The sequence below is a fragment of the Meriones unguiculatus genome, chromosome 5 (assembly GCF_030254825.1).
Source record: "Meriones unguiculatus strain TT.TT164.6M chromosome 5, Bangor_MerUng_6.1, whole genome shotgun sequence".
Lineage (NCBI taxonomy): Eukaryota > Metazoa > Chordata > Mammalia > Rodentia > Muridae > Meriones > Meriones unguiculatus.
In genome coordinates, this window is record NC_083353.1 from 132,216,142 (window position 1) to 132,284,082 (window position 67,941).

General features: G+C 50.4%; 1 protein-coding gene and 1 long non-coding RNA gene across 2 annotated transcripts; one reads left to right on the forward strand and one right to left on the reverse strand.

Annotated features, from left to right (window-relative positions):
* Positions 1 to 4,781: 4,781 nt before the first annotated feature.
* Positions 4,782 to 14,912, reverse strand: Pthlh (parathyroid hormone like hormone). The gene is given in 5 exon segments (XM_021645990.2): positions 4,782 to 5,248; positions 9,149 to 9,357; positions 9,359 to 9,566; positions 14,411 to 14,531; positions 14,658 to 14,912. Coding segments are annotated over 4 exon segments (528 nt in total). The 5' UTR covers positions 14,512 to 14,531; positions 14,658 to 14,912; the 3' UTR covers positions 4,782 to 5,238.
* A 28,827-nt stretch (positions 14,913 to 43,739) lies between these two features.
* Positions 43,740 to 45,218, forward strand: LOC132654116 (uncharacterized). The gene is made up of 3 exons (XR_009591799.1): positions 43,740 to 44,422; positions 44,702 to 44,830; positions 44,976 to 45,218. It is a non-coding gene; the product is annotated as an uncharacterized LOC132654116 (long non-coding RNA).
* Positions 45,219 to 67,941: the final 22,723 nt, after the last annotated feature.

A 67,941-nucleotide genomic window follows, 5' to 3' on the forward strand; every position in this document is an offset into this window, starting at 1 on the left:
AAAGACAGAAACAGAGACAGACAGAGAAAGAGACAAATGAGAGAGAGGGAGGGAGAGAGGGAGAGCGAGAGAGCTAACATGAGCGAGCCCGTGGAAGAGCTCCCCCCCCCCCCCCGCCCCAGGCCGATGGTAGGAAGTGCCCCCGGGAGCAGGAAGCAGGAACTGACTAGACATATAATTCTCAGACCTGAGGTTTCCCTGAACCCGCTGACAAGCACCCAGAACCCAGCCTTCCCTGACATGGGGGAGCGTTTGCCGCAGGGTACTCTGGCATCAGGTGGCTCTTGCTGCAAGCCTTGTTTCTATCTTCCCTGACGGGGCAAGCTCTCGTCCAAGGCAAACCAGACCCAGAGCCCCAGGCCTGCGGATGTTGAACAGACTGGGGGGTTTACAAAGAAAGTGAGTGCAGGCACATAGCAGCTCCCAGAACACAAGGACACTCACTCCACAGCCCTGGTAATTTACTCTCCTTGATACAGCGGTTTTAAGACCCTGTGAGGCTCCAAACTCCGACTTCTAGAAAGTGACAGTCGTGGGGGAGGCAGCCACTGTCTTTCACGTGCTGGGGCCCAGGCTGCAGCTCTCGCACTTGCATTTCATGCTGGTATGAGCCAGTGGGATACGTGGAAGGCAGGCTGAGGGGCCGTGGGCTTGCAAGCACAGGGAGGCTTGCTTTGTTATTGCTTTGTTATTGTTTATTTTATACTATGCGACGTCTACAGAACCACTTCCCCCCAGTTTTTCAGTGACAACTCGGCGGTCTGTGACTATTAATTATCTTACTCAAATGGAAGATGGATGGACTATTTCTCTTTTCAGACCCCCAAGGCAGTGTGTTCTCGGCAGGGAGTAGGAGTCTTTAGCAAACAATCCATTTTTCAAGGGTGACACACCTTGTGTTTATTCCAATTCATAAATGTCTTTAAGCTCTTAGGGAGACGTTTTGAAGTTTAATTAAAATGCAATTTAAAAACATAACCCATTCACATCGCACGTGTGTTAGGGCCTTACACAGGGCCGTGCATGTTCGCATCCTGATGCCGGTGGGTCTGGTTGGGAGCTGTGTACATTAATCTTCTGTCAAAAAAGCAGCGCGCTTCGTCCGCACAGCTGGGCCCTGTGGGTAAGTTCTATGCTGGGTATTCACGGGAAGAGAACCTGATATTTTAAATTCTCCTCCCTTCCTGTGGGAGGTTGCAGCTCCCTCAACACAAACCCTTGCTTCTTGTGCTTATGGAGCTGGGAAGTCCCTGTGAAACCAGAGGCCGAGGAACAGAGGGCACTGTGGCGCATGGCAGCTTGGGGCTGTTACTCCCTGAGCTTCCTGTTACTGGAATGAGAGAAGGGCGCGAAGTGGGAGCTGGAAATACCCCGCGCTCAGAACCCTCTCCTGACACCAGAGGTTTTGTTTAACCTTCTAAGTGTTTTGAAATCTCAACAAGAATTTGTTGGATGCCTGTTGGGAAGACAGCGTGTGTGCTCAGGAGGCTGTGTGGTGGTGTGTGCTCAGGAGGCTGTGTGGTGCGTGTGTGCTCAGGAGGCTGTGTGGTGTGTGCTCAGGAGGCTGTGTGGTGGGTGTGTGCTCAGGAGGCTGTGTGGTGGTGGGTGTTGGACAAAGGAAGCTACAAGATGGTTGTGGAGCCAGCAAGGCACGGTGTTTCCCTTGAGGAGTGAGTCCCGCCTCCTGGAGGGGAGGCCACAGTCACTGGACTATCACCCCTGGCACATGCAGTTTTCATCCTCCTTTGAAGAGCTCAGGTGAGACTGAGCAGCCAGCACCCTGGCAACTCGACAGCAGCTTTCACGATCGCCTCGTGTGTAGTACTGGGTCAAGAAAGGAAGGGAAGCGGGAAGCGCTGGCACTTTCAGGACTTTCCTCCTCAGTTTCAGGAAGTGCTTTTGGCGCCCTTCCTACTGCAAGTTCCTAATACTTTCTCCAGCGCTTACAGAAGATGGAGGCCCTGCTGGCCGGGCTTCTGTTGGCAGTGAGGTCTGTCTTACCATGAACTCTGTGGGCAGAGGGGAGAGTGTCAACTAAAGGACAAGGAAATCGCTCTAGAGCTCAACTGATTATCCGATGGAATAAGAATTCTAGAATGCGTTCAGCTGTGTAAGGTGCTGCACACCAGTGGCTCAGCGTTTAGCTAATGGACAGGTGCAGGGTGGAAATGAAAGGCGCACTAGACTCCCGCCTGCCTCTCGGGCCTGTTACATAGTGGGTCAGAATGCCTTGGATTGGGGACATGGCTGTCTTTGTCCTGGAGGGGTCACGAGATGGCACCATAACCATCACTGTGTGCACTCTTGCCTTCTCCTAAGAAAATGTTCAGTTTCTCCACATTTTCAACTAGACACTGTCCATAGGCCAAACTAACACTGGTAAGATGCTTCTTATGGACTGTTAACCCGAGTGTTTGCTTATCATGAAGCTCAGACTCTCTGAGCTGTGTGGTAGAGTCATGTTTCACAGTGATGGCTAAAAAGGCGTGGGCTAAATACACGGAATTCCCATACAAGTGTCCATTGGCGCTAACTCTACATTGATAAATATGTTAGGTCTCTAATTAACTCCAGATCTCGCTATGAATAAAGATTATGTGATCCCCAAGCAGATTTAGCTTCTGCTTAGTTTCAGAGCAGCAGGGCTGGTTCATCTCACTGCAGTTGCTGGTGCTTGGTGAATGTCATCCGGCCAGGATCAAGCTGCCGTGATGCAGAGTGTAATTCGTTACATTTATCTCTGTTGATTTTTGCAGTATTAATTTTGTGTTTTTCTGAAGGTTATCTCGTCCCTTCATATTCCTATCACATCATTCTACAGTTGTATTTTGTACCACTGCCAGGGAAGCCAGCGTATCTAAAGGTAATGATGGTGCCAAGAGTGCTCTGGTTAGAGCTGGCAACAGAAGCTGCGCACTTCCTTTTTCCTGTTCCTAGCGCTGGGCTACTTAGAAACATAAGCTTAAAGATGGCTTGCAGTTAAAAGCTCAACCATGCCTCTGTATCTGGATTTCCCCAGTCTGTATTCCAGAAGCCTCCCTCCTCCTCTTCTTCCTTTCTCCCTCCCTCCCTCCCTCCCTCCCTCCCTCCCTCCCTCCCTCCCTCCCTCCCTCCCTTCCTTGTTTGAGACCTTAAGACAGGGTCCCTCTGTGTAGCCCTGGCTGTTCTAGAGTGTAGAATAGGCTGGCCTTGAACTCATTACCTCTCAAGTGCTGGGATCAGAGGCAAGCGTCACCACACCAAGCTTAGACGCACATCTTTCACAGGAGCAACTTACAAAGATTAGGTACGGTTTTACCAAGGTTTACATCTCAGATGGAGTTTCACAAAATGGGCTGTAGTTGCTTTTGTTTCTGAGGTGTTTCGACGTGCTTGCATTATATGGGGCTGGAGTGCCGTCTCTTAGCCTCCTAATATTCCTCAGGTTTGAGAACGGCTGGCAATGCTTAAGAAGAACAGCTTCCCTTACTCACCTGCCAGCACAGGTTGAAGATTCTTACGGGTGGTTTGAAGAGTCTTGTTTTGGAGGCTCTGAGACGAGATCGGTATAGTTGGTCCAAACCCTGTTATGCTCTCCCTATGTCTCTCCTTCTCCCTTTTAAAATGCACGTGTGTTGCCGGGTGGTGGGAGCACATGTCTTTAACCCCAGCACCAGGGAGGAAGAGACAGGTGGTTCTCTGAGTTTGAGGCCAGCCTGGTCTACAGGGTGAGTTCCAGGACAGCCAGGGCTACACAGAGAAACCCTGTCTTGAAAAAAAAAATAAACAAAAAAACAAGACAAAATACATGTGTGTTTTACATTTTGTCTTACTTTTCATGTAGACAGTATTGTGTTGGTGCATGGAATCCAGTGTGGAAGTGCATTTTACTGCCTAAGTGATCACAAGCATCTGATAGACATTGAATAGGATGTTAGGCACTGGCAGACATTTCTGAGCATGTGTGTGTTTGATTCATAGGGTTTGGGTTTGGATTTTGTTGGTGTGTCTTATGCTGAACACACTTAAAAAACACAATTTCAAGCCAGGAGGTGGTGTGCACACCTTTAACCCCAGCACTTGTAGGAGACAGAGGCAGGTGGATCTCTGAGTTCAGGGCCAGCCTGGTCTACAGAGTTAGTTCCAGGTTAGCCAGGGCTACACAGAGAAACCCTGTCTTGAAAACCACTGCCACCACCCCCATCAAACAGAACAGAACACAGTTTCACCTGAATGTAGAGAGAGGAAGAGCTAGAGTGAGGTGAAAAATGGAGAAGGGTCTTTCCGGAGCCCCAGGTGTGCTGTGGACAGGAAGCTCCTGGAGCTGCCACCACATCAGCCCCGCCTCTGCGTCTTCTGAGTTGTCCTGCAGCTTCTAAACCTCCCTCCGTCTCTAGAATTCCTGAGCACATCCTTTGTTGTTGCTATGAACGAGGGCAAGCCCTTGCAAACTAAATTTTACACTGGCAAAATTTGTTCAGTCTTAAGGTCTTCGGCTCACTTCTCTCTCTGGGTTTTGACTCCAGAAAACCCTCTTTGACCCTTTCTCCTGACTTCTCTTCTTTTTCTTTGCCCTTTCTTGTCTTCATTTTAACTTGAGGTCCAGGCTGTTCAGTCATTCTATTGATGAACTGAAATATTGGACAAAATACATTTTAAGAGGTTTTCAATGTGGACATATCAGAGTAGATGTCCTTATAAACGTATTAAGCTTAGGACTATATTCAAATGAATTAAATAATTTATTGTGTTTCTCTGATTAGAAACTTTAAAGGATAAAATTCACATTGTGAGTCATGGTGTACTTAGGTTATATTTTATTAGACATTTCTTTACAAATTTAAAATACCGCCATTTTTACATGCACAGAAGGAACTCAGTCTAGATAATTATATTTCAGCACTCATTAAATCAACCACAACATAGAGACACCTTTTTGAGTTAAATTCCTCAATGTACTTGATATGTATACCTAAAGTGCATTATGTTACAAAAAACAGAGTCAGCAGCACCGAGATACATTTACAAATAAATACATCAGTTGACAAAATAAATTATGGTAACAGTGACAATAATAATTGGATTAGCCTTGGCAAAAAAGAAAACATATTCACATGATCAATGTGCAGTTCCCTGGGGAGACAGCTGGACCCCAGCGCATTTACAGTATGTACAGGCAATAAATATGTGTAATACTTTCCATATGTTTGCTATTACAAAATCCTGTAACGTGTCCTTGGAAAATCTGCGATGAAAGTTTCAATGCGTCCTGCGAAGACAAAAAAGAGGAAAAAAAAACAGAGGTTATTCTCCCCACCAGACAGGACAACATGCAATAAAGATGTGAATGAGAAAGGCAGGCTCTCAGTGGGCGGAGGCGGAGGGGCTTCAAGCCGTCTCCTGTCCACCCGACAGAAAGTTCAGTGTGGCACAGACAGGAAAGAGGGCCTGGCGGAAAGAGGAAACCACCGCTGCCAGCCAGCGTGCCAGGCTCGGTGGAGGACCCAGAGGTGACGCGAGGCTGGACATTGGCCCTCACTCCTCACCTAGAAGCTCATGTCTCAGCAGCGTCTGCCTTGATTGCCCCAAAGTTTGTTTATTCTGCTTGGGTGCTCAGTTAGCTGTGGACTGTGATGGTGGTGAGCAGGGGACATTGGGCACACATCCCTCAAGATGCCGACACTGGAGTTTAGTCTTCAAAGACAAAACCCAGAATTCTTGGTCTCTCGTGTTCTGGTATGTTTGGATGGATCTTTCAAAAGAACCCCCTCCCCCTTAAGAGAGGCTCTCTGTAGAGCCCAAGCTACTGTCAGAGCTGCAACTGCCCTGTCATCCTCTCGGGCACTGGAATTACAGACGTGTAATGGAAGTCTGTGGTAAGTGACAAGATGCCTAGGAGTAAACCAAGGTGCTGTCTCTCTGTCTGTGTGGTGCGGGGCTTCACGCGTCTTTAGTGGACACTGCAGCGAGCACGTGTGCGTGCGTGCGGGAATGTCTGTCCCCTCTGTCCTCTCTTTGCAAAGCCTGTTCCAGTGAACAGACGCTCATTTACAGGGAAGCGGCTGCAGGGCAGGAGCTGAGCGTGTCGCTGAATTAAGCACGTGTGGGTGGAATCTTATGCTGCACACGTGGGGGGGGTGAGAGTCCGAACTCTTGGCCACGCCGGCAGGTCACATGCAGCTGGCTAGAGCGAAGGTGCAAGCATGCAGGCAGTCTTGAGAGCCGACTCCAGCAGTTCTGGTTAAAGCACTTACACAGCTCTAACTGCAGAGAAAAAGAACTGAGGATGAATGTTTGACCTGGATGGGTGTTAGCAGTAAAGGAAGATAATAATACTTCCAAACACGCTAATTTGTGTACTGCAGTGACTAAACTGTCTACTAAGCCACTTATTGATAGGAGAAACAAAAGTGGGAATTAATTTTGAACAACTATTTTTCTCAGAAAAGAAAAGGTAACATATTAAGGGCTAATTTTCACCCTAATTGGACTCCACTTGACTTTTTTCCCCCTGAATTCACTCTTATTAAAGGTACATATTGGAAAAGCCAAGTAAAATAGATCACATGGCTATCATGAATGTGTGCACATGTGAGTGTGTGTGTGTGTGTGTGTGTGTGTGAGAGAGAGAGAGAGAGAGAGAGATAATGCTTAGAGTTTTAGTTTTCTGACCACTGAAAAGCTTTCACATTTTTCTAACAGTATTTTCCAAGTCAAAACATGATTTTCAGAAATGAGTTCCTACGGCATGTGGGCACCTCGCATTAAACACCAACGTTTTAATGTGACCTTAAAATAAAAGTTAGATGTATTTCCTCTGAGAAGGTCATAGGAGAAGGCGAGTTTCTCTTGAGAAACTGTTTAATGATAGATGCCAGCGCTCACAGCTGTGGCTGTCAGCTCTCTGACGTCATCGTACAGCGACTTAAAGCAACAACGCTCTTCACAGGCTGCCCACTCGCACCGTCAAGCTGTTCAGTGTGAAGATGCCGCGTGGACCTCTCGCATTCTGAGCAGCGCACTCTAGGACCTCCCTCTTCGTCCCTCCTTCCGGCCTGTCCTGGGTTTCTTAGGACTCTGCCTCAGTTTTGCTAGATACATTTTCACAAAGGCTCAGCCCTGGGCTTAAGAATTGACGAATGTTGATCGTCAATGATTTTTCAGATACCTGAAGATAGGTGCAAACATTAGAGGGAAAAAGCATCCGTGAAAAATATTTATGCTTCTGCTTTTAGTTCTAATGCAGACGGAAGTGTATTATAGATAACTGATGAGAACGAACGTAGATGCCGTGCTTGAGCGTTCTCACGCGGCTGCACGCTGGGTAATGACTCTGTGTATTCAGTGTAACTTCTGTTCTTTGCTTTTTTTTTTTTCTCTTAATGGGTTTGTTGGGAGAGAGGAACGGTTGAGCATTGCTTTGGACTCTGTAATCCTGTCTTTACTGAGTCAAAGAACTGGAGCAGCCATGGGGACTTTAAACAGTGACATCACAGATTGCAAGTGATGTGTTCTTGTGTGGCTTTCCTTGTCCTCTCGGACCCCACAGGAGTTCCATGCTGAGAGGTAAGAGCGTGAGACAAAGCAGCAGGTCTGTCAGGGGGCCCGTGGGGGTGTGTGTGCCAGCCCAGCGCTTGCCCGAGCTCTAAGGAGAGGGGAGCGAGGCTTGCTGTGTGTGTGGGGGGCATAGGCCAACTCCACGAAATAACTCGGCTTCTGCAGTGGTGAGGTGTTTTGGTTTTCTGTCTTGTAAAATGAAATTAATATCTGTCCCCCTTTGCCTCATAGAAACTTGGCCGCTTGCCATATAAAACACAGAGCACACACAGACATATACGTGAAGTAAACAGATCTATGTCTCTGGATGCCGCAACAACAGCTTGCAAGACTGAAATCTGATCTAATTTCCAGTTAACTCCATGAGCCTGGCACTTCATCACAGAAGACAAGGCAAGGCTTAGACTGAGTCTTCATTCACTCAAGGTGGTGGATGTTGTCAGTGTTAGACCTAAGCCTGAGTGAGCCAGCTCTGCAAGCCGTGAGAGCTCCGAGCCCCCCATCAGAAGGGTGAGCCAGCTGCAACGTGGCGTCTCCTTGTTCCTCGCTGTTATAGGGAAAGTCAGGCCAGCGTGGTGAGCACAGGAGAAAAACTGAAACCTCAGCGAAGACTGGAAAACGCCAAGGTTCTGTTTGCTTGAGCTGGTAGAAACCAGCTCACTTAATTAAATGTAATTTAAAAAAAAATCAAATAAATACAAAGCATGTGTTTCAAAAAATAACTCAATTTCTTTACATTAAAATAAGATAGAAATGTAATGAAATCCATTTAATTAAATAATGGCTAAGAAGTTCTTATGTGAGATACTGCCCGCCATGTTAGTGAGGCCTCCCGAGGCCTCCTGAGGTCCTCTTTGAAAAGAAGGAGAGAAAAACAAGAAATAAAAAGCTACCAGGAAAGTTTCCCAATACACTGACATGAGGAACAGGTATAATTTCCTGGCAAACTATGATGAGGCTGAGTAGTTTAGAAGCTCAGATAAGGAATGGAATTATTATCACTGTTGGTGGAAACACTCAGAATCCCAGCGTTCGCCAGGCTAGGGCAGGAGGATTGCTTTGAGCTCACAGTTCTCACAGTTAGCCTGGGCTGTAAGGAAAAGCCTGCCTGGGGGTTGGGTATGGCAGAGAAAGGAAGGAAGAAGGGAAGAGCGGAAGAAGAGGAAGGGAGGCAAAGAATGGGGAAGGAAAGAAGGAGGGTAGGCAGGAAGGAAGGCAGGAAGGCAGGCAGGCAGGAAGGAAAGAAGGAAGGAAGGAAGGAGGCAGGGAGGGAGGGAGGGAAGGAAGGAAAGGAGGAAGGAAGGAAGGAAGAAAGGAAGGAAGGAAGGAAGAAAAAGGAAGGAAGGAAGAAAAAGGAAGGAAGGAAGGAAGAAAAAGGAAGGAAGGAAGAAAAAGGAAGGAAGGAAGGAAAGAAGGCAGGCAGGAAGGACGGAGGGAGGGAAGGCAGGCAGGCAGGCTGGTTGGGTCAGAGGGAAGGAAGCAGGGAAATGAGGTTGTTTGGTGAGGTAATCAAGAAGAGGGTGGGAGTGTTGCGCGGTCACAGATCAGCATACAGAAGGTGCCAGGGCCTCAGAGCAGCAGAGGGGGCAGGGAGCCATGTGTGTGCCGGTACCTTGAGCTCGGCTCCAGCGAGGTCCTGGAGGTGTGAGGCCGGGGGTCCTGCAGCAGGCCGCTCCCGGCTGTGCCTGGCCAGGCCGCCCGCGTCCTTCGCCTCTTCTTGTCCTGCTCCTTGCGCTTGCCTGGCTTGCCCTTCTTCTTCTTCCCGGGCGTCTTGAGTGGCTGCTCTTTGTAAGTGTCCACCTTGTTGGTCTCCTGAGTGAGGGTACCGGCCCTCGTCGTCCGAGCCGAACCGCACGGCGTGGTTTTTGGTGTTGGGCGCAGGCTTGGAGTTGGGGGACACCTCCGAGGTAGCTCTGATCTCGGCCGTGTGGATCTCGGCGATCAGGTGGTGCAGGAAGTAGCGGCGGCGGAGGTCCTGGATGGACTTGCCCTTGTCGTGCAGCAGCTGGTGCTCCGACACCGCGCGCTTGCTGGTGGGGAGAAGGCCTGGTCAGCGGGGCCCAGAGAAGGCTGGCCAGCAGCCTCCCGCGGGAACAACCCGGGGCAGGGAAGGGGAACGGAGTGTGACCCCAGGAGGACTTGGGGGCCATTTGTGGAAAGTAAGGGGTCCTCAAATTCTGCCCCAGGCCTGCAGAAAATGTGATTCGTTTATACTCAGAAATGAGGCTCAGTCGCAGAGCCTTTGCTCAGCATGTGCAGAGCCTGGGTTCAGCCTTCAGCACTGGAGATATATAACAACAAAGTACGCAGGAGCACTCACATACATGTGGACCCACACACGCACACACACACACACACACACACACACACACACACTGCAAGACAGACAGGTCTCCCTAAGGCGGGGCGGGCGGGCCGTTTCTGACCTCCCCTCCTCAGAGGCCACGTTCTTCCTCTGCCGCTTTAACGGTTTCTTTTCACTTAAAAATCTCAGAGCGGCTAAGTGTGGTGGTGAACACCCGTCAACAGGAGCTTAGGAAGCGGAGGCCGCGGGTGCCTCGAGCCTGAGCGTCCTGTTTCGGGGTGACACCCGGCACTCCAGTCGCCAGGTCTGCTTCAGCTCACAGCTCTCTCTCCCCCTCTCCCTGTGTCTCTGTCTCTCCCTCTCTCTCTGTCTCTGTGTCTTTGTTTCTCTGTCTCTGCCTCTCTCTCTGTGTCTCTCTCCCTCTTCCCCCCTTCTTCATCCTCCTGGGCTGTGCACCGCCATCTAAAGCTTTGAAAGCTCAGTTTCTAGCACAGTTTCTGGCCCTCTGACACAGCTTCTCGTCAGAAGTTCCTGAGCATGTTTCACAGGCCCATGTCCTGAGTGTCCTTACGTCACCTCCACAAGAGTGTCTGGGGCCCTTTCTCCTTTTTAATAGGACTTTATCAACCCATCAGAGAAGTGGGAGAGCAGGAAACAGCATCGTTAGGACCATTTTACAGACGGGAAGCATGAGGCGTGGCGATGAGGTGAGGAGAGGTCACAGAGCAGGGCTCTGGTTCTTGGAAGGAGCTTATCTTTTTAATGTCCTCACGCCCAAGCACAGCAGCAGCGAGAGCTACAGAAGGGAGCGAAGCAAGCAGCACCGCAGCGTAGACCATGCAGTGGGCTGGACCACACGGAAGCTGATGCTGAGCTCTGAAGACACCTACACCCAAAGCAAAGAGAGGAGGTGCGACTCTCAGATCTGGTTTACTGCGGGCTTCGGCGGGGTCAGAATGCCACCTGCCTTGCAGTGTTTTGGTACGGGGACTGACTTTAAGTCATATAGTTTGCTTAAAAAAAAAGACATGACTTCATGGAAAGGAATTTAACAGGAGCCTGGTTTAAATGAGGCATGAAGGAGGCTCCCTTCCTTTCTGAAGGTGCCACATGCAAATAGATTAAAATTCTCTTACTCTGGTAACAGTCAGTAATCTGGAAACTTTTAATAGTCTCCAAATTTGAGGTCTGGGTACAATGTATTTGTGTCCTCTAATAACGTTTTAAGGGACAGGACGGCTCTAGCGGTGGCTTTCAAAGCACCACGCTCCAGCATCTTGTGCCAAAATATTTCATCAAAAAGAAACTTTTGCTGATAGTTAATCATTCTGGGGAGTTTTCTTTCTTGCCTAGTTCCTGGCTGATGTCCTTGTGTCAAGCTTACTGCTCAGCTCAGTTCGACCTAAGCTTGGAGACAGACCTTTAGCGGCTGGTCTGTTTGAATCAAGTGACCACTGCCCCTGCTATGTGCCTGGCACGGGTGTCTGTCGTCTTAGCCAGCCTGTCGGCTGTGCGCTGTGGCACCTTCACAACTCAAGATCTGTGCCTTCCAGGTGGTTTGTAAAATAGAAGTAGCATGGCATCTGGTACCTCTCCCATGGGGTACACGGTCCCAATCTCCTTTTGAGAAGATACTGCTGTTGTAGTAGAAAACACATTTATTTATTTATTTTTTTTGGTGTGTTTCTGCCCTGTAGCAGGGAATGACCGTAGACCTCTGAGCGCCCTGCCCCTGCCTCCCAGTGTTGGGGTTATTAGGCACACAGTGTCTGGCTTACACGGTGCTGGGAACTGAGCCCAGAGCTTCCTGCATTTGAGCCAAGCCCTTTTCCCCCCAAGCCACCTCCCGAGCCTGGAAAACACAGATGGTCTTAGAGGTTGGTCCTACATACGCTTAGACAGAATACTTACTATCTTTAAGACGGCTGCCTTTAAAACCCTGCGAGCACACATAGCTATTTGGGAAACTGTGCTGGAGGCGTGAAAGAACATAATGATATCTCTTATCATCAATGGGAAATAAGGTCCATAAAATGATCTACTTCCCAAATAATATAAAAGATGACACGGATAATTGTCATAAACAAATGGGTAGATCTTGGTTGTGAGAAATAAATTAAGGGATTTTCAACATAGTCATCACTACATTTAGCTGCCAATATGGCATCTGTCATTATCTGTTAGGATGTCTGTAAACATGCCATAGCACAGTGGCCCACAGGGATCTGATCACAAACCCAAGTACAGGCATGGAAACATAAGAGCACTATGCTCTATCATCTTCCATTATTGTAACAAAGAAAAAAAATGGGCAAAATGTTTAACAGAGATAACTTGTACTTCAGTCAAAACATAACATAGCTGTTCTGCTAGAGGGAAAGAAAAGCCTCTCTCTAGGGAGTGTCCAAGGAGGGAAATGAAGTTTCTCAGGGCTGTCAAGGAATGGAGGAACAGCAGGGGTGGAAATTTCTAATGTGAGGCTCGCAGATGCACTGAGAAAAGTTCTGTGGTCCACGGAGGAGACAGGGTTAGGGTGTTAGTTACCATGACTCACAGAACTCCCTTCCAAGCCCCGTGACTCAGGAGAAAGCTATTCCTTCATCATGTGGAATAGACCCAATCTGGGCGAAGCTCACAGCCAGCGACGCTCCGGCTTCTCCACCTCCCGGGGTTGCCTTGCTGAGGAACATGGAGAAGCAACATCTGTCCACCCCAACTTTCCAGCAGCCACCTTGATCATGAGCTGGCACTTAAGCTCACCTGCAGTGGTCTCTGGTCTCCAAAAGGGTATGGATCTCTAGCTTAAAATAAAATCAACACATCTGAAGCAGTCTCCCTAAAATTGGGTATTAGGGTTTGATGGTAAACTAAAATCCCTTTCGAGGAGCTAGCCTGGTCCTGGGGAGCACTCAGCAAAAGTTTTGACCAGCACACATGCAAAAAACAATGAGTTAAAAAAACACACCTCATTTGGCTTTGATGATTTCAACTCCCTTGAAAAGCCTCACTTGTGATGAGCCGTTAGGCATCGGGATGTGATTGTCTCTAGTTTTATACTCTTAGCCGAGTGTGGGCATCCAACTACACTTCTACATTTCACCTACAAACAGACCTGGAACAGACTCGGTGGCTGCCAGGTGGTTTCCAACCGGCAGCTCTGTAAGGTGCAACAAAGCCAGAGCTAAAGCAGCTGGGGGACAGCTCGCTGCTGCTATTTTTATGCTGTCATTGTAGACTCAAGCATGGCTCATTTACTCTCTCTCAAAAGAGAAAATAGGTATTAGGCAACTGTAAAGAAAAAGTTGGCTCTGTTCCAAGACAGAAATTCTTAGCCAAATAAATACAGTATGCAAGTGTGCTCTTTTTCTAAATAAAAAATCCAGTTCATCTGTATTTGTATTTGGATGTTAGGTAATTGAATTTCACACAAGTCTCAAAACGAGCGAAAAGTCCGCAGAGTTTTCGGAATGGCGCCAGCAGAGCCCTGGGACAGTGCGGCCCTATCGCAGCCGCTCGCTGCAGGGGACTCGGAGCAGCCTCTCGTTCTGCGGCCAAGATCCAGACATGTCTAAAGTAATCTCATTTAAAGATTTTCTGCCGAGCTAATAAGAATAGACCTGAAGCAGGCGCGGAACAGTCGCCTTTTTGTGCGCCTCCGGGAGTTTACAAGAAGCCCCGGGAAGCTGCCTGTAAATATTAGGCAGATATTGCCGCTTCCATTCCGAGGCCAGCGAGTCCCCTAATGCCTTCTCCAGAGCCGCACGCTCCGGTCTTAAACCTTATGGCTTTCCCACCCCGAGTGGAGCCGTGCTCAGAGGGCAGCCGGAGGCAGGTCGTGTACACGGTGAACTGCCGAGCCCACAGTCCGAAGACTCAAGCGTGCCTAAACTCAAGACTCAAGCGTCCCCAAGGGCTGCCGCGATGTTTGCTGCCCTCCTTAGCTGTGGGCTTCTCACAGCCACACTCTCAAAACAAACAGCACAAAAGACCCCCACCGAGGGTGCCCGCCGCGAGCTCAGCCACGGGGCGAGTGCCTCAGCTCTGGGCTAAAGGACCGTTAGCAGTAACTGCAGGAAAAAGAAAGTCTCCGGCCCGCGGTGCGCTCTGGGGGCCAGCACGGCCGCCTTCCCGAACCGTGCTGATACCGGGCTTGGGAGTTCGCCACTAAAAAGTTGTTACTACTAAATTATATAATACGCCTTGTTATGTAACACGGTCCCGCTCTAAAGTCTTAAAATTATCTCATTCATAATGCAACTAGTCGCAGTTTTCGCTTTTCACACACAAACTTTCAGACACTTCCACGCGCGCGCGCGCTCGCGCAGAGCTCGGGACGGTTCCCGACTCCCCGGGCTTCCCGCGGGGTAGCGAGCCCCGTGGGTGGGTCAGGGCCGCCGGCCCCCGCAGGCAGCTGTCCGGCCCGCGGAGGCGCCCAGGGGGCACAGCAGGGTGGCCTGGAGCCCGGGCCCCGGGGGTCCCCAGTCCCCCCGGCGGCAGGTACCCGCTGGCCGGTGAGCGCGCCTGACTCCGGCGGGCATCCCCAGCCCGCCGCCCCCGCCGGGTACTCACAGCCTGCGGCCGAGCCCCTCCAGCGAGCGCCCGCAGGAGGGCACGGCGCAGCCGAGCAGGAACAGCAGCACGCTCCACCGCTGGAGCAGCCTCCGCAGCATCTTGCCGCCGCCGCCGGGACCTGCAAGAGCGGAACGGGCGTCAGCTGCATCTCCCCGCTCCGCCCGCCGAGGGCATCGCGCAGGCCACGGGGAGAAGAGCCCGGCGCAGGAAAGGGGGCCGAAGGTCCCCGGAGCGCGGCACTTACTCGCGAGGGCGCCTCCGAGCGTGCCTCTCCCGGCCCGCGCGGCGAGAAGGACCGGGCGGGGAGGCGGCCGGAGAGCGGCCTGGGGAAGGCGGGCAGAGCCGGGCGCTTCACGCGGCCGTCGGGGGTGCGTGGCGCGCCGCCGGGGCTCCCATAGCAGTGCTCGGCCGGCCTGGCGCGGGGTCCGCGGCGGGAGGCCTCAGGCGCGCGCGTCCCGCGGGAGGAGGCGCTGCGCCCCGGGCTGCTGGGTGCGCGGCCGGCGGCCGGGCGCGCCTATATACATAGCGCCGCTCTCCTCCTCCGGTGGGCCGGCTGCTTCCGGAAAGCTGATGCCGCGCGCCTGCAGGCGGCCGCGGGCGCGCGTGTCGTGGACGCGAGGGCCAGGTGGCCGCGAGGGCGGGCCCGGCGCGGGGCGGGGCGGGCGCGGGCCGGGGCGGCGCAGGTTGGAGGGGAGCCGTGAGCCCGGCCGCCGGGGTTCACACGCTCGGGGCCAACCTGCTGCCGAGCGAGCGAGCGGCAAAGAGGTGGCGCCCGAGTCGCGCGCGGAGCCGCCGGCCCGGGGCGGGAGCGCAGGGGAGTCCGGGGCCGCGCAGCCCCACCCCGCCGCCGGCTCCCTCCCTTCCCCGCCGGCCTGCCGCCGCCCCGGGCGCGGGTCCCCACGAGCGGGGGGCGGCAGGGAGGGACCCCGGGCCCAGGCTCGCCTGCAGGCTCGCGCGGCGCCAGGCCAGCACCCCTGCCCGCCTGGCCTCCTCCGGGAGGGACCGTCCAGCACCCAGGAGAGCACGGGCGGGTTCTGGCCTTACTGTTTCGGAAGGTCCGGGACGTCGCGGCTGGAGCGGGCCGAGGAAGGGTGAAGACACACTTAGCTCTCGCGGAGGACCGTCTTCCCCACCCCTCCTCTGATAACCTGCTCTCTGGCCAGCTCTAGAGTCACCCTGACCCCGTCCCAGCTGCTCCGCGTCTCAGTGGGCCGGGGAGAAAGTTGTGAGTGACCAGGTCTCATTACACAGGAGAGGGGCCAGGGGTGGCCCTGGACCCCCAGGGCCTGGACCCTGCTGCAGTGAAAGGCGGAGCCCAGGAGAAGTTTGCCTCCCGGACAGTCCTGCTGGAAGGCTTCATCTGTCTCTCCAGGGGTTAGCGTGATTCAGAGATTTAAGGTGATTAGGGGGCTTGACCTTTGTCAGGCCCGGGCTGGCCCCTTGACGCTCTACAGACTTCTCCCCCTCCCCTCCCGGAGGCGCTGCTGCTGGCCAGGTTAGGGCTTTCAGCTGCCTTGGGTGGGGTCCCCTCTCATCAGAGGCCCTTGTCTCTTTCCCTTGATTCCTTTAAACTTCATACTTGTAAAAAAAAATTTGGCTTCCTCCCACCTTAAAAAGAAACCCGGGAATTTCCACAAAGTCCTTTAAGCAGTTACGAGTTTGTAATTGTTAGACTTCTTTTTGTGGAATGAAAAGACAACCTTTGAACCTGTGACACTCTGTGATGCCCCCCCCCCCCATGCTGGAGGCCTGGGTGAGCTGAAGTAGGGGCGCCTGAGGAGAAAAGGGGCTCACGAGTGAACCCTTCTGTTGTGGTTCCAGAGACGTGCTTAACATTAAAATGATAATACTCGCTTCCACACCAGGAAAAAAACACCCAAAGGTACTGTGCCAAGTCTCAAATTACTCTGACTTAAAAAATAAAATCTCTCTTTCCCCAATAAAAGGCTAAAACAAAAACTAGACACTGGGAGTTAAAGGCTGGAATCTATATAGTGCTTTAATTTTTGTGCTTTTTTTCTGATTAGACAAAATTGACCCTCTTCTCTCTCCCTCCTTTCCCTACCCCTCACCCACCCTTTTTTCTGAGGTTAATGGAAAAACATCATCCATTTTTAAAGAATTTCCTCTCCTCCACATGCAAAAAAAGAAACTACAGAGCAAATACAGACAAGGACAAACACGGAGTTTTATCTTCTCAGAATCTAGCGCTTGCTCATGCTGAGTCGCATCACCTTTTCCCTGAGTTATGACCTCCAAGACCTGGCCAAAGAAGGGAGACCCAGTCAGCCTCTTCCCCAAACACTTGCTCTGTAAACTCAAGCGTTTAATGAGCTGAGAAGAGGCGCATGGTCTTTCAGTTACTAGAGAGCAGGCTCTGCCTCCAGCTGGTACCTGTTCAGAGCCTGCTGGGGAAATTTCCTTCAGCATCTCTCCGCCACCTGGTTCTTTGCTTTGGCTGCAAAGGGTGTTTTATGACATCATATCCTAACTGCGAGGACACAGAGGAAATGCAGAGGGAGCCCCCCCCACCAGGTCAAGTGCTCCTTGGCAGACAGGCAGGTCTGGGGCCTGTCTCTGCAGTCCACACTTAGGGGAGCACCTAGCTCATGAGCACTCTCTTGGTTCTCTGTTCCCATTGCCAGTGACAGTTTTCCACATCCTACTCTGAAGGAGAGGACCACAGCCCCTAAGCTCACGCTGTCACCACTGTCTAGGCATTACTCGCCTGTTTCTTCTTTGGTGAGAAACAAACAGAAAACTCAAAGTTGTCTTTGTACTCTGCGCTCACCCTCCTCTGTCTTCCTTGTGGGGTTAAACAATAATCAAAGAAACAAACATTTGATTTATGCGTTTGAGTCATGCTTAGGATTAGCTCACTCCTGTCTCCAAGTCAGTGCTCTAAGATCTTACAAAACCGAAGCACGCGTGCTCTTTCCTCTGGCCAGTCGGCTGCTGATAAAGAGAAGTTGCCACTTTGAGCAGGGCCCACATTTGAGTCCAGGGGTTCACAGTCTGAGGACAAGCCCACTGAGACAGGACGAGAAGGCTCGGGCCATCTGACCTCGAGGCTGCAGAAAGGAAAAGGGATACGAGGTTTGAACAGACAGGATGAAGGCGCCTGCTCTTGGTCAGCTCATAGTTAGCTTAGGGTGAAACTGCCGGAACCTGGAGGCCAGTCCACGGAGGGGCTGAAGAGTGCGTGGCTGCTGGCATCCTCCTGTCATGAGAAAGATGGATCCCACTCCTTTCCTCATCCATTAGAACCTAGGCAACATTCTGCTCTCTCCAAGCAGGGCCTGGAAACCAATCTAGGAGACCCTGTTCCTGGGCAAAGCCCACAATAAAGTGAGACAAAGAGGTCTTAGGAAAATGGGTTTCCAAAGTCCCATGCTGTGTACTCTCACACCCGTGGCTGGCTAGGAAGACATATCTCAGGGGAGAGAGGGAGAGAGACAGACAGAGACAGACAGACAGAGACAGACAGACACACAGAGAGGATCACCTCACTGGAAGCCCTTCGCTGAGCCAAGTTCCCGGCTCTGCACTTGCATGGGGCCACAAAGTGGACCCCCAGGCACCCCTGAAAGGACAGCCTCCATTCACAGCTCCTGTCCTGAGGTACAGAGCTCTGGCTGTGGCTCCGAGACAACCTGGCGCTCCCACTGGGCTGCCAGAAGGCCTCACCCCCACGTGATGCTGGGGCTCCCACCATTGTCTGTCCAGTCCCCTGGGAAAGCCAGCCGCTTTGCACACTGGCTTTGGGGTAGCCCTCCATCGGGTGCCTGCCTTCTCGGGCAGAGAGACTTCCAGATGTGGGGATGTACGTGAGGCCTCGCGTCTGTTTTGGTTCTGCCCGCTGCTTGTATGACTTTGGGGCTGGCTTGCTTTTCCTGTGTGTGAGAACTGAGGCCATGGCCGAGCGTGGCCTCCTCTGGCTTTGGGGGCCTGACAGAGCAAGGAGAGGCCAGGTGTCCGAGAGCAGCTTCTGGGGCGGGGTAATGGCAGAGTAGCTGAGGACTTACAACCCCAGTTCCAGGGAGGGGCCGAGTCTGGCTTTCAGGGATCTTAGACTAAATAGATGCTTTCAGGGCCTGGGTCCTTTTGCCTTCATTTACCCCAGGTTCCTGGGGTTCCTTGGCCACACCTCCTAAGCTTAGACTCCCCATGGCCGAAGTTTTGCCTAGAGCAGCATTCTCCTCCTATGCCATCTTGCAGAGGGGCGGGGAATGTGGAGTGCCTACTGGTGCTGCAGCCCTAATGTGTGATTGCCCCCTGTCCTCGCAACAGAAGACTTGAGGGACAGTGGGGTAGGGCCAGGGCCTCAGGCTGCTCTCCAGCCGCTCTGAGTGGGGTTGCCTTGCTCCAAGTTAGAAGTGCAGTCAACACCAGGGAGATAGTGAGGATACATTCTCGATAGGCTGGGCTGAAAACAGGGTGGGTGGACTGCTCCCTTCGCCCAGCCCAGCGATGGCTCCTGCCTGCTACCCTCCCCAGCTCCTTACAGCTCACTGCTGCCAGGGGCTAGGGCCGCCTGCTTTATGTCACTGAATACACGCTGCTCGGCCAGGGCAGGGTGAGGGGCTGCGAGGGAGCAGGAGAAAATGCAGGAGTGGCTGGACCTCCGGGCCAGAGCTCTCCATCTGAGGCGGAAAACCCAGCGGCTCCTGAAAAGGCAGCGCATGGCGCAGGCAAGGGGCTGGCTGCTCAGCCCTGCAGCCTGGCCTGCTGGCGCGCCGCTTGCCAGGCGCGGAAGGCAGAAGGTGCGGAGAGTGGGGCACGGTTCTAGAGCACGGAACTCACCCCTCGGAGTTAGTGAACTGCGCACCGCTGGCTGGGGCAGCAGTGAGCTGTCCATGGTGGTTAGCACGACGTGGGCGATCCCAGCCAGCCCGCAGCCCCCAGCACGGCCGGGATGTGGCCAGTACCTGCGTTGGCTGCGCGCTTGCCCCTGGACAGCTTCAGCCAGACTGCCCCTCGGAGCCGTTCCTAGGGCGCACCGGCAGACTTCCCCGCTCCAAACTGCGGAGCATTTGTGGAGCTCCTTCCTGAAGCTGGCTCCCACCCCGTCCCTCCAGGCAGAACGTCACAGTTTAGACGACCTTGGCTACCTTGGCACCCTCTTCTCTGACCCACCCTTAGCGGGAGAACGAGACCAACGTCAACCAGTGATCTTGTCACGTGTGCAAAGCGCCCGCTGCCTGGTTGTTGCATTTGTGCAGTGTGACGTGTCCACCGCTCTTGGTGGAGAGGTGGAAACTGAGTCCTGAGCTGGTCAGGGAGCTCTGGGATTTCAGTGCAGTCACTTCCGGGGGATGACGAATGTTGTAGACTTTGCTGGCCAGATGGTCGTTTTCCTTCTTCACCCGTGCTCAAGGTTGGTTCTCTCTCCTAGCTGTAGACGGAACACAGTGCTTTGGGAGGTTGTTGTAGGGTCATTTTGCACAGTGATCCAAGAAACTTTTAAGTCAAACCCAAATTAAGCTCTTACACATGATAAGGCTAAGAATATACTGACTTTTAATAATTGCCACATTTCACATTTTGTCTTTTATTTCTGTATTGCTATTAAAGATTTATTCCCATCTGAATAATAAATTGTGTATTGCAACCCCCCCGCCTACTGTAGACACTGGAGACTTACATTTGTGTTCTGCATCTGTCTGTGAATTCAGATGTGAGCATCCAGCCCACGAGAGGCCTTCCATACCAGAGTGTGCTCAGACGCGTATTTTAATCAGTCATGCTGTGGAGCCCAGGGAGCTAGCTCTCGGACAAGGCACGGGCTGCCAGGCCCGAGGACCTGGCTTCTAGGTCCTGGACCTCGCAGGAAGCACGAAGTGAAACAGCGTGATAGTTTATGTGTGTTTGGCAATTTAGAAGGTTAATTTTCTTCTAGGAATTCTTTTTAATTTGAAGTTTTGAAATCTGTCTATGTGTGCATTTGTGAGTGTCTGTCTGTGTGTGCATTTGTGAGTATTTGTCTGTGTGCAGGAGTGTGCTCAGAGCACAGCCTCTTCACTGGTCCGCACCTCCTGCCTTTGCTGGGCTTTGGTGGTGGTGCGCGCCGCACCAGCTGGCCCACGGGCTTCTGGGTGCTCTTCCGATTGCCTTCCAATCCCACAGGAGCACTGGGTGTGCAGAAGTGTGCAGCAGGTCCAACCCCCCTCCCCTGGCTTCTGAGGATCCAGGCTCAGGCTCTCATCTCTGTCAGCAGGCGATTTCTGAAGCCGTGTCTCCAGGTGAGTTCCTTTCTCTTTGCACACCTGTGCACAGGAACACCACTCTCCTGGAGCCACGGTCAGTGGCTCACGCTCACCCACCACACTTGGCTTTTGATGTGGGTGTGAGGGATTGGACTCAGGCCCCGTGCCTGCTCACGTTTTAAAGACTGAGCCCGGCTCTGGTGCTGCTCTGGGAGCTCTGAGGCAGCTTCCCCCATGAGAATCCCTACCTTCCCTTCTACAAAGGAGACCAAATGATAGAAAAAGCTTCCGTCCTCTTACGCTTTATTGTCCTCAGTTTAGGGTGTTCCTCCTTTTTAATGTATTTGTACATGCATGTGCCCCTGTGGGTACTGTGTGAGTATGTGTACATGTGTGTGCATGTGTGTGCATATGTGTACATGTGTGGACACATGCATTCGGAGGCCAATGGTCATCTTTAGGTGTTGCTCCTCAGGGAATATCGATCTTTTTCTGGAGAGAGACGCTCCCACGAGGACCTGAGGCTCAGGCAGGGCTGGCTGGCTGCCAGGGAGCCCCAGGGGTGCCCGTGTCTCTCCAGGACGGCAGCCCTCTGCGTGGCTGACTTTGAGTGGGTTAGGATAGCCCCACTCATGTCTTCACACCCACACAAGCGCTTTACCAACGGATGCTTCATGACCTTCCCAGCGCCTGGGTTTGCTTTTATACCTTGGTAACTTTCCATTTTCCTTTCTCCTATGATGATGCTAAGTCAGAGTTTTCCATTATGTTTTCTTTAATTTCTTTGCTTTTTATATTTTTGGCAGGGGGCACCCCAAGGCCTCATGCATGCAGATACTCGCCACTGAGCTATGCTCTTAGACTTTAGTTTATTTCTTCTTAAAGCAGGTTTTTCCTAACATGTTAATTTAGTTTTGAGGTCTCATTCTTTTATCTAAATGAAAACTACCCTTGCTAAAGTGTGACGCCATGCCACCAGCAGCTTGTTCGTGTCCTCTGCCTTGAAGGAAAAAAATTCAACTGTCTTCCCCACAGACTCACACAAAGCTGTAGATGGAGGTGCCCACTCCCCGAGTTCTGCTCACCTCTGCAGGGTGCCCCCTGCATCACGTCAGTGCAGACTCGCAGGGTGTCTGTAGAGCCAACAGACTCAGTGTTCTGTGTCCTCTCCCTGCTCACTTCGAGAGATGAAAGCACACTTAAAATTATTTTAGACGTTGTCCAAAATTCATAGGCAAAGCTCCTTGGTCTCCTGGAGGCTTTTGGAAACATTTTCTCTTTAAAACCTAAGGCAAGGGGTTGGGGTGTCTCCATGGCTGGCGCACTTGGAACACAGAACACAGGCGTGAAGTCCAGGGCTCAGGGGTCAGCCCGAGTACATGCCCACCGGGATAGCAGCCCTGGAGACCAGTGTTTGGAAGGCCAAGGCTGAGTGAGCCGGCACATAGGCTAACTGTCAGTGGTCTTCGGAGCCAGCCGAGAGGCCCTGATTAGTGAATTAGATAGTGAGAAAGGAAGCTGTCACACACACGCCAAATGCAGGGTGTTTCAGTTATTTTTCATCTAATCTGTGTCTCTCCCTGGGACTGGCAGTTGGGAAGTATTTAGTGAATCTCGGTGTCTCGTGGTTGGGCTTGGTCACGTGGATCTGGGGGGCCGCTGAGTGGTGGTGAGTGTTTGCCCGGCATGTTCCAGGCTCCGGGATTGACCCTCAGCACCAGAACCCCCACAGATCAGCTAAGAGTGGGAATATTTATGTTTAAAAATTTCAACCAACCTTAGCAGAATTCTGTCACATTGCTTCTACCATTTTTCCTGCTGAGCTAATAATTAACAAAAACCCACTAAGGAATGCTTCATGCTTCGTGGATAAGAAGAGGAAACTGGCTTTTGTAGAAAGGATTTTTAAAAACTTTTTTTTTTTTTTTTTTTTTTTTTTGTCCATGGAGACAGTCGCACTTGTTGTAAACCTGTTTTCTTAATAGGTAAAAATGTACGCGTCGGTAGTGGTAAGACAGTGAGAACTCCAGTGTGGTTCCAAGCCCATGTCTTAAAGGGTTTCACTGTCAAGGACACCGGGCTGGCTTTTTAGCCTCTAACACACAGGCTGGGCCTCACAGCCATGGATTCCCCTCATCTCCTTCCAACCCCTGTGTGGTAAAACCAGAGGGCCTCTGGATCAGGGAAGGATGGAGGGCTTCTGCAGAAAGGACGGAGAAGCTCTCTAAGATCCTCCCCAGCCTTCAAGACAGTTGAGAGGTTGCCTGTCTGCTAAATAGTGCAAAGTGTCTCAAGGGCTGTCGTTGGGGCTGTGGACATAATTTATGATTTCATCTGGAGGCTGAAAGAAGGTTCTTGTGTGCCTCTGGCATGGGCAGACCATGTTCATGTCCAAGCTTTAATACTCAGGGTTGAGCTTTAGCTAACAACACCGTAGGTCCTCTTGTTACACACCCAAAACACGAAAGGCAAATATTATATTAGGCTGTAACACTAGCATGCTGTGAGGAGGCTGATACATCCTAAGCATATAAACAGGCACTATTATCTAAAGACAGATTGCATTTGAGAACTGAGTTGTTATTCAGGTCAAGCCAAAAGAATGAAAAACTGTAAAACATCCCCCTTGACTCAACTCCTTAAAATACCACAATTTTCCACTCAGACCTTATATGCAAAAAAGTTTTTTTTTTTTATCCTGTCTTATACAATGAGATTAATGGCGATCCTTGAAAGTTAATTATGGCACTGAAAGGCTTCAGTTGAATTTCTGCTAAAAATAAACCGGAGGCAGAATAGTGCTCTGGATTCTCAATTGCTTACATCTGTTTCCTATTTCTGAGAGACACGTTTGGTTCTTAGACAGTTCATTCACAGCCATTGGAGGTCTAGCTTCCTCTCCTCCAATGTGGAGAGCGTGTGATGCCCCACAGGTTTGGATATTTGGTGGGGAGCTTATCCTCTAATAGCTGGGCCGTCTCTTCAGCCAGCTACACAGATATTAGTTTTCACGTGAATGCTGCAATTTTCTGCATCAGAAGACAAGAGAAACTTCATCAGGTCTAATCCAAGCATCCTGGCACCAGATCATGGGGTGCTGATGCTCCAGAACCAGGTGCAGAGGCGCCACTGGCCAATGACGGCACAGAAACCACCCCAGCTTGGCTAAGTTAACAGAGAGAAGAGAAAAATGAAAGCAAAGGTGAGATGGAAGAAGAGAGGCGAGGAATGGAAGAAAGAAGAAAGTGAAGAGGGAGTCATCTACCCCCTCATCATGCTTCCCATCCCCCAATGGAAAGTCTTAAACACAAATAAACAAACAAGCAGCACACATGTTAACATCAGGCCACACAGGCGAAGAGTCGCACTGGCACTGTATGAGCTGCTGGCTGAAAACAATCCCTGGAGTTCAGAGGCCAGGGTGTGGTGGCGTGGGACCCGAGAGCTTGCTGATTTGGGCTACAGAGCAGAGTCTAGCTCCTAACCATCTCCTCCCTCTGTCAGACTCTAGGGTTGTTCCCGTGTAAGCAACATCTCGCCATTTTCCAATGGACCGTTCTGTCAGAGGGCGGGATGGCAAGTGTCTGGAATTTCAACACCAGGAGGCTGAAACAGGAGGTTCCGCAGCTAGGTGGAGGCCAGCCTGGACTACACAGTGAAACCCTGTCTTAATCCAAAGCAAAGGAACAAGAAAAGAAATAAATGATAGATATCATCTATAAATGATGCTCCACACTATCTGTATTTTTAGCCTAATACATGACTCTTCTAGTCTTCCCTACCAATATTCCAGTAAGCAAGTATCTAAAATATTCCAGATATATGTGCCAGGCACCATGATGACTTCAAAACACTATTAGAACACTATTAGAACACTATCAAAACACACTTAGAATAAGTTGTTTCTTTGCTTTTCCCAGCTAGACAAGTTAGACTGTTACAGTGAGAACTTGGACTCAGTTTTGTCTGACACCTTTGTGTAGATGGAACATTTAGGAACCGTGAGCCTTTGGCCATCTCCTGAGTGCTGGGGTGATAAGCGTGTGCCGCCATGCCCAGCTTTACATGGCCTGTTAGGCACAGTGCAGGATTTGCTGGCATTGCTTTGGCTCGTCTGGTTGGATAAGCAATTGGTACTCTCTCTCCTCCATCACAGTGGGTCCCTGGAAGCTAAGCCCTTAATTGAAAGCACTCAGTAAGCACCTTTGATGAGGATGTTGGGCTCTCCTGCTGGAAGACAGCCAGCAGAGTGCTTCAGTTTTACAGAGCGAAACAAGAAGACCCTCTCTCCTGCTGCTTGCACGGCCTCGTTACCACACCGCAGCCGGCTTGAGAGTCCACCTGACTTCGAAGCTCTCACATCAACAGTCACTTAGAAGTTATTTGATGCCAAGTCAGACCATCGGGGCTTTACAGAAAGACGTGTGCTTTTGAGGGGCCCTGGACTCAGAGATGGACTTAGAATAGACCTCACAGCTCTCTCAAAAACACTCACATGTGCCCATCCTTCCTCAGTTCAAAGACAGATATAGCATTTTGAAAAAAGTCATGTGAAAAAATATGTATTTTCTTCTGAGAAGTTCTTCTCAGAGAAGTATATACTATATACTTTCTCTGAGCTCTTGGCCTACCCAAGGTCTGTGTCAAAGAAGAAAGAAAAGGCCATACATCAAAGTGACATCTCTTTCTTTGTGGCTTGGCCACATGCTCTGTAGCTGGTGACCTCATAACACCCCGCTTAGGATGAAGCAGATACAGAAAAGAAACACGGTAAGGTGTTTGGGGTTGGGAGGGTGGATGCTGAGAGACAGCATGGGCTCTTTGTGAAAAGCAGAGTCTGGCCATTTGGTCACTCAGTCACTCAAATGATAATAAAATAAGCAGTGTCTCTTCTATGTCCCAGGCCTGGGCACTGAGCTCTGTCCTGAGTTTGCAGCCTGTGTGTTTTGAAGTTTTCAGTTTACAATATGCTTGGCTAATTTTAAAAGCATAAATTTGAATATTAGCATACTAATGTTCCAGTCATATTATTCTATTGTCGATCTTTTTCCACTGAAACAAACACAGACCCCCCAAGAAGGCAAAGAGCTTTATCCACTGTGCAGGAGCTCAGGCAGCCGGCCAGCAAGCAGCACAGAGAACTGAAGAGCAAATGAAGGTTAAGCAGAGCCGTCTTCTCCTCTAAACTCGTATCTTGGGGAATGTTCATGCACACATTTCTTTGATAAGACATATTTTTACCCTTCATGATTACTGTGTCCTTAGTATTATCTTATGTCAACAAATTTAAGAATTATTGATAAAATAGCAATAATGTCAGGTTAGATATGATTTTTAAAAAATATTCCCTGTGCAATGAAATAGGCTTGCCCAGGAATAAACTACTGTCACCATCGATGGCAAGGTCCTTTTGTACATTCCTCTGACTTCTTAAATCACAGCACAGCTAGCCTGGGTTTGGCCATCAGACCCTATGGCCGGAGTGGAGAGGCTTTGTTCCACACCTCAGCGATTCTAATTCCTATGGATTACAAAAATGTCTATTGTCTTTTAGACAAAACTGCCATAGCTGAAGGCTGATACACAGTGAATTTTTCCCTGCAGTAAGCACACAGGTTCTTTTGTGACGGTGGATGAGCCTGGCAGAATGGAGTCATGCCTGAGTCAGAGCTTTGCTTCTTTCTCTGGCTGCCACATCCAACTATATCATAATGCTCACAAATGCAGTTTCAGTAATTTTTAAAAACCACAGTTTCCCTCACAGAGCCTATCTTAGCTGTGGTTTAAAAGCTGCGTTTTCCTTACAATGGCTCTGGGCCACACCCTCCCACTTCACCATGGAGTTATATGCTTGGAATGGCTAGGTTGGCTCAGAATAATGAAGACATACACCAGAAACCTAAAACAAATCTGAGCTCAAATTCTTACAGTTCATAATTTTATGTATTACCTTCTGTTTGAAGCCTCAGACACCTCTGGACCCTGAGACTTACTTATCTGGGCCCTACCAACCTTGCCAAGAAAGGCCAGTGCAAAGTCGATCTGCTGAAACCTCACATGCCCCAATATTGCTGTTAGACATGTCATTGAATCGGACTTGAAAATCACAGCTGCTGTCCTGCTCAGCCATCCAATATCTTGGCCAGAGTTCTTGGCAGAGCGCATGTTTGAATGGGGCCTATCTCAGCCGCTAAGGAGCAACGGACGGAGAAATGTTGGCAATGTTTTGGCCAAGGACCAAGGGTAGCGGGTACTTTCATCCTAAAAGTTGGACACAGTGGAGCAGAGTGCCCAGGAGCTTCTTTGTTGAAAGGGGCCACATTCTTCATGTGGAGGCTGAGCCTCGGGCAGTGAGGGACACAGTGGACAGATAAGAAGTGGGCAGGATGAGCAGGGTGAGCACGAGGTTAGCCCAGCGAGAAAGCATCCCCATTTCTCCCTCAGCCAAGCCGGTGGGACAGCCCCTGCTTCTTAGCTTTCCAGGGTGCATTCCTTGTTCATCTGGACCTCCAGGTCTCCTGCAGAGAAACATGCCTGCCCTCTCATACCGGGCCAAAGAGAAGTGACAAGAAAGCAAAGCCACAGGCTTCATATTCAGGAAACAGCAGTTCAGTTGCAACCAACTGGCTTCCAATGTTTTAGGTGACAAGATCTGCCTTTTGAGGCATGGTGGGCAGAAGTGCAGTGCTTTGCATGAGGCTTGTCCTCCTTGGTTCATGTGTAGGAAAACTTGGTTCTGAGTGGTGACACTGTTTGAGAAGGCTCTGGCGCCTTCAGGAGGTGGAGCCTTGAGCTTTGATGGTTTATGGTCTGGCCCTACTTCCTGCTTTTTCTCTGTTTCCTGTGTGTGGGTAAAATGTGATCAGCCAGCTCCCTGGCCCTGCCACCATGCCATGCTGTCCTGGCCATGAGGGCCCCAGCCCCCTCGAACCATAAGCCAAAATAAACCCTTTTCTTCCTTCAGTTGCTTCTGGCCATGGAATTCTATCAAGGCAACAGAAAAGCAACAGAGAGAGCTGGGATCTTGATATCAGAGCTGAGATTTTTTTCTTTGACCAGCTACTTGCATAAACCTAAAAATGACACATAACCTCTCAAATTAAATTTATTCACTTATAAAATCAGGATGGAAATTTATACTCACGTTCTGGAGCTATGATAATGACCAAACAAAATAACACGTGGAGAAAGGTTCCCAGGCTGTGCTGTTTTCCTGCAGTGTCTAACTCTGGCCGCATGCTGCAGCTGACCACCGTTTTGTGTAGATACGGGCAGTGTGGTCCTGTGCGTCCCCGCATGGCATTTAAAGTCAGGCTTAGACAATTAGACAATGACAAGAACCCCGAGACCCAGGCTTTGTTTTTCTTCTCACTCCCTCGGCATTTTTCCTTCCTGCACGTGACAAGTCAATATCAGCACATGGAGACTGGTCCAGGAAATACCGAGCCGCCTGAGCGCGAACACCAGGCTGGATCGTGCGGCAAGGGAGAGCAAATTGATTTGTAACAGGGTGTTATCTTTCACAATGACTGCTAGTTTCTAAACTTCTTTGTTTGGACAGCTATTGCAGCTGTGGCTACTACAATTCCTGTGGGATCCGATCGTCAGCAATATTCAGTTTTGGGGAGTGTCACTTTGACCCTTGGGGTAACATGCTAACTAAGGACTTCTCAGGCACAACAAGCAGCTCTGAGGCTGGAGTCAGAATTCGGAGATGGGATGGAGCAGTGAGGGATAGGAAAGAGCACTGGGAGGGCAGGGCGAAGGGTCCTCAAAAGGTCTTCAGGGGAGAGTAAAGGGGGGGCTTAGGATCATGTTTTGTTTTTTTTTTTCTCACTTTTTCTCATCCCATGATATTAAAACATATTAGAATTGCAGTTGGAGGGTCCCTGCTACTGGGTGATGTTTCTGATTTTGATGGTAGTGAGGAAGACATCCCAAAACTGTGGACCTCTGCATATAAGGAAGACATGCCAAAGCCATGGACCTTTTTGCAGATGAGGAAGACATCCCAAAGAGGTTCAGGGACCTCTGCAGATGAAGATGACATTTGAAAGGCTGCGGACTTTGCAAATATCCATTGCTAATGAATGTTGCAAGGATATGGGCCATTTCTAGTTTGGAGCCTCAATTCTAGCAGTCATAAAGTTTATATTAGGCCTGGAAGAAATTAACGAGGTCCATAACTCAGCTCACCACCTATTTATAGACCTGAGCTCCCCAGATGCACAAACATGAAAAGAGCATTTTCTTTCTTTAGAGATAGAGTTCATAGGTTTGTGTGTTTAAGTCATTACACTTATATAAAATAACCAAACTTTCCCGCTTTGATTTCTTCCTAGAGGAAAACTCCAGTGAAAAGGTGTCCAATCTTGGGCTGCCGCTTCTCTAGTTAGGAAATACTTGGAAAAGCTTCTTGCTGCTTGTGTTGGCCCCAGATTCCTTGGGACAGAAGACTGCACCAAAGCAGGCTCTTGAAGAAGATGCCGCTCTGGTTTTCTGGTTAAAATGCTAAGAAAAACCTAGCGTTTCAGGGAGATTGCTTAGAAGGAACCTTTGGTCATCTAATATCTTTGCTCACACATCCTTCATCCTTCTTCATAAGACTGCTCTGTTCAGGCAAGCAACAGCCTTCTCCACAACAAGCAGGCTCCAGTCCGGGCCTCAGCCCCTGAGCTGCCTCTCAAGGCTGTTAAACCAGTCACGCCCTCAGCTTCCTTTTGTCAGTGATTGGTTAGGCATAGGCATACCATATGATGCTACCAACAGTCTTGAGTGATGAGGGACTGCTGGGAGGCTCTTCCCTTCCTCCTACAGACACTGCCAAGTCCCCTCAGGCTGCAAGGCTCGCTGGTGTCCATCTTAGCTCAGCACAGACCTTATTGAGGATGGAAGGTCTAAGGATACTAATGGAAGCAGAGTCAAGGTCACTTAAAGGACACACAGAGAGTAACCTAATGATGAATTTTTTGTTTTGAAATAATAAATGTCCTGTTCTGGCTGTTTTGTTGTCAGCTTGACACAAACTAAGTCATCTGGGATGTGGAAGCTTTGTTAGGAAGCTGCATCCCTTAGCTCGGAGCTGTGGGCGTGTCTGTTGGGCATTTTATTGATTGGAGATTAATGTGGTAAGGCCCTGCCAAATGTGGACAGTGTCACTTCTGGGTAGAGGGACCTGAGAGTACAAGAAAGAAGGCCTGGAGCGTATGTAGTGTCCCCCCTCGGCCTGTGCGTCAGCCTGTGTTCAGGATTCTCCCTTGAGTCCTTCCCCGACTTTCTACCGGGTGCAGGGCAGCAGGCATGTAGATGTGCACTGCCATATCCAGGTTTATGTGAGCTCTGGGGTCCAGACTGAGGACCGCACACCTTATCGGCTGCCTCAGCACTTGGGAAACCGTGGCTGAACCTTTCAGCACCATCTCTTAAGCCAGCCGTCTGCTTTGACACGGGTTTAGGCTCGGTGGCTTAGGACCTCCACACCTCCTCTCTGCCACCCCATCCTCCAACGAAATGAAGGCTTGGGGTTTATAAGAAGGCTGGGAAACATGATAAAGCTTGCCAGCTTTCAATAATCATATGAATGTTGCCAAAACAATCTCTTGTACTTTTTCCCTCTTGGCTGTCAAACCATAATTCTTATTTCATGCTATAAAAAAAAGGAGTGAAGTTCCTCTCTGATGGGAATGGATTTCTGTTAGGGGCATATCTAACTCTCATTCATTTTCTCTCAAAGTAAAGTGGCTGGTGGAATGCAGTGATTGACAGCTGGAGTGATTGACAGCTGGAGTGATTGACAGAGCATCATGGATCAAGGCTTTACGCCTGCGTGGTCTGTATTACACGGCACCATTTTCTTCTCTTCATCTTGCTTATGAGCGTTTCTCTGATGTTACAGAAGGCTAGCTTTTGCCTTTTTTATGTGTTGGTTAATATTGTCAACTTGGCAGAGTCTAGCTTCTCCTGGGAGACGAACCTCCACGGATGCCTCTAAGGGAGTTTCTGCAGCAGGTTAAGCGATGTTGGAGACTGATGTGAAGAGGGGAGGGAGCTGCTCTGTGAGCAGTCTTGAGCCGAATAGGTAGCTGGTTAGCGCTGGAAGCTGCTGTCTCCCTCTGCTTCCCAGCCGCAGTTTTGTTGTGACCAGCTGCTTCAAGATTCTGCTGTCCTGACGTCTCCACTGTGAGGGACTCTGCCCCAAACTGTGAGCCCAAGCAAAGCCTTCCTTCCTAAAGGCGAGATTGCCGCGTGTTCCATTAGCACAGCAGGCAGGCTACCACTGTGCTCCTTACGCGTTGCTGTGTGTACTGGTTTGGTACGTGTGGGGGCACACATCCTGTACAGTTCACCTGTGGAAGTAGGAGTTCTCGCCTTCCCCTTCGTTATGGCCCATGGGATGAGCTCAGCTTGCTGGGCTTGGTAGCAAGCGTCCTCAGCATTGCCTTTCTGTAGCGCTCGGACAAGCGACTGGAGCACTGAAAGAGGCAAATGCATTCGTGGTTTCGTTTTGAGGTGTTGAGGGTCAATGGGCCTTCTGCAACTTAGACAGCTGCTTCAGCTTTTGCACAAATTCACATGGGTTAGGGGGAGCAGACCAGCACCCCAGCAAGGTTCCTGCTGCAGGAAAAATACCTTGAAGATATCTCTACAGGCTTCAGACCAGGCAGACGCATCAGGCTGAAAGGCTCTTTGAGTCTCACCTTCATCAACTGCAAATTGAAAATGAAACCTCTGGACTCGACACCTTTTTGGGAATAAAAACAGTCAACTGAGTGTGGACAGAACCTCAGTGTAGCAAAGGCTGTCTAAGAAAAGCCTCTGTCTAATGTCACACCCAACATGGAGACCCGGAAACAGACGTGGGAACAAGACCACGCTGCCCACTCTGGCCACCTGAATCAGGGGTGTCACTGGAAGTTTAATTTGGAACACCTGGGCAGGAAACTAAAAGTTGTGTGTGAATGGAAGAGCCAGAGGTTTTGTAGAGGACATCCTTTTCTGTGGGGCAGACTCTCCTGCCCCCTCCCCCTTGGCAAAGCTCACACGTGGGTCAGCAAAGTTACAGGACATAAACTGACTTACCGGAAGAGCAACATGTATACACACTAATATTAAAACACCCAAAAAGAAACTAGGAAAATACAGCTTGTAGTAGCACCAAAAGATGTAAAATACCCCAAAACAACCAAACTGCTGAGGGTAAGACTGAAACTTTAAAACATCGGTGAAGAAAGAGGTAAATGGAAAGATGCTCCATGTTCATGGATTGAAAGACAGAAGATTACTGAAACAAATGAATTACCTAAAGCATTAGTCTCTATAACAATTCATTAGTCTCTAATAACAATCTCAAGGACATTCCTTTTTTATAGAAACAGAAAGATTAATATTAAGTTAATATGGAAACTGCAAAAGATTCAGAGCAGCCAATGTAATTTAAAGAAAAGCAATGCTAAAAATAAAAAAATAAAAATTAAAAAAATAAAAAAATAATAAAGAAAGGAAAAGCAATGCTGAAGCCATCATATGCCCTGGTGTCAACATACAACAGAGCTGTGGGAATCAGGGCTGCCTGCTGCTGGCGCTGAACAGATACACAGAGCAGCAGGACAGATGGAGCCCGGGAGCAAGCCGGAGTGTTCAGTCATCTGGCCTTGAAGAGGGGGCTAAGAATACACAATGGGAAGGATAAAAATCTGGGACAGATGTTATCAGGGAGCCTGAAACAGCTGGCCTGCTCTCGTACATACCAGCCTCAGGCAGAGGAGATGAAGGGTTTAGGTGGCAAACGTGGGGCAGAACGGGGCTGTCGTGACCCTGTCGGGCAGGGATCTCGTGGCTCTCAGAAGGCACCAACAACAAAACCGAAAACAGGCGAGGGGTGTGGGCTGTTCCTGGGAAAACTGTCTGCACACAAAAGAAAAAAGCAGATTAAACTAACAACAAAAAGAAAGGGAGAAGATATTTGCAAGATACAAAGAGGTTGCTTTCCAAGCTGTGTGAAAACTCTTACCTCTCAGTTGCAACAAAGCAAATGCAATTTTAGAAGTGGTCAAAGGCCCTGAAGAGACACTTCCCCAAAGAAAACCAAGAAGTGACTGACAGATACATGTCAAGATGTGTAGCGTTACTAAATACTAACAAAATGCAAACTGGAGCCACAGTGGGCTTCTACCTCATGCCTGTGATGACAACAGTCACAAAGAGCAGAAGAGAACAAACGCTGAAGTTTTTGAGAAGTTGAGATGTAAAGTGGGAAGGTTTAGTCACCAAGAGAAACAGTGTGAGTATGCAGATTCCATCAAAAACTAATCATCTACAGACCTGCCCCAGATCTGTGTATCAGGAAGACTCCGTATCAGGACCTCCAGGAGACACCAACACCCATGGGCAGCTTTATTCCCAACGGCCCATGATGGGCCCATGATGGAAGTGAACTGAAGGCCTCCTGTTGATGGACAGATTAAAGAATGTGACTTTAAAACAGGATATTTTTAAGTCTTTTCCAAAAGAAAGAAATAGTGTTGACAACAGGAGGGAACCCAGATGTCAAGAGAAATAAGCTGGACCCAAGAAGTCAAATCCTGCCTGATTCACTGGAACACAGCGTGCAAAACACCCCAGACTCATAGGAACAGAGATGCAGGCCGTGGGTGGGGTGGGGGTGGAAGTGGGGTGCTGTTCCTTGAGTGTGTATGGTTGTGCCCTGCAGGGTGAACATTTTCTGGACGTCTCCTGTGTAGCGCCGAGCCCAGAGCTGACAATACTGTTTTGTGCGCTGTTTTATCGGTCTGGTGCATCTTCTAAAGTATTCTTGCCACGATAACTTTAATAAAATCAGAAGACAAACCCTTTTCACACCTTACTCTGCAGGCTGTCATGAGAATCTGCTGAGATAATTCCCAGGGAGTCTTTGAAAAGCCATCCGAGCCATGAAATCACTCGTTAGCTGTTGCCCTTCTCTCTGTCTTACGCTGACGGACAGTGCATGCTGCATTTCAAAACCTCCTCGTGATGGTCAAGTCCTTGCCATGCCAAGGATCAGTCGGCATGACGTAACCACTCAGGAAGACAGTATAAGGTGTTTATTGCCATTATTCAATCAGGCAGGTATTTGCTAAGCTTCTGGTCATCCACCAGCATTCTAGACCCCGTGGGAAAAGAGTTAACCTGTCTCAGCAGTTGGATGGCCTAGTTAGGGAAGCAGGTCATGCCCCCCCCGGGCATGAAACAGCAGCCTGCCAAACAGTGCCTGGGTCTGAGGGGCTGGAGGTCGTGGAAGATGAGGAGGGCCCTGTGTGTGAGTGTGTGGGGGCTCCTCAGTGTCTCCCTGGCAAACTTGTGCTTGGAGAACCAGGAAGTGCTGGCCAAGGAGAAGTTGGCAGCGTTTTTGTTCCGGGTCATCACTTAGGCCCCCAAAATGGAAAGGGTTACCTTTATTCGGTTGTCAGTTGTCAGAAGGCATGCAGTTTCGAAGCGTGATTCCTTCCTGGGCCTGGACAGAAGGCTCTCTGTGCTGTTTCCTGGTCTGGCCTGCTGGTGGCCTCGGCTCTGCTCAGGTTGCAGGGTGTTCGTAGCATTCTGCTCCCAGCGTTTGGCAGGAGGTAGGCACGGGCCCTCCCTTTGCTGCCTCCTGAAAAGACTCAGCAGTGTGCACCTCAGTTGGCAGCCTCATCTCACACTTTCCCCCTCAATGGCTCCTTAACCCAGCGGTCTTCGGGGACCTATGCCGCTCTGAAGGTGTCAACTCAACTGTGTATTCCTGAGGTTCCAGAGATGGCTCAGCAGTCGAGAACCTTGTTGTTCTTCCAGAAAACCTGGTTTTAGTTCTATGCACTGACGTGGGGTACCCCCTAACTGTCTGTAATGCCTGTTCTGTGTCACTTGACCCCATCTTCTGGCCTCCGTGGGCATCACACGTTTCATGTATGCACACAGGAATATACATGTGTACATAATAATTTAGTTGCCCCATCTTTGGTTAAAACACTCTTCTGTATATTTTATAGATGATCAAATAAATAATTATCTATTAAATTTTATCTTATTTTTGTTCCAGGCATCGCTATGTGGTCTAGGCTGGCCTTGAATTCACGATCTTCCTGCCTCTGCCTTCTGAGTGCTGGGTCCATCAGACCTCACATCAGATGAACTGGCTCAGGGCAGAGTGAAGCTCTGTTCTGAAGGAGCATAGTTCCCCTGGCCTATTGTAAATCTTTCCAAAGCTTAAGGTTAAGTGAAAAAGATTGCCAACAATGTCAAAGAGGCAGCAGGCAGGAGTAGGGGACACGTGAGTCAGGCACTGAAGAGGAGAAGCCTGTGGCCAGGGCTTGCAGAGGGAACTGAGGGCTGGGACACGGGCACTTTCCTGTCCACCAACACGGGCAGTAGTGAGGCCATGTCTGTGGCCCTGTAAAGCCAAGGTTATGGATGCAATAAAAGGGTATTGGAAAGCTCATTCTCTCTCTGCCTCTCACACACACATGCACACACCTGCAGACACACACACATGCAGGTACACATACATGCACACACACATACATATGCACACATACACTCCACACATGCACACACACTCAGGATTGGATTCACTGAGTGTATCCAACACACTGAGTGTGAGCCTCTTGTCTCTACTGGGTGGGTGTGGGCTCACAGGCCTGTGGTACCACACACCTCAGACATCTGAAGCTGCCCTAGAAGACCCGAGCCTCTACTCGGATCTTCTGTCATTGTGTCTCCTTCCACACTTGTTTCTCAGGGCTGCCGACTCCTTCCTGCTCGCAGATTCGCCCTGTCGTCCTCTGGGAGGCATGGTGGTCCTCCCCATTCTTTCAGAGCTGAGCTAGAGTGTAGGCTGCAGGGGTTTCCTCCGTCCGCCCCGAATGTGGGCTCTGTAACGCGGTCCACAGCTTGTGTTCCTGCAAGAGCTCACCACTCGAAGCTCCTATTTATTAGCAACGCTTCAGCTCCTTAACCCGGGCATGTCCAGGGAGGTCACTCGAGAGTATGCGCCCAGCTTGTCTCATTCACAGCCCGTGTCTAAAACCCCCTGGGAGTATAGAACGGGAAGAAAGGAATGGCTGTCGGCAATCTGGAGAGGGGAGTCCAGAGCTGCTGTTTTATGAGCCTAAAATGCTCATTCCTGTGTCCAACCCTCAGAATTTGTTCTAGGCATTTGGGGGAAGGTTCTGTAGACCCCAGGTTAAGCAATAGCATTCTTAAAATTGTTTCTTTTTCCAAATGGCTGAAATCTGTGGTCGGATAGCCATGGATGGAGCCATTGTCTAGAAAGATGCATTTGGTAGCCAGAATGCTCGTTTTAGGTTCTTTTCGGGCTCCGTGGGTGCTGGTGGCAGTTTTCAACCTTGAGGTTGTATTTCTCGTCATCTGAAGCAACAGTTCTGCACATTAATCTCAGCCCGTGCCCGGGTTTTAATGGGCCTCCAGGTGACCCTGATAAGTATCCGATTTTGTGCCGCTGGAGGGTGTGAGGTGTCATCATCACGACTTGGAAATGCAGCAGGCGGGGATGTGTTCCCCACATTCATCTCTGCAAGGCCCATGATGAAGGGCTGTATCTGATGGGGACTCTTTGAGCGAGCAACAGCAATAACGAGAGTCTGATTGATGGTAGATTAAACAATAGGGGCTTTTTTTGCCTTGCATAACAAGAAGCCTGGCTTGTGTTTGCTGGCATTGGTTCAGCTGCGGAGCCACCAGGAACTGTGCTTGTCTCCTTCATCTTCTCCATCCCCATATGCTTTCTTCCTCTCACCTCTAACTTCAAGTCTGCAGAAAGCCAACACAGCCTCAGGCGGTGTCATCATATTCCAGGCAACATGAAGAGTGAAGGGTTCATCTTTTTATCTGAGCGGAGACTCCTGTGAGCTCTCCTGGAGACTTTTTGTTTTCCCTTGGCCAGAACTCCGAGTCATCCCCACCTGTGAGGATGTCTGAGACATGAACACGGAGCCCTCTCCGCCGTGTTGGTGAGAGGGAGGCGAGGGGAAACAGTGCTCTTTGAACGGTTAAGGAGAACGTCTTCCACAGGGCCCTGGGGACCCTGCCAGGCTGCAGTGACAGCACAGAGGGTAATGTCTGCCTCCCTGTTCCATCGGTTTTTGTTTTTCCAGGATTATTTCCCCCTTTGCATAGAGTCCTTTCCCTGAGTGACCTGTTCCTGTGTCCAAATCAATCATCTGTCTTGGTTGGTGATGGCTGTTTATTAAACACAAGCCTTGTTTATAAGCCATGTAAACACTCATTTGATCTTCACAGCAAGGTTTTCTAGTGTGGACTGTTGCTCCCAGTGAACTGTCTATGGAGTGTCAGGCACAGAGAAGTTAAGTAACTGGGCCAACTGTATCCGGCTTAGTGAGGAGAGATAGATGGGGACCAAACCAAGGCTAGCTGGTTCTGGAGCTCAGGCCTGAGCACAGGGGTGCTAGCTGTTGCCAGAGCACTCCTGCCCACATCGCACAGGGATGCAGAGCCCACTGACTCAGTCAGTAACTCAGTCAGTCAGATTTAGGCCTCATTTCTTGTCGTGGAAAGAAAATGTACATGAAGGGAGGGGTGAGGCTGCAGAGCCCTTCCAGGCATGACTTGGCCACAGCCTCTAGAACTATGTGAAGTCTTCCCTCTCTCAAGGACACGAGCAGCTAAAGTTTTCTGGGAGAGAGATAATTTTTCTTCAGGGATGTCGCTGCTCACACTCCTGTATGTAAGTCCTCCCCCGGTTCCTGTAAGCAGCACCGAATAAATTCATTGGTTCACTGAGCTACATTTGAGTGGGGCCTTTTCTTTGGTCTCTGCACTGTTGCTCTGCCTGGGATGAAGAGATGTTTGCTCCTCTCCCCAGGAAATGTTTCACTCAACAGCAAGACAAGTCAGGAAATAAAGTGAAAGCCCTAGTGAGATGGTGTAGTGGTTAAGAATGGTTCTTGCTCTTGCAGAGAACCTGAGTTTGAGTTCTAGATCCCACACTGGGCAGCTCAGTTACCTACAGATCCAGCTCCAGAGGACCTAATGCCCTCTTCTGGCCTCCACACGCACACACAATTAAAAATGAAAATTAATCTCCTAAAAAGTAAATAAAACCAAGGAAGGATGATTGGAGGCTTTCCTGAGGTGGCTTAAGCAGGGTTAGCTCAGAGCAGACTGTTTTCTAGAGAGCCAGTGTTCTTGTCCTGGGGGCTGATGAGTCTGTGTGTAGTCAGGCACACCATTCGTGCTGGGGCTGATCAGGCTAGTGTAGGAGAGTTGGAACGCGGGCTGCCTTCCTGTTCGGCACACTTTGAGTGTTATGTGCGTCGTGCATTCCTGCAAATTGTGACTTGCGTTTCAGCTGAGTTCCGTCCTCCTAGCAGCCCACAAAGCCCGTCTCACAGTATTTCCTCCTGGTCCTTCTTCAGCCTAACTGGCAGGCTGGGGCGTCATGCCTCAGGAAAAGGATGGATCCGGAACTGGCATTTAACCGGCTGCGATGGCATTTGTGCATCTTATCTCACAACAGCAACTTTTGTGGGCTCTTCCGGAGTTAGGATTTCCCTGGAACAACTCTCTTCTAGTGACGTGACACAGAAGTGCGGGCCAAGACCTGCTGTAAAGCATGGCTCCTGTCCTGTAAGCTACATGTACCCTACTTAGACAGCCAACTGCACTCCCCATTGGTTTGCTGGGCGGCCAGCTCCGCCAGCGTCTGGGGAGAAAAGCCCGTCTCCAACAGTTGTTGGTGCTGAGGACGCCATGAGCATGTGACTGAGGGATGAGGTGTCCACGGTTAATAAGATTCTGAGCCGACCCGCGGAGAGGAGCCCCAGGGTAAGCACTGGGGACGTGAAGAGAGGCGTCTGACTGCCAGGCGCCCTGACGCCTAAGATCCATCTCCCGTCATGCTCTTCCCTTGGGTGAGACAACCATCAGGATGTCGTCTGCTCTCGAGGATGACGGAGGACATGAAGGCTCGGGCCTCGCCTGTGTGCCCCGCTGCTGCCCGCCACCCTTCCCCGCCATCCTGGGGCCTCTGAGCGCCCCAGTGAGCTCTCCTGGGCGGGTGGTGCCTCCGAAGTGCGGAGCGGAGCTCCCCAGCCCCAGGAGCAGCGGCTCCCGCTGAGGGCCGAAGCTTGCCATCACCTCAGCACCCGCCTGTCTGGACACAGCGTGGAAGGCCGCCGGGTGCCCTCCCCAGCGTGGAAGGCCGCGCCGCGCTGGGCGCCCTCCCCGGCACTCTTGCACCTTCGGGCTCCCGGGCCTTCTCCTCCGCACCCTCCCCAGGGTCTTCAGAGCGCCGGGAGGCCGAGACGGCAGGCGTGTGCCCGGAGCTCTGCTCAGGTGTGTGGGGCCAGGGAGCTGTGTCCTAGCAAAGCAGTCTCCACAGCATGACAACGTCTGGGCCCTTTCACCCTGAAGACAGGCACGCCTGACGTCTGCGCAAGGCCGGGAGACCCCGGCACAACGGGAGGGTTTCCGGTTCTGCTCCCTCCTGGCTTCCGGTTCCGGAGCCGGAATTTTGGTTGGCATTTAAGCTCGTGCACGTTAATTACGTGTTGCGTGAAGCTGGCAGAGACTCTGTGGTCATGGACTCAGATTCGGTGAAGTAGGAAATGATAGTTTTGCTCTGCATCTTCTAAACTGCCACACGTTCATTGAGAAGGAGGATTCTAATTGTTTTCTTCGGAATAGAAGCTTTAAAGGCCCCGGCTAAGAGCTTTCTGGCTGCCAAAAGCGCAGGAAAGAACAGTTCTGCAGTCAGTCAGGGCTGTAAAGTAAATTCCTCCCGACTCATGGGCTGTCTTCCACCCAGGACAGAAGACAGAGCAGAACTGTTTCCTCTCGAGATGAGCTCAAGTGTCTGTCCTGACGGCCTCTGAGCGGCCACCCCTCCCTGCCTCGGAAGGAAGCCCACGCTGTTGTCACTGCCCTGACCACTTCGCTAGACTGCCAGGGCCGCACAGTCGGCGCTTTCACATAGTACAGTGTGAAAAACGAAGCCTTTACCCGCTTAGTCACGCCCGTAACTGTGAAAGTCCCTAAGTCCAGGTCAAGTTCAACAAGTTTGTTCTTGACGGACACGCTCCCTCCAAACACAGGGGAAGGCGTTTGTCTGCTCTCGGGATGGTGCGCCTGCTCTAGACCCCTGCCCAGGCACAGACTGCGCGTGCCCGAGCCCACGGTCCTTCCACCATCACGACCGTGTGAGGTTTCGGCGAAAGCCGCGCTGTGGACATACGTCATTTCAGATATCAGTTTCTCAGCTTTGTTCTTGGAACTAGGAGAGCCACGAGGTCAACCCTCCTTCCTCCCCGCTTCGTGCCGGCAAGGTAGGTGTCCACGATCCTCCCAGGCAGGTTTGGGCTCCGCCGCTGCGAGTCTCAGGCTTTCCTGGATTTAGGTTATCCTCGTGAGTCTCCTGACTCATATTTCAGGGTCTTAAGATATACTTACTGGAAAAATCCTCCCGAAGTTTGGGCGTGCGATCACATAATTTCCTCATTTACCAGACACCAGAAGCTGCGGTTTTGTTTATTATGGTACACTGCAGGACAGACTGATGAAAACTTCTCTTCTTTGGTCTAAAAAGACAACGTGGACTCTCACACGGAGAGGGCAAAAGCCTTTTCTGCGGTGGTGTGTACCATGCACGGTACACACACAGCCTGTAGGTGCGCAGGTCGGGGGGCGTCAGGGCCCTGCAGGCGCTCTTTGCCGCTCACAGCTGCCTGGCTCTGCGGGAAGCCGGTAGCCCCGGTTACCCTCCTGTCCCCCTTCCTCCCCGGTTACAGGCTCGCTATGCGGTTCTGGGGGCTCCTCCTCGGGCCCTCACCTTTGCCCAGGAAGCTCCCTACCCCCTGAGCCATCTCTGCATCCCTGGGAAGAAACAAATACTCAATTTCCCTGACCCGCACCCTATTTCTGAATTTCGCTTTCTATAACGGGGGCCTACTGTTCCTTGGGCCTTACTGGTATCTCCAGAGGATGAGCACATGCCCACGCAGCAAAAAAGCTCCTCAGGAAGGGCCTCATTTTCAAGGAGGATTTTAAAAGCTCAGGTTTATCTAGAAGTCTGACAAGGTCCTCACCGCAGAGATGCGGCAGTGCCTGTGGAGTCTTTCTCCAGTAGACGTTTGAGCCGGCCCTTCTGCTGTCTGGGGTAGAGTGGCTCAGTCTTGCCCTGGGCCTCGGCTGGGGCCTTGCTGGTATCTGGGAGGAATGAGAGCTCAGGACCACAGGAGACCATACCCCATCGCCTCCCAGCTCTCTCCCAGCGACCCGCCTGGAATTGAGAAAACTCGAGTGCCAGTCGCATTCAACCCACGGATACCATGGCATGGACTGAGCGCTGGCGTCTCCAGGAACCAAGCCTTTTCCTTGAGCAGCAGTGGGTGGACCCACAGAGGACGCTGCCAGCCTTGTCTTGGGAAGGACGGCGGGAAGAGTTCTGTGAGATAGATTTCAGCATACTTTTGGCTTCTTTCCGGCAGACGGCAGCTGTGTCAGAGGGCGCTGTGCAGTCAGTGCGCCGGTAAACGGCCCTTCCTGGCACAGCTGCCCGCACCTTCCGGGCACAGCTGCCCACACCAGCGCCTAGTCTCTCAGCACGTTAGCATGAAGTTCCAGTCGGCCGTGTCCTACCTGTCATGTGTTTCGTAGAACACAAGGCCATTCCTGAGCCGCACCTCTGTGACCTCCAGTTTCCTCCCTCACCCCAGTTCTCATTATCACTCTCCATGGGTGCTTGAAGCTTAGGGGTTGGAAAGGAATGCAGGTAAATGAAGTCTAGATGAGGGATAAAATCTGCCTGGGGACAGATATCTGGTGAGGGAAGGGTTAAATACAGAAGCTGCCATCCTGTAGCCTCACTAGTCCACAAGGGAGGAGAGAGAGGGAGGAGGACAACCGACTGGTTTCAGAATAAAGGTCTTCCCTGTGTAGCTGCTCTAGAGCTCCACCTGACCCACTGGCCAAATGAAGGCCTCCATCAACTTTGCAAAGTACAAGAGGACAGAAAGGACATGCCAAGAGGAGGGACTCCAAATGGCATGTCATCCTGGAGCTAGTGTGCTCTGTGTGCACCGAGGCCAAAGGACAGCCTTGAGTGACGCTTCTCAGGAGGCGTTCACCCTGTGTTTTGAGGTAGGGGCTCTCACTGGCCTGGAACTTGTGGAACTGGGGCCAGAGAGCCCCAAACAGTCTGCCTGTTCTCCTGCTCCCCAGTGCCGACATTATACTCATGTTTTGAAATTAAGTTCTTGGGAATCAAACTCAGGAAGCCATGTTTGCAAGGCAAGCCGTTTACCAAGCCAGCTGTCCCCAGCCCCTGAATTCATTTTTAATTTAGAAAAAGATCCTCAAGAGAAGCTCTGTCCTGGGACAACAGTGGGCACAAGAGCCTCTGCGCACATTCCGGCCTCGGGGAAAGGCTCAGAAGTAATTCTGAACACAGACGTGGGGTCGCTGCTTTTGTCATTCCTGACTTGCTTCCCAGCTCCTTTTTTCTTTCTTTGTTTCTCAGGTTGAGAAACATGCTGAAGGAGAGTGAGGGACAGAGATAGAGTGCTGGAGTGCCCACCTGACGCACCGAGGGGAGAAAGTGCTTAGATCTGTGTCTGAGCGAGTCTGTTTTCAGGATGCCACCCAGGGAGACAGCTGGCTACGTGGCCCCTGGTGCAGCGGGACAGCTGGAGCCTTGCAGAGAGGACAGAGCCAGCCCGCCCTGTCTGTGGCCAGGTACTACCCAAGAGCAGCTGGGCTTCTTGTAAGCGGGTGAGAGCTGTCAGGTATCTGGGAAAACCCCTGTGTGGAGTCACAAGGAAGCTGGTGTGCTAGTTTTCCACAGTACTTCTCATGCGTTCCCTGTGCCTGCCCTTTTGGTTCTAGCAAGGAAACCAGTGCTTCGCGCCTGCCAGGTAAGCAAGCGCTCAGCTGCTGGGCTGTGTCAGCCGCCCAGGGTGTAAGTGCTTTGCTCTAAGTAGACCGGCTCATATTCCACGCCGAGTGCCAGCCTCGTCACCCAGGTGTCGCACAGGGCCACCCAGCAGGACGGCAGTGCACTCTTGAGAATCCCAGGATTATGCTCTAAGTCAGGGATAAGTTTGGAGTCTATAATCAGGGCACTTGTGTCCCAATTGCTTCAGTCTCAGAGTAGGGATGAGCTCTCCTTTCTCTGGGTAGCAGGAAGTGTCTCACTCATCCTTATGAAAGCCAAAGCTTCCATGGTCATAATGTTGGCCTGACTAGAGATGGAGAAAGATCCCAAAGCTTCACCATCAGGGATTATTATACTGCAACCAGTTAGGAAACAGATACTTTTTATTCTTAGGCCACAGTGAAATTAATTTTCCCTTCTTTTTACAGAGATAAAACATGCTTTGTGTTTGTTTGTCTCCTCGCTAATTGTCTGAGAATATTCCAAGGACAGCTTCCTGGTCTCTGTGTATCTTGGATGGGACCTCGGAGTCTGAACATTGAACCAGCTGTACTGTAATTGCCCATGGGACTGATTCAGAGTGTTTGGCCATAACTCTACACTCCTAAGTCTGAAGAAAACCAACTTTGTCTGTACGTGCATATGTACATATAAAAGCAAGTGTGCATACATGTATTAAAGTTTGTGATCGTGAATATGAATGTATAGAGCGTGTGTGTATGCATGTCTGTCAGTAAGGCCTGTTATTTTCCTATCAATCATTTACCAATCTCCTTTCATGTTCTCCCTCTCTTTCATTTCTGTTCCCACCTCTTTCACTCTTTCATCTCTCCTTAGATAAATCTCCACAAAGCAGAGTCTTGGAGCCCAGAAGTTCATTTAGAATGATTCATGCCTGAGGAGATGTGATGAAGGTTGCGAGGCTTGGAAGGAGGAGGCCTTCGCTCTCTTGGGCGGAGGGAGGAAAACAGGCTTGCACAGAGGGTCAGAAGGACGTGGAGAGGGGGGCAAGAGCCAGGGTGAGGGGGAAGGTTACTTGTGAGTTCTCTTAGCAAATGGGACTGTATTTCATTTGTGGGTGGGGTGGGAGGTTGGAAGAGGAGTGTGTGAATCATGGCTCTTTTCTGTAATTTTCTCATTCCTGACTTAGGGTTGAAAACAGCCGATCACTCGCTGGCCTGCACCATAATCACTCTCTTGGTCCTGCACAGCTGGACTAGTGGGAACTAATGGGAACAGGTGCTCTCTGAGGAGCACCCCACTGAAGATGGAGAGGGGCGTCACCAGGCCTACAGTCCTCTGCCTCTAATCCTCTATGTTTGCAAGAGCAGACACAGCAGTCACTTTGCAGCCTCCATTTTGGGCTTTCAGCAGCTTTTCACTTAGAGAGTTTAATTCTGTTCTCACTCTACCTCAGATCCACTCCCTCAGGGCACACCATGTCACCTCACACCTACCTTCTAAGAATGCTCCCCGGTATGCAGTGTTCAGCCTGTTCTGGGCACTCTCAGAGCTGGTCTGTCAGGCAGCAGGATGAAGGTTGGTAGAATAAACTTGCAAACCCCATGGAATATATGTTAAATTTCATTTACAGGATTTCCCAGCCCCTCCCATTTCGGCTGGGAGATTTTTGTTTTGTTTATAAATTTGTTAGGAAGAGAAAAGACCCAGTGGAAGCTGTATTTTCATTTCAACATTCTCTTGAAGTGTAGCACACGGTTAGAGTTGTGCAGACTAAACGTGCCGTCTTATGTGTTTATACAGCAGACGTGAGCCTGGGCAAGCTCCGGCCAAGCATCTTAAACAAGCTCGGGGAGAGTCCTTGCCTTGCCCAGGAGCAAGACCCCAAGATGGCCCTTGATATGTGGGCTGGTTCAGGTACATGACCCCGAGATGGCCCTTCACATGTGGGCTGGAGATCAACATGCCTGAGCGGCGTTCCGGCTGCTCCACATCCCCGACTGTGTCTTCTTTAGCATGATGAAACCTACTAACTGCCACCAGGGAGGTCAGGTGGAGGGACAGGAGGCAGGACACCAGGAATCTCAGGAATTTCCTAAAAGTTGGCCTATCCTGGGACCGTAGACGCTCTTTCTTCAGTATCGCCCTCCCCAGGTATGCCCGACCGTAATTTGATTCCTCTCTCGACTTCTACAGCTGTGCTATTGGAAGGAGGAGGAAAGTAGAGGGTGATCTGAGAGAGCAAAGACCAAGGACAGGAAGGCAGCGGAGATGAGCAGTCACCCTCAGGAGAGGGGCGGGCAATGCAGAGACCCGCCCTCCCAGGTCAGTCGGCCTGACTGCTGGTGTGTGCGGTGTGTGCTCCTGCAGGCCTGGCTTCAGGCAGGCTTCAGTGTGAGACAGCTTGTCTTTGCGCTCCCTCTGTGTTTGCACTTTCTTCCCTCAGAGCTCTCTGACTCTCCCTTGACAGACAAACCAAGAGGACACACACTCCAACACAATGACATTTCCATGAACTGACCCCCCTGCCATGTTTTCCATGAGGAGGAGGCTTGCCCACTGTTCTCCCATGATGCTCAGCGCCTGTACCACAGACCAAAGCAGAACCTGATGTTCAGAAGATGTGTTTATGGAGAGCTGTGCTAAGCCTAACCCACAGAGTGCTCTCTCAGTCTGAACTCTCACTTACTTTAAAATAAAGATGCAAGATATTTAAAGAAATGGAGCCTTTTGTTTGGCAAGAGTGGTGGTGCACACCCCTAAAAGCAGCCCTGGGAGGTACAAGCAGGCGAATCTCTGAATTCTAGGACATCCTGGTCTACATGGAGAATTTCAGACTAGCCAGGGCTGCACAGCGAGCCTGTCTCCTAGGATATATTTCTGTTGGTGTGTGGGGTCTGAGAATCAGGATAGGAAGCAGAGAACCAGAAAACTCTCAGAACCATCAAGATGCCTATTGTAGCTAGGATTCCCATGCTGCCTTGCTGCAATGGTGATAGCCAATAAGAGGTCTGGATATGATCGGAAATATAAAAAAGGCTATGGCTCTTCCAGAGATACTTTAATATCTAATTATATATCATCATCATCATCAGTATTATTACAACTAAACCCTTCTTAGAATTTAGGGCCAGAGAGACAACACAAACTTTAGGAGCACTGGCTACTCTCCCAGAGCAGCTGGGTTTGGTTCCCAGCGCCCACACGGCAGCGCAGGACTATCTGTAACTACAGTTCTAGGAGGTGTGACGCCGTCTTCTGGCCCCCATAGGCACTGCATGCACGTGGTGCACAGATGTCCTTGCAGATAAAACGCCTGCACACACAAAATAAACAAAACAATCTATCTTAGAATCAGGACTTTGTGAGCCAGTGTTGACACCCACCCGTGTCTGGCTGCTTGTGCTAAGTCTTCTCGGGAAGAAGGAGTTTCTCTGCTGAGGTACGAAGTGGAGACTCAGGGATGGCATGTGAAGGAAAGGCTCCAGCACTCCTCTAATTTCTCCTCTGATCTCTGTGTTTTCAACCAAGGTCTCACGTAGCTGCCCAGACTGGCCTTGAACCTGCACTGCAGTCAAGGAAGACCTTAAATTTGTGATCCTCCTGCCTCAACTTCCTGAGGCACTGTGGAAAACGGGACCTTTTACAATGTTTTTGTTTTGCTTTTTATATCAAACTCAAAAATGTTTTTCAAAGTGTCACACTTTCATAGTTCTAATTAGTATAATTAATTATTAGCCAACTTTTCCATTGTTGAAATATTATTTTTATCACAAGCTAAAATTACTATTTTCATTTGCATCACAGAGCACTTTGGTGAAATATCAAAACATTACAAAGCTTCCCCTGAGATGCACTGTTCATAATGGAGGAATTTTTATTCCTCTGGGTCAAACATGGAGAATTTGGCTGTTTTATTCATTCTTGCCTCAGCAGATTTTTTAGAAGGATAATTTCCATAACAGAAATTATTTTTTCTCTGTTCTATATGAAGTCATTTTTGGTGTGGAGTTTATTCCTGAGTTATATATTGCTTTACAAGAAGAGCCAGAATCTCTCTGGCTATGTATTTCTCAACAGCTTATCCAGTGGTACCTGCCACAGGAAGAGAAGGGATTAGTTAAAAGGGAGAAGGGCCGCATGTTTCCCTTCAGGCACAAGGCCCTCCTTAGAAGTGGAAAGCCACCTTTGGATTTTTATGGTCTGTGATGGTTTCTGAGCTCAGTTTCAGAAGCGAAGCAGTCCCTCCAAGCTCCTCTTGGAGCTGAGACTTTTCACTGAGAAAGAGAAAAGTAGAACAAATGAATTAACTAACCAACACTGTCTGACCGGAAGCACAGTTCATCTCTCTGTGCCTCTATCTCTGCTTCTTGGCTGGGACCCAGTGACAGACTTTCATATCATCTGCGTCATGGATGACCAGCCTGACAGTGCCCTGTGACTGACAGACAGACAGACAGTGCCCCGCTTCCTCCCTCTCCATCTTCTCTTTCCACATGTCCTTCCAGAAACCCGCTTCAGAACATGCCAGGGTGGGGCCGATCTTTCTGTGCCGCCTTACCACTGTCCCACGTGGAGTTCTGTCTTGCAAGTGCCTGGAAGCCCCTCGTGGAGGCTGAGCCGCTGGACCCTGGCTCCACTGGTACCTGGGAAGGCCAGGGTGTATGCGTTCAGCGGCTCTGGAGGAGAGAGGGCAGAGACACGGTCAGGGCCACGCCAGGAGAGCAGACGGAAAGGGTCGAGAGTGGCTGACCTGGTGAGTGGCTTGGAAAGATTTAGCTAACGAGGACCTTTGGAAAGAAACGGCCTATGCTGGGCCTCCCGGGCTCAGCATGCTCAAGTTCCCGGGCAAGTCTTACACGCTTGGCTGCTGCTCTGTGTGGTAGCTTCTCCCCGGAGGAAGAAGGTGTGTGAAGGATCTCCCTCTAAGCTTGGCACAGGCCAAAGCATGAAGCCACCCTATGTGTCTGTCCTTCAGCCTCGGCAGGAAGCACTCCAGTCACCAGGAGGCTCGGCTGCTAAAGTGGCTGCTGTAGACACAGGGATCTCCAGTCAGGCCTCGGAATCAAAGGCCGTGCTCGGTGGTGGGCACCTGAACCTCAGCAGTGGGGAAACAAAGCCAGGCAGATCTGGAGCTGCTAAGGAGTCAACCTAGTCTCCGTGGTAACATCCAGGCAAGCCAGAGTCTCTGCCGTAGGAGACAACCAACACCAAACCACATGACACAAACAAACAAGGTGAGATCACAAATGCTGGGAGTTCAAGAGTGTAACAGCCGGTCACTCCTGGAACTTAGCATTCCACCCTGCCCCCACTCCCACGCCCACCCCTGAGTGTGCTCTTCCTGAGTGCTGGCAGAGGTGGGGACATGCCGTCTGTGGCCAGGCATTCAGCGTCCTCTCTGCTAATTCTCTGAGCAGGCGTGGTCTCCACACCCACAGCTCACCACTGTAAAGATGCCCCTCCGACCGAAGCTGAGAGCAGCCTCGGTTCATGGACCAAGACGTAGTATTTAGGAGGTAATCTGATAAACGCATGGTGTCCCTTAGCAAAACAGCAGTGGTGGCTTCTCCACAGGGCCTGGGACCTCCCTTCCCTGCAACAGTTGCCATTTCCCTCCTGTGGGGTGGGCATGAAATCCCATCAGAGGGGACCACCCCATCAGAACGCTGGCTGCTCATGAGAGAGGCCATGACAGGGGCACTCCCGCCAGTCTGTGACTGCCTCTCTGGTTTGTACTGGGGCACTCAGGGTCCCCGAGGAGGACCTTGGTGATGACAGTTCTACCCGAGCAGCCAGGTAGCATCTTGCTGAGTGGTGAGAGCCAGCCACGGAGATGCTTACACTGCTGCTCCACTGCAGCCTCTCTGCCCTGTACTGCAGCTAAGGTGTCCCAAGACTGGGCCTGTGACACGTCAAGACAGGACAGCACAATGCCATGAGAAGGGGGAGGCTCCCCGAGCCCTCCCTGAGGACTTAGATACAGTGATGGTTGGCAGGGAAGAAGAGGCATTTTCTTCAGTGGTGCAGCCAATGGAAAGGTGCCCCTGCCCCTGTAAACAACCCTAAGGCTCATTGCAACACACACACACACACACACACACACACACACACACACACACAAAGACATGAAAGTAGGGGCACTTTTGGGAAGAGGAAGAAGAGGAGGGGAGGAGCAGAGAAAGGGTAGTGGGGCTGAACAGAGTCAAAAACACTGTGATCGCTGAGGTCGTCTTCTGGCTTCCATGTGCAAACACACTCACACACGCAGACGAAAATGTGTGTGCGCAAACACACAGTGAGCAACTTACTGAGAGCCTCCACTTCTTCACCACTGTGTACTAAACAGCTTTTCCGTGGACAGCTGTGTCCATCTGTGGCCTGAACTGTGATAGGCACAAGGTGTCCGGATGACCCTCAAGCCTGCGTGTGGTGTGAGCCCGCTGCACTCTGCAGACTGCATGCTGACACTAGCAGTGGCAACTGACCCTCAGCTCTACGTGTGAGCCTGACACCAGCTATCATGACTGAAAGCTGCAGAGGCCCAGACGTGCTCCCGAAGAGTGTCAGAGGTGAACACCTCCTGTCTCCCCCTTCTCTAAGCCCGCCCCCTTCAGGGTTCTCTGACGGATGTCCCCGGCCTTCATCATCCTGGTCTGCCATGGGCCGCCTCCACACTCCAGTCAGCCACCGAATCCATGGGAGTGAGCGGCAACCACCCAGGGAAAGCCACGGCTGTGTTGAGAGAGTGCGCACGCTACGAAGCTTACTGGACAGTGAAGTGTGGTGTTTTGTTTTAGACACTTAGAACACGCAGCCACGATCATCAGCTGACTGCAGAGTATTTTATTCTTTGTAAAGGAACTTCCCCAGCAGCCAGCACACCTGCCTGCCTCTCCCACAGCCCAGGGGCAACCATCAACTAATTTCTGTATGTCTCAGGGCGTTTCACATAACTGGAAAGATACCGTATGTTTTGGTTGTTACTGTATTTTAGCCATTCAGGGTTCAATACCTGGTTTCTCGGTTCCCAGAGCCCTGCTGTGGCCTGGGCTCTACCTGTAAGTATAAAATGCAATTGTAAATGAGAGCTTTAATATGTTAAGAACCCCCTGTATGACAGACTCCGGTGATGATGGCTTTAGCTGTGTCATGTGTGTGTCACAGGGGGTGTCATGTAGGGCTGTTGTGATTGCCCCCTGAAGGACTGATTGTGCCACAGGGAGGGGATCACTGCTGCTGGACCTGCAGTGTCTTGAGTTAGCTACTTGTAATGTCTCACTTAGAAAAAGGCGTCAAGGAAGAAGCCATGGGCAGGGAGCACCCAGGACCCACTCCTGCTGTTTTGCCGGGGGACACGGCACAGAGCTGCCCTCTGAATTCATGGTCTCTGCCCATAGTTACCCACTGTCACTCCTCATCAGAGAAGCATCTTTCTGCAGTGAGTGGGGCTCATGGGTGAACTCTCAGCTGGTCAGACGGAAGAGAGTGAGCATCCCCGGGGCTCGGCCACAAACGGGACGTCTGTTACCCCAGTCTCCCACCCTCACTCAGGGTCATCTTTGAAGAGGACGCAAAGGTTGTCAGAGCCAGAGGCTGGGAAGGGCCCAAATGAAACGGTGTCCCTCAGGACGCCTGCAGCCGTGAGCTCACAGGCGCGGCGCTGCCTGCGCAGAACCTGCCAGGATCAGGCTGCTGACAGTCCAGCACGTGAGTGAAGGGCCCACATGTCCCCACCCCTAACAGAAGCCACGGACAGTTGGTGGCTTCTGGGGAAAGGGGAGTCACTTTTCTTTAGGGGGTAGCACCTAGCAGGACAAACAGGTCCCGTCAATGGTCGCACAGTTAGGAGTATGTGACAGCACAGTTGGACTCAGTGGGTTATTTTAGGAAAAATAAAAAATAAAAAAGAAAGCTGGGAGGGAGGGAGACTGTGGGGAGGGGCTTTTGCAGGAGTTAGGGGAGGAGCAGAGAGTCAATGTGATTAAAACACATTGCCTAAAGCCAGCATGGTGGCTCAAACTGTAGCTCCAGCAGAGGCAGCATATCTCTGAGGTCTAGGCCAGCAAAGGTTGCATCGTGAGAATGTGTCTAAACAATGCATTGGGAGGCATTAAGGTCATTAATAAAACATCACATGAGAACGGCAGCATCACTGTCTGTAGACCGTTTCTTGTTTTAAGTCCCTTACTAAGGTCGGTGAATCCTCTAATGGTGCCTCTCTTTTTTCTCTTTCTACGGAGATTTCTTTATACAGACTCTAACATTTGATAGTGGATTCCTTCTCTCTTAACAGTTAGCAAGTGACCCCAAACTTAACAGCTGTGAATCACACCTTTTGGCACGCTCAGGAGTTGTGGGTCAACGAAGCACACAGGCCTTGTCCGTGGGACTGGCTGAGCTCACTCGTGTATTTGAGGTCAGTTGGCTCCGGGGCTGGGTTCTGGGTTGGTCTCAGTTAGCCCCGTGTTGCTTGTCTCCTTGGCTGGGGCTGTTGGCTGGGGGATCTTGGTTCTCTGCCATATAGCTTCTCATCTTCAACACGGCTTGCCCGGGTGTCTTGGCATGGCAGTCTCCAAGCAGCAGGAGCGAGAGAGAGAGAGAGAGGAGCTGCAGGTCCCTTGCGGCTACATTCAGAGGCTGTGCAGGATCACTTCATGACATTTCAGAGTTGAAGCAGGAACCAAGGTCGGTCCTGATTCAGTGGACTGGGAAATAAGCTAACTCCTGATGGGGGGAACGGAAAAGTCATGTGAAGAGGAGTGTGCAGAGAGGCAGGAGTGATTCACCAGCCCACACACTGCTTCTGGCACTGGCAAATGTCATAGCTGCCCAGAGAGTGGGCTGCGCAGCTGGGTGGGCAGCAGACAGAGTGACAGACGAGGACAGGCAGAACACTGCAGAGCACGAGGTTAAGGCCCTACTTCCAAACCATTCTGTCTTCCACCCTGTCGCTTTACACACAGAAGAAAGAAAGGAAGATGGAGGTGGTTTAAGGTCTTCCTCGAGCCGAGTTTCGGGATTTCGTAATTGTCAGTCATCAGCTCCCGGGAGCTGCCTGATCCTCATTCTCGCACACAGCTGGAGCCACCCATGGGTGCACGCTGGGGAAGTCTCACCAGTGCTTCTCCCGTGGGAAGGGCTCCAACGGTGTCCCCGGTGTCAGTCAGCCAGCTAGAAGCAAGGACAGAAGAGGCAGCCTCTGAACACTTCTTGGATTATCGGTTTCTTTGAAGCGACTCTTAGGACTTTTTGTGTAACGTTATCAAAGATGCAGTCCCTGAAAAGCAAGGTAGGGTGTGAGGGCCTCCTTCCCATTCATTCCCCTAAGAAAGGCAGACTGGAGAAGGTTTCATGCTCCTCAGAGGATTAAGCTTCCTCGCGCTGGTACTTAACACTGCAAAGCATAGTCTTCCAACTCTTTTCAGCCCCTTTGTCTTTGTTTGGTATAAATTAAATGAAACATGCCAGCCCTTGAGTTTGCAAAGGCTTAATTGCCAGGTGTCAAGTAAGTTATTTCCTTTGCTCAGTGAAAATAATATTTAATCTTTCAAGCCCTTGAAAGATCTTTAAATTACACAGTAAGACAGAGTTGGACGATAGAAATATTGTTTGGGTCTTACTGTGCCAATTCTTTCTTAATAGGAACTGGCTTAAAAATACGATTGATTTTTTTTTTCACTTTCTGGTCAATATCAGCTCACACCAGTGGTAGCAGACTGAAGGGAAGGGTGGGAAGGAAAGCTGGAAAGAGCCCTGTGGGGTCAAAGTCAATAATATTCCCCTGATGCTGCCTCTTCCTATGCTTGAAGGTGTTTTATCTGGCTACCATTTCTTCTAAAGAGCCCCAGAAGAAGGGGATCGGTGAGCCTTCCAAGAGAATCTGGTGTAGACTCACAACAACCATTGTCCTGCCGACGCCTCTGGCTAAAGCGAGCAGCTTGGTTCAGCGCCTGGAGTCGCTTATGAACAAATGGCCCTGTGACCTGTCTCTAAAATACAAAACATTAAAATGGAGTGAGGAGTAAAGTGCAGGTCACATCCTGAGAGGAAAAGACTTGTGGGGGCCGAGGGGCTGGGGCATGGGCCGCTAGCACTGTCCCACATCCTGAGCTGGGGCAGGCACTGTTGTGAGCGATTTAAAAATAGGTGGAGCATCACTGGAGAGCGATGGAGGGCGGGCTGTCGGAGAGACACCGACCTTCTGAGGCAGGAAGGGGCTGCGAGGGATGGAAAGGCAGCTTAGCTGTAATTCCATCCAGCTGCTCGTTCTTGGTATCTGATGGCACTGCCTAACTCCGCCAATAATGTCCCAACAGCTACGGTTTTAGAGTATCTATTGCTATTTACTTTTAATTCTTCTGCTTCCCGAAGGATCCAAACAGCTTATTATAGCAGACGTAAATATAATTAACTCTACAAACCATTAAAAGGAGAACAAAAGCTCAGAACTAAGCACCGCTGGAAGCAGAGGTGGGGACAAGAGTTACTTTGGAAAGAAATGTCACCGCTCCAAACTTCCCAGTGGTCAACACAGAAATTTAGGTAACTGTAATTCCCTTGTGTTCTAACTCATGCTAAGGGTGGCACAGATTCTCTTCTTGGATCTGGCTCCAGACAGCATAGTAACTTCTCAGTGCAATGTGTGAGAAACTGTTGAAAACCGCATCTTCTGCCTCTCACAGAATCATATGTTTTCAGTATGTTGTATATTTTGTGTTAATCTTCTCCCCACGTGGGTGAAGACTCCCCCAGTTTCCACCAACGACTGCTGCTGTAGACTAAAAAAATGCCCAACGTGTTGCCATCTTGTTTTTCACCTAGGCTTCTGTCGTGCTGCTCTTGTGGCTGATGTTTTATTCTTGTGAGGACTTCTGTAGTGAACACCTCTGTCTGTGACTTGTGCTCTTCTGGCGGATTATTCCTCATTAGTCAAAGCTCTTGTGTCAGTCACTTTCGGAAGTTCCGTCTGGACTGGGGATGCCAGGAGATGCTTCTCAGTGAACGTGAAGATTCAGTGCAACTACTACACATTATTTCTCAGGAAAGGCATTATTACTGGGCAGCCCAGGCTTGCCTTGAACTCACAACTCTCCTGCCTCAGTCTCTCAAGTGATGGGTGACAGCCACACACCTGCTGTGTCTCAACAAATGAAAAGCAATAATTTCTGCCCAGGTGGGTTTTATCAAATAATGATGCCAGTGTGACAAAATTCCTCCTTTTCTACATTTTCAAAAAAAAAATTATCTAAAGGTCGCCTCAACTTTTCGTTTGCTTAGACTGTAACTGAAGCTAACGCGTACTGTCGTATTCGTTGGCTCAGTTTACAGCCTTCATGCCTCGTTGGTGTGGTGAGACCCAGCAAGGTCAAAACAGACTTTCAAGCCTCATTTAAAAGCCAGCTTCGCTATAGGAACAAAACCAGCATGGCATTGGCACGAAAACAGAAATGTGGATTAGTACGATAGATGGGAGAACGCAGCTACAAACGCACCCAGCGGCAGTCTTGGGAAAACATGATGCACACACAGAGAACAGTGAAACTAGAGCCCTGTCTCTTACTCTGTATAAAAATCATCTCTAAACGGATCAAGACCTGAATGTGAGCACGAACCATAAAACAGAGGAAGAGGCAGGAACAGCACTTCAAAGCCAGCACTTCCAGAGGGGACCCCAGTCACTCAGGAAATAATATGAGCGATTGGTAAAGGGTCCTCAAAGCTAAAAGGCTTCGCCACAGCCAGGAAACAGCCAGCGCAGACGGCCACAGGGTGAAGGAACTCACTGCTAAGTACACAGCTAACAGACGTAAAACCTCAAACACACAGAAAATCGCCCAACGATCCCGTCGGCAAGTAGGCTAATCAAATGCAAAGATAATTCTCGGAAAGTAAGGGCATGTGGCCAGTGAACCCCAGCGTTGTTCAAACCCTCTGGGGCTTCCTGCTGTTGAGGTTGGAACAGCAGGGGCGTGTGGGGAAGGGGCTCCTCCAGGATGATATGGAGGGAAAACTGCCTTGGCCACTGTGGAGGGCAAACTGGAACTTTCTCAGAGGCCAAGGACAGGCTACCCCCTGGGGTCTTCACCCACAGGCCCCAGTGGGCATGCCCCGGAGCCTGTGCGCACTGCTCCTGTGTGTCTGCACTGCTCCCCAGAGCTGGAGCGTGCCCGGTCTGGGTGTCCAACAGTGGGGGCAACATGGTGCCTGCCCCTGTGAACTTCTACTTGGTCACAGGGAGAATCAAGTCCTGTCCCCGCACCACAATGAACGTGGCCTTAGAAAGGAGACCATCCCGCGCTCTTCGCCAGTGCGTCCTCAGCTTTCATGCAGCTAAACAATCATTCCTGTCCTTATGACATGAAAATAGAAGGAAACTGTCAAGGAGACAAAGGACACGAATGGAGGAGGGTGACAAAGGGAGGGAGCAGGGAACAGAGGGGTGAAATGTCCTCACGTGACACACTGCCTCCTACAGGAGGCACAGTCATGGAGAACATGAACTTCAGAACTAACGCTGGCTCTGCCACCTACTGAGCTGCAGGAAGCTTTCGTTCTCTAGCTTCATTTTTTTTCCCCCAGCAGCCAAGCTTGAATACAATGGCAGTTAGTGTAAGAGTCGTAAGAATGAAATGAGTGTGAATGGACACCTGGATGTTGGTGGCATTTCTGCAGCAGCTGTGGCCACTTGTCAAAACGCTGAGTCTTCTTGTAGAAGCCGGGGCTCTTTCGTAAGAATTAACCTGTGTCCTCTCTGATGGAAACATTCCTCCAATGTGTCCTCTTTCCTGTTTGATCCACAGTACAAGAGCTTTTGGATTTTAACTAAGTGTGTGACGCTCCTGCAGGCCTACATGCAGAATGTTGACCCAGGAACATTGCCTTGCCATCAAGGCCAACCTCGGCTACATTGTGAGGCAAAGCAACAAAATTTATTTTATGTTTTAGAAATGTACTTTTGCTTTTTATGTCCTTTACACTTTAATCTAGATACATTATTTTTTCCTCAACAATTCTTTTAAATGTTCATTTTTTTTTTCTGGTAGTTTTTCTACTGTAGCATCATCTGGGGCCTGTTTGAACGGATAGAAATTCAGCAGTTGAAGGGAAACAGGAACTATTTCTGACATGAACTCAATGACTGGCTCTTTTACCTCCCTCCTTCCCCCGAGGGAGGAATAGTCCTGCTGGGCCACAGAGGAGGACATGGCAGCCAGTCCTGAAGATACCTGATAAATTAGGGTCAGATGGAAGGGGAGGAGGTTCTCCCCTATCGTGGACTTGGGGAGGAGCAGGGAAGAGATGAGGGAGGGAGGGAATGAGGGAGGGGGCTATGGCTGGAATACAAAGTAAATAACCTGTGATTAATATAAAAAATAAAAATTAATATAAAAAAAGAAATTCAGAGGTTAGTAAGACAAAAAGCAATTGAAATGTTATTCGCATTTCCCTGGACAAACGTTCCGCCTCAAGACGCGGGCACTGGGTGTTGTACTGCTTTCTCTTCAGCACCGGGCTCCAGGCCAGCCACAGTGGATCCAAAGCTTGTTGCCTTAGCCTCATAGGACGGCCCTGCAGAGCTGACCCGAGATCAGCGAGATCTCGAGGGCTGAGGCGAGGCTGACAGAGTTCTTCATGTCGGTGGGCAGCAGGGTCAGAAAGGGAGCATCTCTCAGGGTTGCTGCGACTTAACAGAAGCCAAAAACTTAAAGGAAAATCCCGGAGTCGTCAGGCCTCAGAAAGAACATTAAAGGTGTGTGCACGCGTGCGTGTGAGTGTGCACTGCACAGCCCAGGGTGTCCCAGAGCTTGTTACCCTGTCCAGGGCCCCTTTCACTCACAGCAGTCTTCTATTCGCCCCCTCAGTGTCGGATCCACAGACGTAACTTAAATTCTAGCTCTTTGACGTTATCCTGAGGTGGCATCCCGTCCCTGGTATTTGAGAACTCACGGAGAAGGCAGGATAGTGAAAAGCACAGCCAGGTGGCTGTGTTTGGCGTCCTGAGAGAATGCCCCCTGCAGCCTTCCCAAGGGCCTCATCTCTACAGCGTCCACACTTACACCGACGTCTCTGCTCCACACCTCGTGTTAGACTTTCTGTCTCTAACTGACTTCCAACATTTCCCATCGCTTCTCATCCCTACAGACCCAAGACAAACACGATCACTGCCCACAGCCTCCTGGGGCCTTTCCCCACTCTGGCGCGGGCCTGCAGCAGTGCGGGAGACACCGAAGTGGTGCCTGTGGATCGTGGTTCTGACCGTGATAAGGAGCATGCGTGTGCTGGCTTCCTGTTTATGCAACGGTGCACCCTTAGCTATGGCTCACACTGATGGCTGGCCCTGCACCCGCTCCCCTCTCCGTCCTCGTGCTTCCCGATGTGTCAGACCAGAGAAGAGGAAAAATGAGAGTCTCTTCCTGTGCCTCAGTCCCACAGCCTTAGGGGAACAGAAGGGACTTCAGAATTACCCAAACTCCTGAGTATTTGATGAGTATCAGGGTATTCCTGGCTGTCACCTGGATTTCCCAAGAAGGTAGGGCAGAGAATGCAGCAGGAAGGTAGGGCAGAGTGGAGAAGGGCAGAGAGCAAAGGTCTCCTTAGTGTCCTTGATCTGTGTGGTCTCGCTCCAGGGGGCCTTTGCTGAGAGCTCTGAGGCCATGCCACCTTGGAAAGGGACTCGGCCTGCTTTGAGTCCCAAAGAGCCTCAGGGAGAGCCCAAGCTCAGGAAGCCACAGAAAGGCTTGTTCTGATGGGCAGCACCCACCTCGGCGTTGCCTTGAAGCGGTTCAAGTGGGTGCTGTGGAGGACCAAGGTCACATGGGTGAGGCCGAAGTCAGACCCCTTTATAGTGGGGAGTTAGCAACTCATGCAACCCGGGAGAAATGGGGACTCCAACGGGTTCAGAACTCAGAGGGACAAATGAGGGGAAACGTCCCTCCCAGTCAGGTGTGTGGCGAGGGGATGTGGTCTGGCACTTTGACCTGAAGAGGGTCACGGCAGTGATGAGCAGAGTAAAATGTGAAAGGCAAAATGGGAGTGCTGGGACCGGAGCCCTGAAGGGCTCGGACGGAGAGCCTGGCAGTGGGGACTCTTCAAATCCCTCTCCTCAGCCTCGGAACAGCAGGCCCTGCACAGCACAGCTGTTCTGTAAAGGGCAACTATGCAGGGCATCGTTCCCAGAAGCCTTCTCTGCTCTCAGATCAGCTCTATAAAACTGAGTGTTCTGAGGACCAGGCCCTCCATATCGACAACGCAGCAGACCCACTGCCAAGCGCTTTTATTGTGGCAGATGGTGGCCTGTTTGTGAGGCATCGCAGAGCAAGGGCACCCTTCAACACTTGAAATTCAGAGCTAAGAAACTCATCTCCCTTCAACTCACGGGCAGTGCCAGGCTCTGAGCCAAGCTTCGAGGCAGCCTAGCTGAGTCCTAAAGCTGCCTGAGCAGGGCCCCTGTGAGAGGGCTCTGTGGTCAGCCAGCCCCGTGAACTAATGCTGATTGACAGCTGCCAGTCAGCTGGCCAAGGAGACGGTAGGAAAGGACAGTTTCTTTAAGGATGTAGATAATAACCACACGTGTGTTCTGGATGCAGGAAGGCTGCTCTTCCCGGTCCACACGTAGGTGTGGCGGGTCAATTTAAAGACAGAGCGAGCTTGCCCGGGTCGCCTAGCAGATGGAAATGCAGATATCCCGGCTCTTGCACACTGCAGGGTTGTGAGGAATGAAGGCGAGCAGGTTGGACCTAAGAGACCAAAGATGGGGCCTGTGATTAAGAGCTGTGAGAGACAGTGACAGGACTCTCCCCTGTCACTCAGGGCGGACAGGAAGCATCTGACAGAGAAGTTGGCTCTTTGGAGGGGGTCAGGCCTTATCCAGGCCTCCCTTCTGTCCAGCGTCTCGTTCTCACAGTCTCCCCTGCAGGCTGAGGACACTTGCCTCTCACTGGCCCAAATTCGCCATGACCCATCTTCCTACCCTGCAAAGCAGAAGACAGAATATCCTCATTCACTATCTGTGGTTAGGTCCTCAGGGACGAGGTTGGGGTGTGGTCCGACAGAGCCAGCGATCGCTGGGCCGCCCTCGGCTACCATCCAGCCTCCCCACACTACTTCTCGCCCTGGAACAGGGCTCCAAGAGGACAGCTGTGTGACCCCACGCCCGCCGGTGGCCTGGATGAGTCTACACAAGGCTGACCCTCCCAGGTCAGTGTGTGACCTCACTGTGGAGACTGGAGGAAGCATACAAGCCCACAAATGGCCTTCCTGTCCTTAGGAAGGGAGCCCAGGGCCTGCATTTCAAAATTACAGTAGACGTAAGACCAATGCTCTCATTTCAAAGTACCTCAAAATGCCCGGAAGTTCCCTTCCACACTCTGGAGCTTTGCCATCCGCCATCTGCCTTCCCTGGTCAAGGCTGCCTTTCCCCAGGCACCAGCACTGAAGATATCCAAAGCCAGTTTTAGGTTGAGCTTCTAGCATGGCTCACTTAACAATTGTATGGGCCTTTTGTAGAAATCTTAAGACACAACTTTGGATATTCACTCAATATCTTCGGATATTCAACAGCATCTCTCTTATTTATCAAATACTTTATTTCATCTCCATGTGGACTGAAAAGGCTTGGGAAAGAAGCTTGCACAGGAAACCAGCACATTTGCGAGGCTCCCTTGGAAAATACTGGAAACCAAAGTGTCTGCCAATTAAATGTGGGATGGTGTTCATGTTGGGAAGCACTTGCGATTTCCTGCTGGTCGGCCTTGTGGGTCGGCCTTGTGACAGGTGCTCCAGGGGAACTTGTGGCCCGGCCGCTGCTCCTCCTCTGAGTAGCTCGAGCAGCCTAGAAGCCAACGAGCTGTTTGACGCTGCTGGTGGGCTGGGGCTTTTTGTGGCTTGCTTGTGATGTTTTAGAGGCCTGCTGGAGCAAACAGGCAATATTTGTGTAATTGTAAACAGATCTTTGCAGCTCAGATAATCTGCCCAGGGCAAGAGCTCTTTACTCTTTCTTATGGGATCAGGCCCCTGCTTCCTGGCTCTGCAGCCCTCCACTGACGCCGTGGAGTGTGTGTCCCTCCGTTTCGCAGAACACACAATCATAAAACTGGATGAAAAAGGAAAGAAAAAGAGAAAGAAAGGGACACGTGGCTCCTAGTTGTGCTGGAGGAGAAAGTTTACTGTAGATTAAAGGGAGAGCGGAGCCAGGGGCAGGGGCTGGATTTCTGGGAGAGTCCAGATCTGGTGTGACAGAGTGAGTTGTGCCCTGTCAGGAGAAGGCAGGAAAGGAGGGGCAAGGGGAGGCAGGTGCAGCAGCCAGGAGGCCCAAGACACAAAGAGAGTGGGCACCCAGCATAGCTGGATTATACGTGAAGAGCAGCCTGCCTCCCAGGCTGCGGGGTTAGGGAGGAGGGAGGGCATGCCAGCCAGGAGGGCCCTGTAGCAGGTAGGGGCTGAGGGATGCTGGGAGAACTTGACTGTCAGGCCTGCTTTGATGTGTTAGATAGGTGCCACAGCCATTTGTCCTTGGTTTGAGACCTAACCACGAATTAGGGGCCTCCCCCCTCCCTGGAAGCAAAGGCAATTCAACAATCTATGGTTGATGTCTGCGAGGGGGGCGGGGAGGGGGAGCTGGGCAGAGTCCTTACAAGCTCAGTGCGGGCATCTGGGAAGTAGGCTCTGACACATGGTCCAGCCTTGGCCGAGCCATATTCCTCTCTAGGAAAAGGCTTCCTAGTTTATTGGCTGTAGCGGGGTTTTCACACGAGGCAGAGGGCAACGCCAAGGTTGAACACAGGCTCAGAAGCCAGCTTGCTGAGCTCCATCTGCTGTGACCGTCAGCAGCTCACCTAGTCCGGCACCGCGGCTACGGGACCCAGGCACAGTGGCTGTGGGTATTAATGGGTTAACAGCCTGGGAAATGGCTTCCTAAAGAAGTGGCTCTCACTGTGGTTATTTCCTGTATTCTAGAAATACAGGTTCTCGAATACAGTTTAAATATTTGAAGTTGAATGTCATCTTCAAGCACACGGCTTTAATGTTTTTATGTGTGTCTGTCTGTCTCTCCTCCCACTTCCTTCTGTATTCCGTGTATATGCAGGTATCTGTGGAGAGCAGATGAGAGCATCGGTGTCCTGGGGCCCCACTTCCTTCTGTATTCCGTGTATATGCAGGTATCTGTGGAGAGCAGATGAGAGCATCGGTGTCCTGGGGCTAGAGTTCCGGGCAGTTTTGAGTCATGGATGTGGGTGTTGGGAACTGAGCGTGGGTCCTCTGGAAGAGCAGGTTAATCACTGAGCTATCTTTCTGGCCTTAAAAAAGTGGTGGGTTTTGGTTGTTGTTTTATTGTTAAGAAAAGCTTGCAAGCTGGGCGTGGTGGCTTATGCCTGCAATCCTAGCATTCTCAGAAGGGGAATTTGGAAGCTGAGGCAGGAGGATTTCTGGGTTCAAGGCCAGCCTAGAACATAGAATGAGTTCAGAGTCAGCCTGGGCTACAGCTCAAAAACAAAACAAAAACCCCTGCAAACAAAAAACCGCTACCTGTCAGGGTTCTTCATACTTACCTTCTGCTCTGTTCTTTAGCTCTCTTACTACGAAGGACAAATCAGTTTCACCACAACTTTGTGTGAACACACTGCAATTGATTAAGCTGCTTACGTAAAATCCAGGTCTGTGTGGGGAGCTCGGGGGAGCATGGGCGAGGACTCTGACGCGTGCCGGAGCCCCTGTAAGTAACCAGAAGACCGGCGAGGCCCAGGCCCTTCCTCGGCTGATTGTAGAGTTGCTGCTCTCCAGGAAGCGTGTCACTGGCGTGTCATTGTTTACATGCATGCACTTGTAATTATTAATATTACATATGGTGTGCTATGGCGTGTAGTATGTGGAATATGATCCACATATGTACTGGTGGTAAGATAGCGGCTTTTTGTCCTTCCTGAGTTTTGGATGCTTCTCATCTGACTTTGTGTATGACATGGCGAATGGGTCTGACAGTGTCTGGGATCTGACACTAAAACCAACAGGCCCTGCTTTCCTCCCGTGGACAGCCTAGGCTGATAGGAAGAGCTGCTTTCCTCCCGTGGACAGCCCAGGCTGATGGGAAGAGGCCGGAGTTGACTTCCCTTCAGGGTGCTGTTTCCACATTCCAACAGTGACTGGACCCTGAGGTTTACCTGGCAGTAACTGCTGCTCTCAAAAGCGCTCATGCCTTTCTTCTGCAATGAAAACGGCCTCATTTTCATTGATGAGATTAGTAACAAATGAGAATTGTGGATGTATATTTATAAATATGTTTTCACTAGCAAAACTGGAGAGTTGCATATAATGTAATTAGACAACAGACCGTACTGGCTTAACATCATGGTCTGCCCTAGTTCAACATCAATGTTCTTCCTTCTTTCCTCCTTCACTCCTTTCTTCCTTCCCCCTTCCCTCCTTCCTTCACTCCTTCCTTCCTTTCTTTGTTTCTTTCTTCTCTTTCTTCTTTCCTTCCTTCCTTTCTCCTTTCCCTCCTTCCTTTCCCTTTTTTGTTTTGTTTTATTGAGACAATACTTGCTACATTTTAGCTCAGGCTAAAATTGCTCATGATCCTCCTGCCTCAGCCTTCTGAGTGCTGAGATTACAGGTGTGTGGTCACACCAGGCTCTCCAATCTTTCATTCTGAAGGTTCTCATCATTTTGATAGAATTGTGATTCTGGTCACCTTTTCATATAGCAGAGTGCTGTATCAGAGTCTGAAAACAAGATTTGACCTCTGCACAGTGGAAAGATTTGCCATCTGGAGCTGGGCACCCTGGGGAGAGAAAGGGACACATACTGGGTGGCTGGCACCCCTGTTCTAAGGATGCTCCCAGTTTGGACATGCTTTTTAGTTGAGTGCTGACTAGAAGCCTTTCAGGGGAAACCCTTGGAGACACCTCACACTACTCCATGCCTCAGGATCACGAGCCATGTGTGTGCTCAGACTCTACATTTGATCGTAAATTTGGTCTCAGATGTATCTGAAAAAGCTACTCATTAGTAGCTGATGTCTTGGAACTGGGTGGCTAGCAAGAGTGCTTCCTGATTTCAAATGAATGATTTCATTTCTCATCGAAGCTAAATGGAAAGGAAAATGTTAATTGGCAGCCGTGAGCCAGGCTGTGCTGACTAAAGCTTTGCTTTGTCTAAGCCAGTCTCTTGGGTGACTACAGGAAACTATTCCATCAGAGAGCGGCTCACACGGCTTCTCAGCTCGGGCAATCGGGGAGTGAGCAGTGCGTTCAAGCCCAGTGATGTGCCACCTTCCTGTCTCCAGACAGACTGGTGAGGGGTGCGGCGCTCTGGACCATGGCACCGCTGCCCCTCCATTCCATGCCAGTCTGCTGGGCCAACGGCAGACTCTGGTTAGCAGCATGCTGTGTGACTGTTGGAAGCGAGGTCTGGTCTGTCCTGGGGTTTTCCTTCAGGGCACCTCGGCCATGTCACTGTGCTGGCCCATGGACTCATGATCCGTTCTGACTTTGGACCTTTCTCCCCATCCTCCCAGTGACCTGCTCAGGAAGTTTGAGGCAGAGAAAGCACTTTTAAGATTCTGAAGACCATAGTCCTCTGACCAATGAATGTGTTAGAGCGATGCATGCACTGTTTACACCAGTGAAGTCTATGGGTTTGGATGATTGAAACATTGTTTTCTTTTGTAGTCCATGGGCTTGAACCAGCCAGGCATTTGCTGTGCAGGCACCTTATGCCTGAGCTGCAGCTACAGAGCATCCTCTTTTGTATGGCTGGTAAGACCACAATAAAAAGGAGGATTGGGGTGTCATTCTGAGGAGTTACATGTGGTACGCAGTAGATCTGGGAAGTTATTTAAGTTCTTTAAGTGTTGGTGGAATAGATAACAAAACTCACTCTTTTACGTAGTTACACCTCCTGTTCATTCGGATCAGAAATTGGGAAAATCCCCAGCAAACTAGGGTGAATGGGCCACACCCTAGACGGGACCTCCACAGATGCCGGGAGACAGGCTTCCAGGCTCCGCCTTACCCTGCCTCTCTGATGAATTCAGCGGGAAGTTTCTTTGCGATGGGTGTGCCTCAGCTTTCTCCCAGAGCAAACATCGATGCTGGGACGGGCGTGGGAGCACCCTGGTGACAAACCTCCCTATCCTCTTCCTAACTGCAAAGACCTGAGCATGTAGAATGTTTTTATTGAGTCATTTGTAACTATCATTTCTCCCTTCTGGGTTGTGATGTCTTGAGTTCCTTCTCTTGTTTTTCCTACCCTAAAAGCTCCAAATTCCTGAATTGTAGTGTTTTCACTCTTTCCCCAGAGGTGAGCTTCTGTGAAGCTGCATGTGTCAGGCTATACACGGCTTTAATCTCCTGCTTTACATGATCAAGTATGCAGAAAATTTACGGATTTTCTCCCAGATCCCTGAAGGGGGACAGCCAAGGTGCTGCTCTTTTCTCAAAAAGAGTTTCACCCCCAGAGGCTGAGCTTTAAGTTGGGAGAGAATCTTTTCTCCCAGAGACCTGATTGCACTGAGCCCTTACAGGTCCAGGCTTTGCTTGCACACCCCCAGCCGGACTTCCGGAGCTCACAGGTACCTCTGCTTTAGCAAGAATGAACCACGGGAAGTTCTTCTACATACTGTGCTGAAATTTCTCTCTCTGCAACTTCCACACTCCCTTTCTGAAGCAACCAGGATACTTTTTAAATCTTCGTGAAGGTCTCCCCTAACTTTCCTTCTTTATATTAAAGATCCTGGTTCTCATTTCTCTATGCTGGTGTGTGTGTGTGTGTGTGTGTGTGTGTGTGTTCAAATGAGATTTTACATCAAAACGAGGGAGTGAAATGAGTGTTTATACTATTTCCTTAGTATAAAGGCAAGGTAAGCAAAGGCGAGAAGCACACACAGACGCACGGAGCAGGAGGCGTCGGGCTCAGATGCACCGTCTACTCATGTCACAGTCTTTCTCTTGTGTTCATGAGGAAGTAGATGAAAGGATTGCTGCACGTTTTGATTTCACTTCAATGACTAATAGCTATCTCTTCCTCGCTTCTCCTATGATGCATATGTGTGACACTGAAAGCTTATAATATGGGTCCAAACTGTCTCTAACAAATCACCATGACTCAGCCTGTGGCCATGTCAGGGTCATTTGTATTTTTATGGAAACAGTTTTTGCATTTTCATCATGACGTGTATATGCACTGGCCATTGGTAGAGCCTTAGTCATCACCTTCTAGACTATGACACACTCAGCTTTGCTGTAGTGTGCTCATAGCTGTAGGCAAGAATGTGTGCATATGGGGTTTGTACTTGTACATTATATCTGTATGATTTTGAGTGCTTTTATTGTCTTTTTATTTTATACTTTTTATAATGCTTCACACTAAACATTTTGAGTATATGTTTTTTTCTCAAATATTTAGTCTTCATTTCTTTTTTCAAGAGAGGGCCTCAGTCTAAAGCCCTGGCTAGTCTCAAACTCACAGAAAGCCAATTGCCTCTGTCCCTACTTGCTAGCCTTAAAGGGTGCACCATCGTGCCTGGATTATTCTTGTTTTGAGCGTCGGAATACTCCTCCCCTTGCTGTTTTCTTTGATATGATCTCATTCTGTTATTTCCGAAGTCCTGACAGATCGGCCACGTGTCCGTGCTCCAGTTGTGTGAAAGTTGTCAAATAGGAAACACAGAGAAAGGTCAGTGAAGAGCAGACCGTGGGAACGCCTTTCCCACCACAGGTAGGTTTTCTTGTAAGAATGTTTTTGAAGCTTCACTCTCTTCCTTACTGGTACTGTCAAAGCGTGGGGCTTGGTACAGAAATGAGCGCTCTTTAAAGTGCCTCCTGGAAGCCTCGGCATTCCTGATAACTTTCAGCAGTGATCTGAGGGCAGGTTAGTCCTCAGACCCCACAGTGCTGCGGCGAAGAGCACGACCATGCACGCTGATGGAAGGAAGGCCCACAGTGACCACATTCTAACCCCTGATGGATTTAACCTTCTAAATTAGCATTAACATATTTAGATGAAAATTTAAGAAAAGTTCAAAGTAAGCATCTTCAGAACACTCAGCTATCACTATACAGCACTTGAAAAGCCACGGTCAGGCCTGCGGGGCCTGGAAGACACCGTTCCCTTGGTGTGTCATTACCTCCGGATCTTAAACCTTTCTGCCCCCTCCTCCATATGGTTCCACAGGCCTTGGGGGTGGGGTGGGGTTCTGATGAAGACAAACCATATAGGATGGACTCAAAGTCTGTTACTCTGCAGGCTGCCCGGTTGTGTTAATTCCCATCTGCTGCAAGGAGAAGCTTCTCTGCCGAGGGCCGAGCGAGGCACTGACGTATGGGTGCAGAAGAACGCGGTGAGGAGTCTTTTCACTGCTGCGCTCTTCTAGCAGAGTAACTGCATTACATTTCCCGCTGGGCTCGTGACCTCCGTAATCTCAGGTTCCCGGCCACTTTGACAGGGTCACGTCCGGGTTCCAGTCACAGAGCTCAAATACAACCCAAGCTGGTTGGTCAGGACCGTAACACCTGCGCCCCGGTTGCAACAGGGCATCCTGTAGGAAGGTCACTGCTGCGGCCGCAGGGCGCGTGGCGGGCTGATGGCTGCGTGCGGAGGACTTTCCAGTCGGTGGGGGTGGAGCTTGCAGTTTGGCACCAGTTCGACTTCTCCACCTTCAGTGGCGTCATAAGTAACTATCGCCTACATCAGTATGGCTCTACCATCGGGTGTCGGAGAGCAGCCGTTAGCCTCGGCAAGCAGGGATGTCCACGTGGCAGCACGCAAGCTCCAGCCAGAGGGGAAGCACACACAGGGACTTTTCCTTATGGCAAAGGGAAAACTAATTTTCTCCAGGGAAGTGTCGCAGGGCCCATAACCCACGCTCCAGGGCAGTCCATGCCCAGGAGTGGTCAGCCAACACAAAATGAACTCCATGTCTGTTTTTGTGGGCTTTTTGTTTCATTTTGGCATTTTGGTGTGTGTGTGTTATTGGCTTTGTATTTATTTGTTTTTATTTTGTTTTGTTTTATTTATTTTTTGATTGTTTATGAGTGTCAGGGAGGAAGGGAGAGAACACAAAGTTGGGTACAGAGGTGAACAGGATCTGGAAGGAGTTGGGAGGTGGGAAAATATGATCAAAATATAACGTCTTAGTTAGGGTTTTATTGCCGCGAAGAGACGCCACGGCCACAGCAGCTGTGATAACTGAAAACATTCAACGGGGGGCTGGCTCGCAGGGCAGAGGTTTGGCCATGGCCGGGAGCATGGCGGCGCACAGGCAGACGTGGCGCTGCAGAAGCAGCTCAGAGCTCTGCATCTTGATCTTCAGGCAGCATGGAGACCCCCGTGCTGGCCCTGACCGTAACCAGGCCTCGTGGGTCCACGGCGGTCGCTCCTAGTCACACTGCCACAAAGACTGCTTACGTTTTTAGATTAAAATGAAAGGGAGAGGAGGAGCCACCACCTTTCGGTACAGTGTAAAGCACTCAGGCCACCAGAGAATACTAAGCGGCACACGTCCCGCTAAGTTTGGGTGGAGAGCGTCTCTGCTGTGGCCACCTTCATACATGGCCGGGTGGAGCCACGCTGCGGGTTAATCTTCTCTGACCCTGGAGGCTGGTGTTGAGGATGAAGCTGTCACTGCGATGGTCTCCTCTGCGGCTTCCCCTTTGTCTGCAGGTGGCTGAGCTTGTGTCTGTGTGGTCTTCCCTCATGCCGGATCTGTGTCCAGACTTGCTCTTCCTGCGAGGACAACAGTCGCCCTGAAGCTGGGCTCTTCCAATGACCTCATTTGCGGCTAATTGCCTCTTTAAAGATCCTATCTCTAAATGTCCCACTCAGAGACACCGGGCATTAGGCCTTAACACATGAGTTTTGAAATGACATAATTAAGCCTGTAGCATGGAATTTCCATTATTATGTTCCTAAAGAAGTATCTTCCTTTTACAGAAAAACAATACCCAGCTTAAGCTTTATTCAGTTTTATGTGTAGGCAGATTTTTAGAAGTAAGATGTAAGCACACTTATGTATTCTGCATTCTGTCCTATAAAAAGTTGTTCAGTGTCTTTGAAGAATCTTGACATGTTCAGAGGAAAACTGTCTGGTGGGGGTTGTGGAAGGATTCCACCTTTGGCTATTTGCAATTATCACATGGACTTGTGCAAACCGACCAGTATCAAGTTAAAAGAAAATCAGATCAATGGTTGGAAAAATCAAAACAGATGCTCATTAGGTTCGTCTAAGGCAGAACTAACTCCACCTTTCAGATTTTGTGGCAATTTTGTTTAACATCTGCAGAACAAAGCCAGTGCATTTAAGCAGCCCGGCCACCGGTTTATAGCTCATCTTCGGCTCCTCTGATCTATTCTATTTGTGCTAAAGGGCTAAGGAAGTGAGGTACAAAATCAGAGAAGCTAGAAATATTAATTTTTCTAGTCCAAGATAATCACCCTCC